The sequence below is a fragment of the Oncorhynchus nerka genome, linkage group LG5 (genome assembly GCF_034236695.1).
Source record: "Oncorhynchus nerka isolate Pitt River linkage group LG5, Oner_Uvic_2.0, whole genome shotgun sequence".
Taxonomy (NCBI): Eukaryota; Metazoa; Chordata; class Actinopteri; order Salmoniformes; family Salmonidae; genus Oncorhynchus; species Oncorhynchus nerka.
This window is the reverse complement of record NC_088400.1, coordinates 27,476,628-27,529,420: the sequence shown is the minus strand read 5'-3', so window position 1 is coordinate 27,529,420 and position 52,793 is coordinate 27,476,628. Positions and strand designations below refer to the sequence as shown.

General features: G+C 45.0%; 2 protein-coding genes across 2 annotated transcripts; one reads left to right on the top strand and one right to left on the bottom strand.

Annotated features, from left to right (window-relative positions):
* The first annotated feature begins 643 nt into the window (after positions 1 to 643).
* Positions 644 to 38,260, top strand: LOC115129299 (F-BAR and double SH3 domains protein 1). Its single transcript, XM_029659498.2, has 19 exons — positions 644 to 735; positions 4,229 to 4,326; positions 4,798 to 4,843; positions 6,319 to 6,392; positions 6,644 to 6,788; positions 8,483 to 8,619; positions 11,630 to 11,693; positions 12,035 to 12,163; positions 12,772 to 12,894; positions 14,313 to 14,408; positions 14,583 to 14,702; positions 14,782 to 14,886; positions 25,754 to 26,035; positions 26,140 to 26,223; positions 32,429 to 32,621; positions 32,920 to 33,125; positions 33,426 to 33,615; positions 34,654 to 34,709; positions 36,366 to 38,260. Exons 1-19 carry the CDS (start codon positions 715 to 717, stop codon positions 36,414 to 36,416), a joined length of 2,220 nt encoding a protein of 739 aa, XP_029515358.2. The 5' UTR covers positions 644 to 714; the 3' UTR covers positions 36,417 to 38,260.
* A 7,012-nt stretch (positions 38,261 to 45,272) lies between these two features.
* rell2 (RELT like 2) lies at positions 45,273 to 50,834 on the bottom strand. Its single transcript, XM_065018494.1, has 4 exons — positions 50,620 to 50,834; positions 47,181 to 47,246; positions 47,010 to 47,073; positions 45,273 to 45,536 (listed from the first exon to the last, which is right to left on the bottom strand). Exons 1-4 carry the CDS (start codon positions 50,816 to 50,818, stop codon positions 45,332 to 45,334), a joined length of 534 nt encoding a protein of 177 aa, XP_064874566.1. The 5' UTR covers positions 50,819 to 50,834; the 3' UTR covers positions 45,273 to 45,331.
* Between the last annotated feature and the right edge of the window lie 1,959 nt (positions 50,835 to 52,793).

The window sequence follows — 52,793 nt, the reverse complement described above, 5'->3', positions numbered from 1 at the left end:
GATCAAATATAACAACATTTGATTCTATATTATTTTCTTTATCATTTCTTTATGAACTATTTATCCATTTGAAATTGTATAGCTAATAATTGGATTAACACCTGGAAGACATATCTGCTACTGCGTTTGCTGTTCCTGTATTGACCTGATTGTGAAATGACCAGTAAATTAGATACTATAGCCTAGGTCGGAATGTAGGTCTATATATGGCAAAGTGCATCACAGATAAATCTGTCTGAAGAATATTAGAGCCATATCGTTGGTTGACCTTTACTTTCTGGTGTTGATCTTTCAATTCTAGTGGTTAGAAACAAAGACAATTTCTATCTCATCCTAAACCAACATTATACAAATAATGTAATAAACAATAAAGAAATCATTGGATGTTTTTGGACATTGGACTACTTGAGTTGTTTGATGTGGCTTCATACCTAGGTAGCTTCTCATGCCACCTTCCTGGGCTCTTCTAGGCTCTCCAACAAAAAAACTTAACAGTATATGTGGCTCCTGGCGATCAAAAGTGAAACTCTTGGAGGACAGCATTATACGTGCCCGCTAGGTGGCACTATTCCATTAGGGGGGTTTGGAGCATGTAAAACAGCTAGTCCAAAGTAATGCTCCGCCTACCTAGAGATGCTTTAGTTAGTGTGTCAAAAGCTTTCGGGAAGTAGGCTATTGCGCTTCAATGAAAAGGAGACGCTAAATAATCCGAAAATGCAACCTCCTCCCAGAAAGGTAAGAATTTTACAAGAATTTGCAATAACAATTGACATGTTTTTAACTTCACAATTATGTCAAACGGAATTAACTGTGGCAAGTGGCAATACCATAGAGAGGTTGAAATACGTTGAAAGTACCTCTGACATCTCTATTCTATTTTCATTTGGCACAGTACATTTGACATAATTGTAAAGTTTCTGAAAATGCAAGTTGTTATTGCGAATTATTTCACAAGAGGTGAACTGTTTAGTAGAACATGTTTAGAAAAGTCCTACTCCTGTGAAGTAGTCTTAATTTGAATTTGGTCGTTTTCACTTGTGGCATTTTCGTAGGTTCCAAGTAATGATGTCAGCATCCTTATGATGCTCAACGCACATTTTGCACCATTAATTCTGCAATTGCTTATATTCTGATGTCCACAATTCACAATAACACAGAGAGAAAGAGAGAGAGAGAGAGAGAGCGATAGATAGATAGATAGAGAGAGCGATAGAAAGTTAATGAATTAATGAACATAGCTCTGACACGGAGCCTGTACATGCACTAAGTGGCTACTAGTTCGCTGATGTTGCTGACTCTGACCTTCAGACTGAAGTCTTCAGCTGATGTACCCAGAGGCGGACTGGGACAAAAATCCAGCACTCACCCCCATAAATATCATACCCCCCAAAACATTTTTTATAACCTCCCCTGTTATTGGTAATGGTGAGAGGTTAGCATGTCTTGGGGGTATGGTCTTTGTGCATCTGTAACTTTCTCACTCATCATTCACATTTCAGTCATGATTATCCATTAACCATGGTAGCATCCACATTAATGTAGAAGTGTTTAGAAACATATTCTTATTTACAAATAAAAGTGACTACAAAAGAACACTATGCATTATGTACCATTAATTTCTATTGGGAACAAAATAATCTGAAACACAACCAAAACAAACTGCAAATGCATCCATCATTGGTAGAGTCACAAGCTTGTTGTAGTCATTTCATGCTATGAATATGGAACCAGATATACAACTTTTGACTACTTTAAAACACATATTCAGTTGAATTCGGAAGTTTACATACACCTTAGCCAAATACATTTAAACTCAGTTTTTCACAATTCCTGACATTTAATCCTAGTAAAAATTCCCTGTTTTAGGTCAGTTAGGATCACCACTTTATTTTAAGAATGTGAAATGTCAGAATAATAGTAGAGTGAATGATTTATTTCAGCTTTTATTTCTTTCATCACATTCCCAGTGGGTCAGAAGTTTACATACACTCAATTAGTATTTAGTAGCATTGCCTTTAAATTGTTTAACTTGGGTCAAATGTTTTGGGAAGCCTTCCACAAGCTTCCCACAATACGTTTTTAGAATTTTGTCCCATTCCTCCTGACAGAGCTGGTGTACCTGAGTCAGGTTTGTAGGCCTCCTTGCTCCCACACACTTTTTCAGTTCTGCCCACACATTTTCTATAGGGTTGAGGTCAGGGCTTTGTGATGGCCACTCCAATACCTTGATTTTGCTGTCCTTAAGCCATTTTGCCACAACTTTGGAAGTATGCTTGGGGTCATTGTCCATTTGGAAGACCCATTTGCGATCAAGCTTTAACTTCCTGACTGATGTTGCTTTAATATATCCACATAATTTCCCTTCCTCATGATGCCATCTATTTTGTGAAGTGCACCAGTCCCTCCTGCAGCAAAGCACCCCCACAACATGATGCTGCCACCCTCGTGCTTTATGATGGTTGGTATGGTGTTCTTCGGCTTGCAAGCCTCCCCCTTTCTCCTCCGAACATAACGATGGTCATTATGGCCAAACAGTTATATTTTTGTTTCATCCGACCAGAGGACATTTCTCCAAAAAGTACAATCTTTGTCTCCATGTGCAGTTGCAAACCATAGTCTGGCTTTTTTACGGCGGTTTTGGAGCAGTGGCTTCTTCCTTGCTGAGCAGCCTTTCAGGTTATGTCGATATAGGACTCGTTTTACTGTGGAAATAGATACTTTCGTACCTGTTTCCTCCAGTATCTTCACAAGGTCCTTTGCTATTGTTCCGGGATTGATTTGCACTTTTCGCACCAAAGTACGTTCATCTCTAGGAGACAGAACGCGTCTCTTTCCTGAGCGGTATGACGGCTACGTGGTCCCATGGTGTTTATACTTGCATACTATTGTTTGTTCAGATGAACATGGTACCTTCAGGCGTTTGGACATTTTTCCCAAAGATGAACCAGACTTGTGGAGGTCTACAATTTTTTTTCTGAGAACTTGGCATTTTCCCATGATGTCAAGCAAAGAGGCACTGAGTTTGAAGGTGGGCCTTGAAATACATTCACAGGTACACCTCCAATTGACTCAAATTATGTCAATTAGCCTATCAGAAGCTTCTAAAGCCATGACATAATTTTCTGGAATTTTCCAAGCTGTTTAAAGGCACAGTCAATTTAGTGTATGTAAACTCCTGACCCACTGGAATTATGATACAGTGAATTATAAGTGAAATAATCTGTTGGTAAACAATTGTTGGAAAAATGACTTGTGTCATGCACAAAATAGACTTGCCAAAACTATAGTTTGTTAACAAGAAATTTGTGGAGTGGTTGAAAGACAAGTTTTAATGACTAAGCGTATGTAAACTTCCAACTTCAACTGTACACTGCGTATACAAAAGTATACTAAGTGTATGTAAACCTCCGACTTCAACTGTACACTAAGTATACAAAAGTATACTAAGTGTATGTAAACTTCCGACTTCAACTGTACACTGAGTATACAAAACATTAAGAACACTTTCCATGACATAGATTGACCAGGATTATCACTTGTTAAATCCACTTCAATCAGTGTAGATGCAGGGGAGACCGGTTAAAGAAATATTTTAAAGCCTTGAGACAATTGGGACATGGATTGTGTGTGTGTGCCATTCAGAGGGTCAATGGGCAAGACAAAACAATGGAAGTGCCTTTGAACGGGGTATGGCAGTAGGTGCCAGGTGCACCGGTTTCTGTCAAGAACTGCAATGCCGCTAGGTTTTTAATGCTCAACAGTTTCCCGTGTGTATCAAAAATGGTCCACCACCCAAGGGACATTCAGCCAACTTGACACAACTGTGGGAAGCATTGGAATCAACATGGGCCAACATCCCTGCGGAACAATTTCGACACATTGAAGAGTCCTTGCCCCGTCTAATACTACATAGAAGAAGTGCTGTAATTTCTAAACGGTTCACCCGATATGGATAAGAATACCCTGAAATTAAAGTTGACAGTCTGCACTTTTACCTCAGTCATTGTATAATTTCAAATCCAAGTCCTGGAGTACAGAGACAAAACAACAAAAACATTTTATCTGTCCCAATACTTTTGGACCTCACTGTAAATTATACTTATTTTTATTGACTGGATAGACTGTACTGTTTACATCCACTGTGCACGTGACGAATAAACTTAGATTTGATTTAGTCCCGGTGCTGGCCGGTCCTGATACAGGTATGTGTCACTGTTTTGATTAACAGGTGAAGGAGACCCAGCAGGTGAAGATGGCCTTTGCGGAGCAAGTGGGGCGGCTGCAGAGCAAACAGCAGCAGGAGGTAGAACTGCTGGAGGACATCAGGTGTGACCATCCTGTCCCACCCTGCCCCATCCTTCCTACCTGTTTCTGCTATACCCTGACTTACCCTGCATCACCCTACCCCACCAAGGCCCACTGTCCCACCCCCTACTCCATCTACCCTACCCTGCTCCTGCTTGTCCCCCCCCCCATCCTACAGAAGCCTGTGTTTGTATAATACATACTGTACATATTTGATCATATTGTGTGTATGACTCCAGTGTAATCACAACAAGAACCAATAGACACTAACGATGCTGAGTGAAACAGAAGGATTTATGAGCACATCTTCAGATGTCTAGCATGTGGTCAGGCCTCCTGGGTGTTTACAGATGTATATGCTGACTAATGCTCTCTGACAATTATCTCTGGGAGATATATACATATATATAAAGATGGATAGATGATATAATTACTGCCTAAATGCAGTTCACTGACATATCCTAGATGTGATGTTTATTTTTCTCTGTCCAGGTCCTTCAGTAAACAGCGTGCTGCCATAGAACAAGAGTACAGTCAGGTGAGAGGCCTCCCATAATGTTGATGCTGATTGACAAGCCGTGGTCAGGTCCCACTGGGCACACACTGGTTGAATCAACATTGTTTCAGCGAAACGTGGAATTGACGTTGAATTGACATCTGTGCCCAGTTGGGTGTATGTCCGTGTCTTATGTTCACCTCTCCAGTGATGGGGGGCAGTAAACCATGTGATACGACCTTGGGACATCTTGTAGAGTGGCGTATCATTGAGCTGAAATGGGGTTGGAGTATTTGGACACTAACCTGTTTTTAGTGGCATCCTCGCAACAACTATTTTAAGCAACACTCTTACCACCCTCCTCCCCACATTAAAAGCATTACTCAAAGCACTCATATTGAATGTTTTGAAATGGAATGCATTCAGATATTGATTCAGATATTAGTGAGTATTTCAGGGACCTTGGTGTTGTCCATAAGCAAGGCAGGGGAATACAACACAAAGTATGCATCTGTCACAGGAACCAGAAACAACAGTGATAATTATGTCCCATATTGTACTGTAGTGCTGATGTCCCATTGGATGTTTCCCGATGGAGTTATCCATGGTGTACGTCATTCTGAGAAGATTTACATAATAGGGTGTTTGATAAGCTGATAACTTCATTAAATGGCTGTGGAAATGTCTGCTTTAGATACACTAAACGGACCCTTTTCCTTTTCTAACATGCCTACCTGGGTTATATCTACTGTAGTAACTTCCTGTAGTGTCTGACATAAGAGCATTCCTATTGAGTCTCCTATCCACTTGTTGCCGTGGACTTTGAACTTGCCTCTGGCCATTGTGGTTTCTAGTTAGTTTCCGTAGTGAAATGAGTGTCCTGTGGTGCTGTCCCTTGATTCTGTTTGTTGTTAACAATGCATTAACATTGGACCTATGGAGTAGGTCTAACAGTTGTAATAATGCTAACCTACACACTCAGACCAGTGTTTTCACCTCAGACCCTTGCACCATGGGGAATGTAGCAGGGTGGCGATGGTGAAATAAGGGCCTGTGAACCGATCCCTCTACATCTGAAAAGTTCAGAATAAAAGTGGTCTGTGGCTTTAGTACTACTGGTGGCGCGTAGCGGCTCTGCTATTTGATGTCTTGGTGTGAAGGAGCTAGTGTGTTCCTGAGCCAAGCTCCTGGATCACTTCTCTGAAGTCGGCAGTGAGTTAATCTGAAACAGGAAGTGAACACTGGATAGCGATGTTTTCACTGGGGTGTTGATGTTCCACCAGGAGCCTCGAGTGCAGAGCTTCTAGTATTGATAAAAAAACTCTGCTTTTCGCTCCAAATCTACATGTTATCCTGTACACAAAAACAAGACGTGTTCACTTTAAGCTGGGTCCTGCACTTGCACTCCAACCAAATTCATATTTATGGATTGCAACAAGGTTTATAAGGTGAATGTAATGAAATATCCCTGATTGTGTTTCCTATCATCTTTAATAAAACATATCCTTCTCTCTCAGGCCCTCCAGAGACTGGCCATACAGTTCCAGAGGAAAGACTGGCAAAGAGGCAAGGGAGACTCTTTGAACTCTGGGTAACCTATCATAAGCTTGATAGTTTGATCCCGCTACATGTTAATGACCTTTTTACTCTCAGCCATTCCAACCCCCATTTTTGTAAATGTTCAGAGTTTCATAGACATATATGAAGGAAATATATGTCAAATACTGTAATTATCATGATTGAAGATGCTCCCGTCCCTAATAACACAGTCTAACATCAGGGGGATGCCATAGTGCTGGTGTAATAACACCACTCTCTTTCTGTCTGTGTGTATACTGCCAGGAGTGTGTTTGCTGTGTGGAGGTCTCTGATTGAGGCCACGGCACAGAGTGGAGTGTGTCGTCTCACGGCGGCCGACGGATATCGCTCACTCACTGCCGACGCTCTGAAGAGCCTGAGGGCAGCCAAGGAGCTGAAGGCCAAGAGGGTGAGCTGAGCTGTGCAGTGGTTTATTGGAGGATGCACTGAAATAATGTATGATCCACATTGCAGTGCAGCCTAGTCTGAGTAACCAGATAGAAGAAAAAGCATGTTTTTAGACAAATAATCTATTCACAACTGTACATTTTCTTCATCAGTCTTCACTAAGCTGAGAACATTGTGTAGAAATGGTTTTGGAGTCTGTGAAAGCTTGTTTGATTTATCTACAGCTTGAACACACTCACATCAAGCCTACTAGAATGAATCTACTCAGATTTTTTTTTTTTGGGGGGGGGGTGCCTTTATTTAAAATAAATCTAAATCAAATGTATTTATATAGCCCTTCTTACATCAGCTGATATATCAAAGTGCTGTACAGAAACCCAGCCTAAAACCCCAAACAGCAAGCAATGCAGGTGTAGAAGCACGGTGGCTAGGAAAAACTCCCTAGAAAGGCCATAACCTAGGAAGAAATTTAGAGAGGAACCAGGCTGAGGGGTGGCCAGTCCTCTTCTGGCTGTGCCGGGTGGAGATTATAACAGAACATGGCCAAGATGTTCAAATGTTCATAAATGACCAGCATGGTCAAATAATAGTAATCCCAGTGAACAGGTCATAGCCGCAGGAAGAACAGTTGAAACTGGAGCAGCAGCACAGCCAGGTGGACTGGGAACAACAAGGAGTCATCATGCCAGGTAGTCCTGAGGCATGGTCCTAGGGCTCAGGTCCTCCGAGAGTGAGAAAGAAGGAAAGAGAGAATTAGAGAGGGCATACTTAAGTTCACACAGGACAGCGGGATAAGACAGGAGAAATACTCCAGATATAACAGACTGACCCTAGCCCCCCGACACACATATAGGTTAAAAGAGAGTGTAGCTTATGATAGCTTCCTCCTTATGAAAATGATTAAATTATGTAACCGGAGAATGTTGTTTTAAAGAAAGAAATCCACTCCAAAAACAATATTTTTGTTCTTCATTAGTCCTCTCTTGATACAGTACTAAAAAATGATTTGCATGTCAGCAGTCAAGTTTTCTAGATGATTGGTCTTTCAGGAAGCGTCACTTGCCACATCATCATGAAAAAATACATATTAGGTAGTTTTTGAGTGGAGTTTTCATGAAGCCCACAATGTCTCCATTCACAAAACCACACAACTCATCACCAGAGGTTTTCTCAGGTCATACTTTCACTTTTTTTAGGAGGGAAATACATTCTAAGACAATCTAACACAAACAGCCAAAGCCTTTAATTTTCTCTATACCTTATTAGGAAAGGCACCAGTACTTACTGACGACTTCCTCTCGACTTTTATGCTACTTTGTGGTAGTTGTTGTTAATGACAGAGAATCAAACAAAGCAGGAACGTGAGTCACTTATTAGCGTTGAAAATATTGTGATCTAAAGGTTACTATTCAAGCAGTGGAAAACCCTGGAAAAACCCTTACACTTGTACAGCCTTGACCTCCACATGCTACACGCACTGTTAAACTACGGACAGTATTTATAATTTAAAACCTGCCTGTTGCACAATGTAACCGGCATTGAATCTATTGGATTTGTTAAATCTGTCAATCTAGAGACAGTTTGACGTAGTTTAAATGCAGTGAGTTCCTCCTTCAGTCACCCCTATACGCTGTTCCGCCCATGCATATTGTTGTATTACATTGTAATAATATGATGCGTTGTGTTGCCCTACAGGGTCTAGAGCAGCTGCAGAGAGTACAGGGTGAGGTAGTGGATGCACTACGAGAGCTCCACAAGGTCAAGAAGAGATACTACCAGCTGAGTCACATGGCTAACGTGGCCAGGGAGAAAGCTGCTGACGCACAGGCCAAGTAAGTCTGTGAGTGTGAGCCTGGTCAAAAGTAGCGCACTATGTAGGAAATAGGTTGATTTGGAATGGAGTTTGTCTGTTTTTCCGATCAGTGTGCAATATCCATCCATATACTACTGTATGTTATACCAGGAATGGTCAACTGGAGGCATGCGGCACGTGGTCCCCCTTTTTGTAGATAATTAAAAAGATGAAGTAAGTCAAATGTATTTTTTTGGGGGGGGGCACAGTCGGGGTCTCAACTTACTGTTGAGAGTTAGAATAATATAATATTCAAGGTGCAATTTCGAAATGTGGTTGTGCATCAGCAGTCACTAAATTAGCCCATGTCAGCAACTTTCTTTTAGATTGGTAAATTAATCTAGCGGCCTGCTATCTAAACTTTTAGTAAGCATGGTCGAATTACCAACCATTGATCATCAGTTTTCATATTATAAACTGCAAAATTTCTCTCTGCCCCATGCATGAAATGAGTTATAAAACTGCTAAATCTTCTCTCCTCACCATGGCAAAATGTGTGGAATAGCAGGAAATTAACTATAAAACTAAAAACAATAATCTTCGCTGCCACGAGGTTGGCTGCTAAAATGTTTTGCTCACAAGGTGGGGCTATGGATGTGGGTATGCAGACCCACCAGCCACTGTGGCCCCTTCCATTTTTTTGTGGCTCCCACCCCAATCAAAGTTGCCCATCCCTGTGTTAGACAAAAGTCCAGTAATACTCTTACTCTAGCCCTGCTTTGTTCCCATGTGACAGCCTTAAAGGTCCAATGCAGATGTTTTTATCTCAATATCAAATTATTTCTGGGTAACAATGAAGATGTGATCATTTTTTATTAAAATGGTGAATAATTAACAAAAATAGCTTCTGTGATGTTGTATATACATTTTCAACCTTTCTAATCGTATAGTATCCACAGATTGTGAGCTAAAGATGAAAGCCATTCCCACGAGTATTATCATATTATTTATTGACTGACCAAATCGCCCAACACCACTATTTGTAAGGTTAATTTTAAGTGAGGGTTGTGCTTTTTTAACCATTCCTGAACCTGTGACTAGCAACAAGCTACATAGGGGCAATACCAGAATAAATGATCTAGTGATTCTGTCTCATCGCAGCAATATCTACAAAGCTGAGACTGTTGTATGCCCCATATTCTGTGCCCCCGAAAAGTATTCAGAACCCTTGACTTTTTCCACATTTTCTTAGGTTACAGCCTTATTCTAAAATTGATTAAATAGTTTTTCCCCCCTCATCAATATACACACAATACCACATAATGACCAAGCATTTACATTTAATCCATTTTAGAAGAAGGCTGTAACATAACAAAATGTGGAAAAAGTTAATACTTTCTGTTGACGGCAAGAATTTTGTATAATCATTTAAATTGAAAAACTCTTAAGTGTTGAATCAAGTGTTGTTTTTTTGTATCAGTTCATAAACCATGTGCCATGGAATCGGTAAATCGAAAATCTCTTCCCATTTATTTTGCAACCTGCATGGCGCAGCTGTCAACATGTTGGTCCTCAAATGAAACCGGTATATTTTTCTATTTTTCCATGGCTGCAGAATCTTATCTATTTTTGCAAATTTTCTGTTGAAATTGATTGTGGTAAGTTCATTTATATTTTTTGAGATGTGAATACCAAGTATGTCTACTTCACCATCCGCCCATTTTATTGGTAAACTACAAATCCCATGTTATTTTATTTGTTACAACAGGTGTAGAGGTAGCGTAAACACTGTGTCTTTTAACGATCCAATATGTAATATGGTACACGTGTCATAATTAGGTTTTAGTCCAGAGAGGCTAAAAAAGTGATCAAGATCTTCAATGTGCAGGGATTCCGATTGCAGACTTTAGAAAAAACTTGAGTCATCGGCATAAATTGACACTTTTTTGTTTTTATCCCCTGGATTTCTAACCCCTTGATGTTTTTGTTGGATCTAATTTTAATAGCTAGCATTCAATGGCCATTATAAAGAGATATGGAGACAACGGACAGCCTTGTTTTACTCCTCTTAAAAGCTCAATACTTTCTGAGAAGAAACAATTATTTACTATTTTGCATCTGGGGTTGCTGTACATAATTTTAACCTATTGTGTAAGAGAGTCACCGAAATTAAAGTAGCCGTACTTTATCAAACGTCTTTTCAAAATCTGCTATGTAGACCAGACCTGGTATCTTTGATGTTTCATAATATTCAGTTGTTTCAAGTAATTGTCGTATATGATCTCCAATATATTGTTCATGTAAAAAAATAGTATCGGAATGAACAATATCTGGTCAAACTTTTTTTTATTCTATGTGCTATGCATTTTGCCAGGATTTTCACATCACCACATTGAAGTGTAAGAGGCCTCCAGTTTTTTAAATGGACTGGATCTTTATACTTACTTACTTCCTGTTTTAGTAATACTGAAATCAGACCTTCTTGTTGAGTACCTGAAAGTCTACCATTTTTTTCCCCAATATCCCCATCCACGTGGAAATTCTGTACGAGTTCAATTTAAATCCATTTAAATTACAGGTTGTAATGCAACAAAATAGGAAAAACGCCAAGGGGGATGAATATTTTGCAAGGCACTGTATCACCTGGTGATGTCACGATGGGAGACCAAAACTCCATCCCACCAAAACAGGTTGAAATTTCAGGTGGTCTTTTCAAACAGCTCTTACTCTAAAAGGCCATTATCATAATTTTCACAATTTCATAGTATTGTTCCAACCTCATAGTATGTAAATATATAGAACACACAGGAATATCAAGTTTTTGACTGAAAGTGGGCCTTTAAGGCTACTTGTAACATAGTTAAATTATTCATCATCTGAGAGGGAGCAGGTAGTGGCATGTTAAATGTTCTGTAAACCTGTAGTCATTGCATTTTAGTTCAGATACGTCGTTGATGCATATTTTATGTCTATCGATTATTATTTATAATAATGTCATTAAGAATCTTGGTTTGATTATTTCTATCATGTGCCCATGTGACCTTTTTCAGATTCAAGAAGAGTGACCATGGAATTTTCCATTTTAGGACAGGCTTGCAGAAAATGAGTTCAAAGGTAGGCTACTGTAGGCTGACACACATGAAGGTCTGTATAGGCTGAAGTACCCCACCACCGCCACATAAGTGTCACCTGGCTAGTTAGTACACAGAGAGTATACATATTTCTGAAAGGGCAAATCGTGTTTTATCCGTTATATGCTTTACTATGAAGAAATGTCTTCAATAAAACATGTAGGAATAATGCATTTGCGCTGTTGAATATTCTACTCTTCTTATTCACCTTGCACTTTGCCTGTTGATTACCTATCAAATCAAACGCATTTTGATAGTAGAATTGATTGTAATAATGAAACATATTTTATCCTCAACTCACTCCTCCCTGTAACCGTTGTCCAGCTGAATACCAGGCTGAGGGAGTGTGACCAGAGACTGACAGAGGTGCGTAATGAGTACCTTCTAACACTGTCTGCCGTCAACTCTCATCACCAATACTACTACACTGCAGAGCTGCCTGCCATCATGAGGGTAAGACCACCTGGCATCTCCTAACGGCATACTGTCTCTCTGGATTCTCATCATGAGTCTGTCATAAGACTGAACACACTGCATCGTCCCCTCAGACGTACCTCCTGTCAGTGAAAAAAAACTTCCTTTGTGTTTGTGATGAGTCACTGCTAGTTGACATCATTTCCTGTCCCATTGTGGTTGTCTTAGCTGTAGAGTGGAGAGCACAAACTACACCGAAATTCATCCAAATAGGAAATCCTCAAATGTTCCTTTTTGGCTTTTTACCTTTGCAAAGTAATCAGGTGAGTCATAAGTTCAGCTCAGTAGAAACCATTCATTTCAGGGGTATTTCCCCCTCAGAACATTCATAACACAACAATCTTCTTGAAAGTGTCTATGTCTCAATCAAGGGAAATATCACTCAGTGACTCAACTCTTGTTATTGCAGTAACCAATGTAATTCATTATGAATCAGTTGATTCAAATCCCTCAGACTGAAACATTGGAATGACTGAAACATTGGAAAATAAGGAAAGGGCATTTCCTTCTCAAATCACCTCTGATTTTGTATTGCATCAGGGCTTTGGCTATAACCCCAGCTCTCACCTCTGTCGTTTACTCAACAGAGACTGGACAGTGACCTGTATGAGCAAATCCGAGAACACTTCACTCTCTTGTGCTGCACAGAGATCGACACCTGCCGGTCAACGCATAGTAACTTTAGCAAGATCTGCGAGAACTACACCAAGGTGAGGCCGTGCGTGGGATCCACTGAAGCCCTTTTCACAGTAAAAACCTTCCACAGACAGTAGCCCCACTGTAATACCCAGAGCTGTGACATTCCTCACCTGGGCATTGCTGATGGAGGCCAGACAGACCACTGACTGATGTTCTGTTCTATGGGAGACATGTGAACTAGTGTCTGTGTCCCAAATAACAATATATTGCATTACTTTTGACCTTTGGGCTTTGGCCCAAAGTAGTGAACTATGTAAGAAATAATGTGCCAATGTGGAGGTAATGAGTGTTTGTGTAATGACCGTTGGTGGAAGAAGGTGAGGACCAAGATGCAGCGTGGTAAGTGTTCATCATTATTTTAATAAACTGAACACTAAATACAACAAGGAATAAAAGAAACAACCCGAAACAGCTCTGTCAGGTGCAAAACACACTAAACAAAAAATAACTACCCACAACCCATAGTGAGAAAACAGGCTTCCTAAGTATGGTTCTCAATCAGAGACAACGATTGACAGCTGCCTCTGATTGGGAACCATACCAGGCCAAAACCAGAAATACAAAACATAGAATGCCCACCCCAACTCACGCCCCGACCAAACTAAAATAGAGACATAGGACAACAGCACAATTAGACCCAACCAAATCATGAGAAAACAAAAAGATAATTACTTAACACATTGGAAAGAATTAACAAAAAAACAGAGCAAACTAGAATGCTATTTGGCCCTACACAGAGAGTACACAGCGGCAGAATACCTGACCACTGTGACTGACCCAAAATTAAGGAAAGCTTTGACTATGTACAGACTCAGTGAGCATAGCCTTGCTATTGAGAAAGGCCGCCGTAGGCAGACATGGCTCTCAAGAGAAGACAGGCTATGTGCTCACTGCCCACAAAATGAGGTGGAAACTGAGTTGCACTTCCTAACCTCCTGCCCAATGTATGACCATATTAGAGAGACATATTTCCCTCAGATTACACAGATCCACAAAGAATTCGAAAACAAATTCAATTTTGAAAAACTCCCATATCTTTTGGGTGAAATTCAACAGTGTGCCATCACAGCAGCAATATTTGTGACCTGTTGCCACGAGAAAAGGGCAACCAGTGAAGAACAAACACCATTGTAAATACAACCCATGTTTATGCTTATTCATTTTATCTTGTGTCCTTTAACTATTTGTACATTGTATAAATATAATAATATTTGTAATGTCTTTACTGTTTTGAAACTTCTGTATGTGTAATGTTTACTGTTAATTTTTGTTTTTCACTTTATATATTCACTTTGTATGTTGTCTACCTCACTTGCTTTGGCAATGTTAACACATGTTTCCCATGCCAATAAAGCCCTTGAATTGAATTGAATTGACATAAAAAAGGAACTAAGGTCAGGACGTGACAGTTTGTTTGGTTCTCTGATAGGTGTCTAGAGAACGGAACATCCAGATCTTCCTCCAGGAGTTCCCGGTCTTCACCAGAACAGCCGGCTTTCACTTCCAGGTTGCCCCTAAAGACCAGGTGTGGCTCACTGTAGTACCACTGTTCTTGATTACCATGTAAACACCATTATATCACAATTAATATCCACAAAGCTGTTTGAATAAAACCCTGATTGAGGTGAAAATGTTGAAATTTCCATATAGTCTTTTGTGTGTGAGATAATCCCAGCTTCACCTCCTGTTCTTTCAAAAGGTGTGCATTCTGAAGCAACATATCTCCAGTGCTGAGGGGGAGAGCTGTTTGGACAAGGAGGCCCGCAAGTGGTCTGCTAAGGCTGCCAAAGACTACAAGATCATCTCACACGGAGATAGGGTGAGTAGTGGGCGAAAGCTCTGTTTACCTCTGGTTCGGGAGCTTGACCTTGTGTAACCTCTGTCTACCTTCCTCATAGGCACTGCAGATGCTGGACAGGCGTTTCAAACTGCTGTCAGGAGACACAGGAGTCAGCGTGGAACAGAAGATGGTGGGGGTGAAGGAGAGTGTGAGGAAAGCACAGGTAGGACTACTACTAGCCCAACGTAATGTTACTGTTAGCTACTACAAGCCCAACGTAATGTTAATGACCTCACATTACCCTTCTACTATTCCACCCTACCAGGAAATGGATAATGATAAGGCAAGCAGTCATTAACCAGGCTTTATCAGAGTTCCTCTTTGATACGCTGGTGTTAGCCTTCTTTACACTCTTAGAAAAAAGGGTTCCAAAAGGGTTCTTTGGCTGTCCGCATAAGATAATCCTTTTTGGTTCCCCTCTGTGGAAAGGGTTCTACATGAAACCCAAAAGGGTTCTACCTGGAACTAAAAAGGGATCTTCAAAGGTTTCTCCTATGGTGCAGTGTAGAGGTGGATGTAGTTATTTAATGCTAAGTGACTGGTGGGTGATGAGACCAAGGCTGCGTGTGTTCTAGGCCTATAGCCATGCCTCTGCAGATGCAGGATGCTTTCTACTACTAGAGCCTTTGTAGAGCTAACGGCAGGGCTCTCTCCTCCACTCTGCCTGGCTCATTGATGAGCCAGGTGGATGCCCTCTATCTGGATCTGAATGGAATGTGTGTCACTGCCTACTTCCTACTTCCCACAAGGACAAATGCAAATGCTGCTGGCATCATGCGTCAGTTGGAGCTGTTCATTCAACCCACCACCTCCTCCTGCTTTATTCAGTTGTCTTGGGCTCAGAGTAAGTGTTATGTGATGTAATCAAGCTTTTGTATTGGCCTGAAAAACCATGTTTCTTTACTTACAAGAAAGAAGTTGGGTTTAGGAAACATAATGCAGCCAATATGCTGTTAATGTACTGCTAATATGAACCTAGTATGATGCTACAGCCAAATCCAGATGTCCTTGATGACTACAACGCTTATTTTGTGTCTGAGATGTTGCAGTGTCTGAGGTGTTGCAGTGTCTGAGGTGTTGCAGTGTCTGAGGTGTTGCAGTGTCTGAGGTGTTGCAGTGTCTGAGGTGTTGCAGTGTCTGAGGTGTTGCAGTGTCTGAGGTGTTGCAGTGTCTGAGGTGTTGCAGTGTCTGAGGTGTTGCAGTGTCTGAGGTGTTGCAGTGTCTGAGGTGTTACAGTGTCTGAGGTGTTACAGTGCGTGAGGTGTTACAGTGCGTGAGGTGTTACAGTGCCTGAGGTGTTACAGTGCCTGAGGTGTTACAGTGCGTGAGGTGTTACAGTGCGTGAGGTGTTACAGTGCGTGAGGTGTTACAGTGCCTGAGGTGTTACAGTGCCTGAGGTGTTACAGTGCCTGAGGTGTTACAGTGCCTGAGGTGTTACAGTGCCTGAGGTGTTACAGTGCCTGAGGTGTTACAGTGCCTGAGGTGTTACAGTGCCTGAGGTGTTACAGTGTCTGAGGTGTTACAGTGTCTGAGGTGTTACAGTGTCTGAGGTGTTACAGTGCCTGAGGTGTTACAGTGCCTGAGGTGTTACAGTGCCTGAGGTGTTACAGTGCCTGAGGTGTTACAGTGTCTGAGGTGTTACAGTGTCTGAGGTGTTACAGTGTCTGAGGTGTTACAGTGTCTGAGGTGTTACAGTGTCTGAGGTGTTACAGTGTCTGAGGTGTTACAGTGTTTGAGGTGTTACAGTGTGTGAGGTGTTACAGTGTGTGAGGTGTTACAGTGTGTGAGGTGTTACAGTGTGTGAGGTGTTACAGTGTGTGAGGTGTTACAGTGTGTGAGGTGTTACAGTGTGTGAGGTGTTACAGTGTGTGAGGTGTTAGTGTGTGAGGTGTTAGTGTGTGAGGTGTTAGTGTGTGAGGTGTTAGTGTGTGAGGTGTTAGTGTGTGAGGTGTTAGTGTGTGAGGTGTTACAGTGTCTGAGGTGTTACAGTGTGTGAGGTGTTACAGTGTGTGAGGTGTTACAGTGTGTGAGGTGTTACAGTGTGTGAGGTGTTACAGAGTGTGAGGTGTTACGGTGTCTGAGGTGTTACGGTGTCTGAGGTGTTAGTGTCTGAGGTGTTAGTGTGTGAGGTGTTACAGTGTCTGAGGTGTTACAGTGTGTGAGGTGTTACAGTGTGTGAGGTGTTACAGTGTGTGAGGTGTTACAGTGTGTGAGGTGTTACAGTGTGTGAGGTGTTACAGAGTGTGAGGTGTTACGGTGTCTGAGGTGTTACGGTGTCTGAGGTGTTAGTGTGTGAGGTGTTAGTGTGTGAGGTGTTAGTGTGTGAGGTGTTACAGTGTCTGAGGTGTTACAGTGTGTGAGGTGTTACAGTGTGTGAGGTGTTAGTGTGTGAGGTGTTAGTGTGTGAGGTGTTAGTGTGTGAGGTGTTAGTGTGTGAGGTGTTAGTGTGTGAGGTGTTAGTGTGTGAGGTGTTACAGTGTGTGAGGTGTTACAGTGCGTGAGGTGTTACAGTGCGTGAGGTGTTACAGTGCGTGAGGTGTTACAGTGCGTGAGGTGTTACAGTGCGTGAGGTGTTACAGTGCGTGAGGTGTTACAGTGCGTGAGGTGTTACAGTGCGTGAGGTGTTACAGTGCGTGAGGTGTTACAGTGTCTGAGGTGTTACAGTGTCTGAGGTGTTACAGTGTCTGAGGTGTTACAGTGTGTGAGGTGTTACAGTGTCTGAGGTGTTAGTGTGTGAGGTGTTAGTGTGTGAGGTGTTAGTGTGTGAGGTGTTACAGTGTCTGAGGTGTTACAGTGTCTGAGGTGTTACAGTGTGTGAGGTGTTACAGTGTGTGAGGTGTTACAGTGTGTGAGGTGTTACAGTGTGTGAGGTGTTACAGTGTGTGAGGTGTTACAGTGTGTGAGGTGTTAGTGTGTGAGGTGTTACAGTGTCTGAGGTGTTACAGTGTCTGAGGTGTTACAGTGTCTGAGTTGTTACAGTGTCTGAGGTGTTACAGTGTCTGAGGTGTTACAGTGTCTGAGGTGTTACAGTGTCTGAGGTGTTACAGTGTGTGAGGTGTTAGTGTGTGAGGTGTTAGTGTGTGAGGTGTTAGTGTGTGAGGTGTTAGTGTGTGAGGTGTTAGTGTGTGAGGTGTTACAGTGTGTGAGGTGTTACAGTGTGTGAGGTGTTACAGTATCTGAGGTGTTACGGTGCCTGAGGTGTTACGGTGCCTGAGGTGTTACGGTGCCTGAGGTGTTACGGTGCCTGAGTGTTACGGTGCCTGAGGTGTTACGTGTGCCTGAGGTGTTACGGTGCCTGAGGTGTTACGTGCCTGAGGTGTTACGGTGCCTGAGGTGTTACGGTGCCTGTGGTGCCTGAGGTGTTACGGTGCCTGAGGTGTTAGGTGCCTGAGGTGTTACGGTGCCTGAGGTGTTACGGTGCCTGAGGTGTTACGGTGCCTGAGGTGTTACGGTGCCTGAGGTGTTACGGTGCCTGAGGTGTTACGGTGCCTGAGGTGTTACGGTGCCTGAGGTGTTACGGTGCCTGAGGTGTTACGGTGCCTGAGGTGTTACGGTGCCTGAGGTGTTACGGTGCCTGAGGTGTTACGGTGCCTGAGGTGTTACGGTGCCTGAGGTGTTACGGTGCCTGAGGTGTTACGGTGCCTGAGGTGCCTGAGGTGTTACGGTGCCTGAGGTGTTACGGTGCCTGAGGTGTTACGGTGCCTGAGGTGTTACGGTGCCTGAGGTGTTACGGTGCCTGAGGTGTTACGGTGCCTGAGGTGTTACGGTGCCTGAGGTGTTACGGTGCCTGAGGTGTTACGGTGCCTGAGGTGTTACGGTGCCTGAGGTGTTACGGTGCCTGAGGTGTTACGGTGCCTGAGGTGTTACGGTGCCTGAGGTGTTACGGTGTCTGAGGTGTTACGGTGTCTGAGGTGTTACGGTGTCTGAGGTGTTACGGTGTCTGAGGTGTTACGGTGTCTGAGGTGCCTGAGGTGTTACGGTGTCTGAGGTGTTACGGTGTCTGAGGTGTTACGGTGCCTGAGGTGTTACGGTGCCTGAGGTGTTACGGTGCCTGAGGTGTTACGGTGCCTGAGGTGTTACGGTGCGTGAGGTGTTACGGTGCGTGAGGTGTTACGGTGCGTGAGGTGTTACGGTGCGTGAGGTGTTACGGTGCGTGAGGTGTTACGGTGCGTGAGGTGTTACGGTGCGTGAGGTGTTACGTGCGTGAGGTGTTACGGTGCGTGAGGTGTTACGGTGCGTGAGGTGTGGTGCCTGAGGTGTTACGGTGCGTGAGGTGTTACGGTGCCTGAGGTGTTACGGTGCCTGAGGTGTTACGGTGCCTGAGGTGTTACGGTGTCTGAGGTGTTACGGTGTCTGAGGTGTTACGGTGTCTGAGTGTGTTGTTAGTGTGTGAGGTGTTACAGTGTGAGGTGTTACAGTGTTAGTGTGTGAGGTGTTAGTGTGTGAGGTGTTAGTGTGTGAGGTGTTAGTGTGTGAGGTGTTAGTGTGTGAGGTGTTAGTGTGTGAGGTGTTAGTGTGTGAGGTGTTAGTGTGAGGTGTTAGTGTGTGAGGTGTTAGTGTGTGAGGTGTTAGTGTGTGAGGTGTTAGTGTGTGAGGTGTTAGTGTGTGAGGTGTTAGTGTGTGAGGTGTTAGTGTGTGAGGTGTTAGTGTGTGAGGTGTTAGTGTGTGAGGTGTTACAGTGTCTGAGGTGTTACAGTGTCTGAGGTGTTACAGTGTGTGAGGTGTTACAGAGTGTGAGGTGTTACAGAGTGTGAGGTGTTACAGAGTGTGAGGTGTTAGTGTCTGAGGTGTTAGTGTGTGAGGTGTTACAGTGCCTGAGGTGTTACAGTGCCTGAGGTGTTACAGTGCCTGAGGTGTTACAGTGGTGAGGTGTTACAGTGTGAGGTGTTACAGTGCGTGAGGTGTTACAGTGCGTGAGGTGTTACAGTGCGTGAGGTGTTACAGTGCGTGAGGTGTTACAGTGCCTGAGGTGTTACAGTGCCTGAGGTGTTACAGTGTCTGAGGTGTTACAGTGTCTGAGGTGTTACAGTGTCTGAGGTGTTACAGTGTCTGAGGTGTTACAGTGTCTGAGGTGTTACAGTGTCTGAGGTGTTACAGTGTCTGAGGTGTTAGTGTGTGAGGTGTTAGTGTGTGAGGTGTTAGTGTGTGAGGTGTTTAGTGTGTGAGGTGTTAGTGTGTGAGGTGTTAGTGTGTGAGGTGTTAGTGTGAGGTGTTAGTGTGTGTTAGTGTGTGAGGAGTTACAGTGTGTGAGGAGTTACAGTGTCTGAGGTGTTAGTGTGTGAGGTGTTACAGGTGTTAGTGTGTGAGGTGTTAGTGTGTGAGGTGTTAGTGTGTGAGGTGTTACAGGAGTTACAGTGTGTGAGGAGTTACAGTGTCTGAGGTGTTAGTGTGTGAGGTGTTAGTGTGTGAGGTGTTAGTGTCTGAGGTGTTAGTGTGTGAGGAGTTACAGTGCCTGAGGTGTTACAGTGCCTGAGGTGTTACAGTGCGTGAGGTGTTACGGTGCGTGAGGTGTTACAGTGCGAGAGGTGTTACGGTGCGAGAGGTGTTACGTGAGGGTGTTACAGTGCGTGAGGTGTTACGGTGCGTGAGGTGTTACGGTGCCTGAGGTGTTACGGTGCCTGAGGTGTTACGGTGCCTGAGGTGTTACGCCTGAGGTGTTACAGTGCCTGAGGTGTTACAGTGTCTGAGGTGTTACAGTGTCTGAGGTGTTACAGTGTCTGAGGTGTTACAGTGTCTGAGGTGTTACAGTGTCTGAGGTGTTACAGTGTCTGAGGTGTTAGTGTGTGAGGTGTTAGTGTGAGGTGTTAGTGTGTGAGGTGTTAGTGTGTGAGGTGTTAGTGTGTGGTGTTAGTGTGTGAGGTGTTAGTGTGAGGTGTTAGTGTGTGAGGTGTTAGTGTGTGAGGTGTTAGTGTGTGAGGTGTTAGTGTGTGAGGTGTTAGTGTGTGAGGTGTTAGTGTGTGAGGTGTTACAGTGTGAGGTGTTAGTGTGTGAGGTGTTAGTGTGTGAGGTGTTAGTGTGTGAGGTGTTAGTGTGTGAGGTGTTAGTGTGTGAGGTGTTAGTGTGTGAGGTGTTAGTGTGTGAGGTGTTAGTGTGTGAGGTGTTAGTGTGTGAGGTGTTAGTGTGTGAGGTGTTAGTGTGTGAGGTGTTACAGTGTCTGAGGTGTTACAGTGTCTGAGGTGTTACAGTGTGTGAGGTGTTACAGAGTGTGAGGTGTTACAGAGTGTGAGGTGTTAGTGTCTGAGGTGTTAGTGTGTGAGGTGTTACAGTGCCTGAGGTGTTACAGTGCCTGAGGTGTTACAGTGCCTGAGGTGTTACAGTGCGTGAGGTGTTACAGTGCGTGAGGTGTTACAGTGCGTGAGGTGTTACAGTGCGTGAGGTGTTACAGTGCGTGAGGTGTTACAGTGCGTGAGGTGTTACAGTGCGTGAGGTGTTACAGTGCGTGAGGTGTTACAGTGCCTGAGGTGTTACAGTGCCTGAGGTGTTACAGTGTCTGAGGTGTTACAGTGTCTGAGGTGTTACAGTGTCTGAGGTGTTACAGTGTCTGAGGTGTTACAGTGTCTGAGGTGTTACAGTGTCTGAGGTGTTAGTGTGTGAGGTGTTAGTGTGTGAGGTGTTAGTGTGTGAGGTGTTAGTGTGTGAGGTGTTAGTGTGTGAGGTGTTAGTGTGTGAGGTGTTAGTGTGTGAGGTGTTAGTGTGAGGTGTTAGTGTGAGGTGTTAGTGTGAGGTGTTAGGTGTGAGTTACAGTGTGTGAGGAGTTACAGTGTCTGAGGTGTTAGTGTGTGAGGTGTTAGTGTGTGAGGTGTTAGTGTGTGAGGTGTTAGTGTGAGGTGTTAGTGTGTGAGGAGTTACAGTGTCTGAGGTGTTAGTGTGTGAGGTGTTAGTGTGTGAGGTGTTAGTGTGTGAGGTGTTAGTGTGTGAGGAGTTACGGTGCCTGAGAGGTTACGGTGCCTGAGGTGTTACGGTGCGTGAGGTGTTACGGTAAGTGAGGTGTTACGGTGCGAGAGGTGTTACGGTGCGAGAGGTGTTACGGTGCGTGAGGTGTTACGGTGCGTGAGGTGTTACGGTGCCTGAGGTGTTACGGTGCCTGAGGTGTTACGGTGCCTGAGGTGTTACAGTGCCTGAGGTGTTACAGTGCCTGAGGTGTTACAGTGCCTGAGGTGTTACAGTGCCTGAGGTGTTACAGTGTCTGAGGTGTTACAGTGTCTGAGGTGTTACAGTGTCTGAGGTGTTACAGTGTCTGAGGTGTTACAGTGTCTGAGGTGTTACAGTGTCTGAGGTGTTACAGTGTCTGAGGTGTTACAGTGTCTGAGGTGTTACAGTGTCTGAGGTGTTACAGTGTCTGAGGTGTTAGTGTCTGAGGTGTTAGTGTCTGAGGTGTTACAGTGTCTGAGGTGTTACAGTGTGTGAGGTGTTAGTGTGTGAGGTGTTACAGTGTGAGGTGTTACAGTGTGAGGTGTTACAGTGTGAGGTGTTACAGTGTGAGGTGTTACAGTGTGAGGTGTTACAGTGTGAGGTGTTACAGTGTGAGGTGTTACAGTGTGAGGTGTTACAGTGTGAGGTGTTACAGTGTGAGGTGTTACAGTGTGAGGTGTTACAGTGTGAGGTGTTACAGTGTGAGGTGTTACAGTGTGAGGTGTTACAGTGTGTGAGGTGTTACAGTGTGTGAGGTGTTACAGTGTGAGGTGTTAGTGTGTGAGGTGTTAGTGTGTGAGGTGTTAGTGTGTGAGGTGTTAGTGTGTGAGGTGTTACAGTGTCTGAGGTGTTACAGTGTCTGAGGTGTTACAGTGTGTCAGGTGTTACAGTGTCTGAGATGTTAGTGTCTGAGATGTTACAGTGTCTGAGATGTTACAGTGTCTGAGTTGTTACAGTGTCTGAGATGTTACAGTGTCTGAGTTGTTACAGTGTGTGAGGTGTTAAAGTGTGTGAGGTGTTACAGTGTGTGAGGTGTTACAGTGTGTGAGGTGTTACAGTGTGTGAGGTGTTACAGTGTGTGAGGTGTTACAGTGTGTGAGGTGTTACAGTGTGTGAGGTGTTACAGTGTGTGAGGTGTTACAGTGTCTGAGATGTTACAGTGTCTGAGTTGTTACAGTGTGTGAGGTGTTAAAGTGTGTGAGGTGTTACAGTGTGTGAGGTGTTAGTGTGTGAGGTGTTAGTGTGTGAGGTGTTAGTGTGAGGTGTTAGTGTGAGGTGTTAGTGTGTGAGGAGTTACAGTGTGTGAGGAGTTACAGTGTCTGAGGTGTTAGTGTGTGAGGTGTTAGTGTGTGAGGTGTTAGTGTGTGAGGTGTTAGTGTGTGAGGTGTTAGTGTGAGGTGTTAGTGTGTGAGGAGTTACAGTGTGTGAGGAGTTACAGTGTCTGAGGTGTTAGTGTGTGAGGTGTTAGTGTGTGAGGTGTTAGTGTGTGAGGTGTTAGTGTGTGAGGAGTTACGGTGCCTGAGGTGTTACGGTGCCTGAGGTGTTACGGTGCCTGAGGTGTTACGGTGCCTGAGGTGTTACGGTGCGTGAGGTGTTACGGTGCGTGAGGTGTTACGGTGCGTGAGGTGTTACGGTGCGTGAGGTGTTACGGTGCGAGAGGTGTTACGGTGCGAGAGGTGTTACGGTGCGTGAGGTGTTACGGTGCGTGAGGTGTTACGGTGCCTGAGGTGTTACGGTGCCTGAGGTGTTACGGTGCCTGAGGTGTTACGGTGCCTGAGGTGTTACAGTGCCTGAGGTGTTACAGTGTCTGAGGTGTTACAGTGTCTGAGGTGTTACAGTGTCTGAGGTGTTACAGTGTCTGAGGTGTTACAGTGTCTGAGGTGTTACAGTGTCTGAGGTGTTACAGTGTCTGAGGTGTTACAGTGTCTGAGGTGTTAGTGTCTGAGGTGTTAGTGTCTGAGGTGTTACAGTGTCTGAGGTGTTACAGTGTCTGAGGTGTTACAGTGTCTGAGGTGTTACAGTGTCTGAGGTGTTAGTGTGTGAGGTGTTAGTGTGTGAGGTGTTACAGTGTGAGGTGTTACAGTGTGAGGTGTTACAGTGTGAGGTGTTACAGTGTGAGGTGTTACAGTGTGAGGTGTTACAGTGTGAGGTGTTACAGTGTGAGGTGTTACAGTGTGAGGTGTTACAGTGTGAGGTGTTACAGTGTGAGGTGTTACAGTGTGAGGTGTTACAGTGTGAGGTGTTACAGTGTGAGGTGTTACAGTGTGTGAGGTGTTACAGTGTGTGAGGTGTTACAGTGTGTGAGGTGTTACAGTGTGTGAGGTGTTACAGTGTGTGAGGTGTTACAGTGTGTGAGGTGTTACAGTGTGAGGTGTTAGTGTGTGAGGTGTTAGTGTGTGAGGTGTTAGTGTGTGAGGTGTTAGTGTGTGAGGTGTTAGTGTGTGAGGTGTTACAGTGTCTGAGGTGTTACAGTGTCTGAGTTGTTACAGTGTGTCAGGTGTTACAGTGTCTGAGATGTTAGTGTCTGAGATGTTAGTGTCTGAGATGTTACAGTGTCTGAGTTGTTACAGTGTCTGAGATGTTACAGTGTCTGAGTTGTTACAGTGTGTGAGGTGTTAAAGTGTGTGAGGTGTTACAGTGTGTGAGGTGTTACAGTGTGTGAGGTGTTACAGTGTGTGAGGTGTTACAGTGTGTGAGGTGTTACAGTGTGTGAGGTGTTACAGTGTGTGAGGTGTTACAGTGTGTGAGGTGTTACAGTGTCTGAGATGTTACAGTGTCTGAGTTGTTACAGTGTGTGAGGTGTTAAAGTGTGTGAGGTGTTACAGTGTGTGAGGTGTTACAGTGTGTGAGGTGTTACAGTGTGTGAGGTGTTACAGTGTCTGAGTTGTTACAGTGTGTGAGGTGTTAAAGTGTGTGAGGTGTTACAGTGTGTGAGGTGTTACAGTGTGTGAGGTGTTACAGTGTGTGAGGTGTCACAGTGCGTGAGGTGTCACAGTGCGTGAGGTGTCACAGTGCCTGAGGTGTCACAGTGCCTGAGGTGTCACAGTGCCTGAGGTGTTACAGTGCCTGAGGTGTTACAGTGTCTGAGGTGTTACAGTGTCTGAGGTGTTACAGTGTCTGAGGTGTTACAGTGTCTGAGGTGTTAGTGTGTGAGGTGTTAGTGTGTGAGGTGTTACAGTGTGAGGTGTTACAGTGTGAGGTGTTAGTGTGTGAGGTGTTAGTGTGTGAGGTGTTACAGTGTGTGAGGTGTTACAGTGTGTGAGGTGTTACAGTGTGTGAGGTGTTACAGTGTGTGAGGTGTTACAGTGTGAGGTGTTACAGTGTGAGGTGTTAGTGTGTGAGGTGTTACAGTGTCTGAGGTGTTACAGTGTCTGAGGTGTTACAGTGTCTGAGATGTTACAGTGTCTGAGTTGTTACAGTGTCTGAGTTGTTACAGTGTCTGAGGTGTTACAGTGTCTGAGTTGTTACAGTGTGTGAGGTGTTACAGTGTGTGAGGTGTTACAGTGTGTGAGGTGTTACAGTGTGTGAGGTGTTACAGTGTGTGAGGTGTTACAGTGTGTGAGGTGTTACAGTGTGTGAGGTGTCACAGTGTGTGAGGTGTCACAGTGTGTGAGGTGTCACAGTGTGTGAGGTGTCACAGTGTGTGAGGTGTCACAGTGTCTGAGGTGTCACAGTGTCTGAGGTGTCACAGTGTCTGAGGTGTTACAGTGTGTGAGGTGTTACAGTGTGTGAGGTGTTACAGTGTGTGAGGTGTTACAGTGTGTGAGGTGTTACAGTGTGTGAGGTGTTACAGTGTCTGAGGTGTTACAGTGTGTGAGGTGTTACAGTGTGTGAGGTGTTACAGTGTGTGAGGTGTTACAGTGTGTGAGGTGTTACAGTGTGTGAGGTGTTACACTGTGTGAGGTGTCACAGTGTGTGAGGTGTCACAGTGTGTGAGGTGTTACAGTGTGTGAGGTGTTACAGTGTGTGAGGTGTTGCCGTGTCTGAGGTGTTACATTGAGTTGTGGCTGTAAAAGGGATGACATTGAGGAAAAGTAATCTGGTACAAGGTACCTGTGAGAGACGTGTGGGAGGGGTTACAGGTAGTAAGTGGTGTGTGTGTGTTTGTGTGTGTCCAGGTGAGCCGGGTGAAGGCGGAGTCCAGGCTGGCGCTGCTGGCGTCGGCGGGGGTGGACGTGGAGCCATGGGTGAGCAGTGCTATGACCCAGGCAGACGAGGAGCTGGAGAGGGACAGGAGGCTGAGCGAGGCACGCATGTCCAACGGAGATATCTCCGAGGACGAGTTTGAGTTCACAGACTTCGACGACTACGATGAAGATGGTGACACTTTCATCGATTCAACTTCCTGCTCGGTGCCGTGTGGATACCCCTTGGCTTGCATGGTTCTCTACAGCTATCAGGTGACAATATCAGGACTTAACATTTTAGAAATGTCAACATTACAGGAATGGGATTTTCCTCTCAGGTGTTATTGTGTGTAATTTTCTGGCCCATCTTCCTGCAGGCCTGCCAAGGAGATGAGCTGTCAATCACAGAGGGAGAAGAGCTTCAGGTGATAGAGGATGGAGACATGGAGGACTGGCTGAAGGTAAATGAGGACAGATTTCTCTCTGCCTGCATCCCAAATGGCACCCTATTCCATATTTAGGCTCCATAGGGCTCTGGTCAAAAGCAGTGAACTATGTAGGGAATAAGGTGCCATTTGGGATGCAACTTTTGTCTCATGGAACAGTGCTATTTACTGTAGCAGGCAGTTGTTCCCACACATTTGCCCACTCTACCAAATGCCTGCGGTCTCCTCACTTCCTGTTTCTACTAAGCACAGTGTAAACAAACTGCCGGTCTTCCTGTTTGAGAAAGAGAGGCTTTATGTCGCTTCAACTTCATATTTACTGATCCGTAACAGTTGTGAAAAATAACGGGTCAGTTACAACCAACATTAAGCACTGTCAACATTAGGCGAGCTCTCTGTAAACCATTAATGAGATCCCACACAGTTGATCTCAACTGCAACAACTATTGGCCACCATGTTACCGCTCCCTAAAAGTGTTAACCTTAAGTCATGGTTACTGCCAACATTTTTCAAGACTATTTAGCCCTCTGGTGGGTATTATCTTCAGAATAAATTAAACCTTCTATTTGAGCAGACTAAGCACAGATTTGACTATTTGACAATCATTCCTCATTTACTGTGACAATTTAACATTCACATTTTATCGGAAGATAAAGTATCCTGAACTATCCACATTCTAAAATTGGTAACTAAATCAAGCCAATCATGATTGAGTTAATAGAATATATGTTTTCATAAAATTATAGTCTAATCAAATTATATTATAATGTAGCCCAAACATAGATGTCTATAATGTACTGTATTGTACTTTACTGTACTGTACTCGACAGTACCCCTGTGCACAAAGTGAGGTTTGTACAGAAATGGTTTGACGAGATCGGTGTGGAAGAACTTGACTGGCCTTGGGGGAAGGCCGCTCTGTGCACACGGTTATTGTTATGCTGAAACAGGAAAGGGCCTTCCCCCAAGCTGTTGCCACAAAGTTAGAAGCACAGAATCGTCTAGAATGTCATTGTATGCTGTAGCGTTAAGATTTCCCTTCACTGGAACTGAGGGGTCTAGTCCGAACTATGAAAAACAGCCCACGACCATTATTCCTCCTCCACCAAACTTTACAGTCAGCACCATGCATTCGGGCAGGAAGTGTTCTCCTGGCATCCGCCAAACCCAGATTCGTTCGTCGGACTGCCAGATGGTGAAGCGTGATTTATCACTCCAGAGAATGCATTTCCACTGCTCCAGAGTCCAATGGCAGCTAGCTTTATGTACTGTATGTATGTTATCGTGTGTGTGTGTGTGTGTGTGCATGAGTCTGTGTCTATGTTTGTGTTGCTTCACAGTCCCCACTGTTCCATAAGGTGTTTTATTATATGTTTTTTAAATATAATTTTACTGCTTGCATCAGTTACTTGATGTGGAATAGAGTTCCATGTAGTCATGGCTCTATGTAGTACTGTGTGTCTCCTATAGTCTGTTCTGGACTTGGGGACTGTGAAGAGACCTCTTGTGACATGTCTTGTGGGATATACATGGGTGTCCGAGCTGTGTGCCAGTAGTTCAAACAGAAAGATTGGTGCGTTCAACATGTCAATACCTCTCACAAATACAAGTAGTGATGAAGTCAATCTCTCCTCCACTTTGAGCCAGGAGAGATTGACATGCATATTATTGATATTAGCTCTCTGAGTACATCCAAAGGCCAGCCGTGCTGACCTGTTCTGAATCAATTGCAATTTCTTTGTGGCACCTGAGCACACGACTGAACAGTAGTCAAGGTGCAACAAAACTAGGGCCTGTAGGACCTGCCTTGTTGATAGTGTTGTTAGCATAGCCTAGTGGTTAGAGCGTTGGACTAGTAACCGGAAGGTTGCAAGTTCAAACCCCCGAGCTGACAAGGTACAAATCTGTTGTTTTGCCCCTGAACAGGCAGTTAACCCACTGTTCCTAGGCCGTCATTGAAAATAAGAATTTGTTCTTAACTGATTTGCCTAGTTAAATAAAGGTTAAAAAAAAGAAGGAAAATCCTCGCTTTATTACGGACTTCTTCCCATCTTAGCTACCTGAATATTGAAAACCTGTATTTTCTATGGTAGAGTAGGTCAGGGCGTGACTAGGGTTTTTTGTTCTAGTTTATATCTTCTATGTGGGGTTCTAGGTTTGATTTCCTATGTTGGTGATTTGTATGATTCCCAATTAGAGGCCTCTGGTTATCGTTGTCTCTAATTGGGGATCATACTTAAGCATTTTTTCCACCTGTGGGTTATGGGATATTGTTTATGTATAGTGTGTTTGAGCACTACGTAGTCAGCTCCCCGTACTCATCCTGAGAAGTGTGTTAAATTTCTGGAACAATTGATGCAGGCTATATGCACCGTGTCTCCAGTGCGCTTCCACAGCCCGGTACAACCTGTGCCTGCTCCTTGCACTTGCTGTGCGAAGTGTGTTATCGAACCGGTACCTTTGATGCCGGCTATACGCACAAGATCTCCAGTGCGCCTCCACAGCCCAGTATGTCCTCTGCCAACTCCTCGTACTCACCATGTGAAGAGTGTCATCGGTCCGGTACAATGTGTTCCGGTTCTACGCACCGTGTCTCCAGTGCGCCTCCACAGCCCAGTATGTCCTCTGCCAACTCCTCGTACTCACCGTGTGAAGAGTGTCATCATTCCGGTACAATGTGTTCCGGTTCTACGCACCGTGTCTCCAGTGCGCCTCCACAGCCCGGTATATCCTGTGCCTGCTCCTCGCACTTTCCCTGAAATGCGTGTCCCCAGTCCAGTACGTCCTGTGCCTCCTCCTCGCACTCGCCCTGAAGTGCGCTTTCCCAGTCAGGTGCGTCCTGTTCCTGCTCCTCGCACTATCCCTCAAGTGCGTCTTCCCAGTCAAGTACGTCCTGTGCCTGCTCCTCGTGCTCGCCCTGAGGTGCGTGTCACCAGCCCGGTACCACCAGTGCCGGCCCCAAGCACCAAGCTTCCTGCGATGATCCCCAGTCCAGAGCTTCCGGCGACAGTTCCCAGTCCAGAGCTTCCGGCGACAGTTCCCAGTCCAGAGCTTCCGGCAACAGTTCCCAGTCCAGAGCTTCCGGCGACAGTTCCCAATCCAGAGCTTCCGGCGACAGTTCCCAGTCCGGGACCTCCTGAGACGGTCCACGGTCCGGGACCTCCTGAGACGGTCCACGGTCCGGGACCTCCTGAGACGGTCCACGGTCCGGGACCTCCTGAGACGGTCCACGGTCCGGGACCTCCTGAGACGGTCCACGGTCCGGGACCTCCTGAGACGGTCCACGGTCCGGGACCTCCTGAGACGGTCCACGGTCCGGGACCTCCTGAGACGGTCCACGGTCCGGGACCTCCTGAGACGGTCCACGGTCTGGGACCTCCTGAGACGGTCCACGGTCCGGGACCTCCTGAGACGGTCCACGGTCCGGGACCTCCTGAGACGGTCCACGGTCCGGGACCTCCTGAGACGGTCCACTGTCCGGGACCTCCTGAGACGGTCAACGGTCCGGGACCTCCTGAGACGGTCCACGGTCCGGGACCTCTTGAGACGGTCCACGGTCCGGGACCTCCTGAGACGGTCCACGGTCCGGGACCTCCTGAGACGGTCAACGGTCCGGGACCTCCTGAGACGGTCCACGGTCCGGAACCTCAAGGTGCAACAAAAATAGGGCCTGTAGGACCTGCCTTGTTGATAGAGTTGTTAAGAAGGCAGAACATCACTTTATTATAGACAGACTTCTCCCCATCTTAGCTATTACTGCATCAATATGTTTTGACCATGACAGTTTACAATCCAGGGTTACTCCAAGCAGTTTAGTCATTACATTTACATTTACATTTAAGTCATTTAGCAGACGCTCTTATCCAGAGCGACTTACAAATTGGTGCGTTCACCTTAAGACATCCAGTGGAACAGCCACTTTACAATAGTGCATCTAAATCTTTTAAGGGGGGTGAGAAGGATTACTTTATCCTATCCTAGGTATTCCTGAAAGAGGTGGGGTTTCAGGTGTCTCCGGAAGGTGGTGATTGACTCCGCTGTCCTGGCGTCGTGAGGGAGTTTGTTCCACCATTGGGGGGCCAGAGCAGCGAACAGTTTTGACTGGGCTGCGCGGGAACTGTACTTCCTCAGTGGTAGGGAGGCGAGCAGGCCAGAGGTGGATGAACGCAGTGCCCTTGTATGGGTGTAGGGCCTGATCAGAGCCTGGAGGTACTGAGGTGCCGTTCCCCTCACAGCTCCGTAGGCAAGCACCATGGTCTTGTAGCGGATGCGAGCTTCAACTGGAAGCCAGTGGAGAGAGCGGAGGAGCGGGGTGACGTGAGAGAACTTGGGAAGGTTGAACACCAGACGGGCTGCGGCGTTCTGGATGAGTTGTAGGGGTTTAATGGCACAGGCAGGGAGCCCAGCCAACAGCGAGTTGCAGTAATCCAGACGGGAGATGACAAGTGCCTGGATTAGGACCTGCGCTGCTTCCTGTGTGAGGCAGGGTCGTACTCTGCGTACTCTGTCATCTCAACTTGATACATTTCCACATGATTTATTACAATATTTAGTTGACATTTAGGGTTTAGTGAATGATTTGTCCCAAATACAATGCTTTTAGTTTTAGAAATATTTAGGGCTAATGTATTCCTTGCCACCCACTCTGAAGCTTACTGCAGCTCTTTGTTAAGTGTTGCATTCATTTCAGTTGCTGTAGTAGCTGACGTGTATAGTGTTAAGTCATCCGCATACGTAGACACTCTGGCTTTACTCAAAGTCAGTGGCATGTCGTTAGTAAAAATTGAAAAGAGCAAGGGGCCTAAACAGCTACTAGGGAATTCCTGATTCTACCTGGATTATGTTTGAAAGGCTTCTATTAAAGAACACCTGTTAGACAAGTAACTTATCCACATGTTTTTCCAGCAGTAGACAATGATCAATAATGTCAAAAGCTGCACTGAAGTCGAACAAGACAGCCCCCACAATCATTTTATCATCAATTTCTCTCAGCCAATTTCTCATCAGTCATTTGTGTAAGTGCTGTGCTTGTTGAGTGTCCTTCCCTATAAGTGTGCTGAAAGTTGTCCATTTATTTACTGTGAAATAGCATTGTATCTGGTCAACAAAAAATAATCTGAAGTTTACTAAGGGTTGGTAACAGGCTGATTGGTCAGCTATTTGAGCCAGTAAAGGGGTCTTTACTATTCTTGGGTAGCGGAAAGACTATAGCTTCCCTCCAGTCCTGAGGGCACACACTTTCCAGTAGGCTTCAATTGAAGATGTGGCAAATAGGAGTGGCAGTATCATCTGCTATTATCCTCAGTAATTTTCCATCCAGATTGTCAGACCCCGGTGGCTTGTCATTGTTGATAGACAACAATAATGTGTGTTGTCTAGTGCATATTCTTACAATAAATATTGATTAATTACCAGCCTTGCTATTTTCAATGTTCCTGATAGTCAATATTTAATTGGGGCCTGGAGTAGTGAAGCTAGACCCAGCTGTGCGGTATCTAACTAATTTGACACAGTACAACGGGAGATGAACTGATCTGGTTTATTCTTGTGGCTTTTTGGTTGCAAGCAGTTTGTTTTAAAACGCTGGTACACGTAATCTCCCGTTAGTAGCGTTTTAAGAAATCCAGCACTAACCTGCAGCTGCGCGTTAAGCCTGTTGGTTGCAATTGACCCAACGAGACTCCATAATTGACCCAACGAGACTCCATAATTGACCCAACGAGACTCCATAATTGACCCAACGAGACTCCATAATTGACCCAACGAGACTCCATAATTGACCCAACGAGACTCCATAATTGACCCAACGAGACTCCATAATTGACCCAACGAGACTCCATAATTGACCCAACGAGACTCCATAATTGACCCAACGAGACTCCATAATTGACCCAACGAGACTCCATAATTGACCCAACGAGACTCCATAATTGACCCAACGAGACTCCATAATTGACCCAACGAGACTCCATAATTGACCCAACGAGACTCCATAATTGACCCAACGAGACTCCATAATTGACCCAACTAGACTCTATAATTGACCCAACGAGACTCCATAATTGACCCAACGAGACGCAATAATTGACCCAACGAGACGCAATAATTGAATGGCTATAATACTATCTTCTTAACACATCTATGAAGTCCAACTGTCCCTGAATATACTATCCCTAAAGCCATGTTATTGACACTCACTGACTGTGTGCTCCTCTCCAGGCCCGTAATGCAGCAGGCCAGGTTGGCTACGTCCCTGAGAGGTACCTGCAGTTCCTGTGGTCACCAGGAGAGGGCTCCTCTGTCTGCCTGGCGCAGGGCTTCCCTTGTCCCCAGCTGGACTGGTCCTTCAACAGTTCCAGCTCCTCATCAGAACATTCCAAGAGGCAGCAGGGCCGCTCCCCTCACTCTGGGGGTTAGTAGGGGCTCTTCTGCCTTAAGAATCATCACTAACCAGAAAGCTTCTTTCCCACCTCTGAATGTTTGTGACATGATTCATACCATTTGGACAAGTGGCCAAATTCCAGGTTCAAGCCGTCATTGATATAACTGTATCACCATCTTGTTAATCATTAGTAATGTAGACAATGTTTACCCATGTATTACTGACTTGTCTGAGTCTGTTCTGTGACGAATGTCTGGCACGGGCTCTGTTTGAGTACCAGTCTGATGTCTGTGTGTTTGGTTCTGGTCTGGTCTGTTCTGTGGTGTAGGTCTGGCACGGGCTCTGTTTGAGTACCAGGGCCAGGGTCCAGAGGAGCTGTCCTTCCCAGAAGGGGCGGTCATTAGGCTGCTGCGCTGCCGCCAGGGGGAGGTTGACGACGGCTTCTGGGAGGGAGAGCTGGACGGACGCTTGGGGGTCTTTCCTTCTCTGGTGGTGGAGCTGCTGGGGGACGGGGAGAAAGAGGAGGAAGAGGAGGTGAGAGATCTGGTTTACCCTCTGAATGACACTTTGTTGTCAAATGTACCTGGACTCAAAACATACATGGAGTGATGAGAAAGAAAGCTTTGAACATACAGTATGGATGAGGTCTATTTGTGAAGTGTGCCACCTTGTGGTATAATACTGTACAACACATTCCATAAGACTAGTCAAGTGATAGAAGATTCAACTCTGCAGATAGAATTTGGAGTCTGTTAAAAAAACTCTGCATTCTCAAGGGGATTACTATTATTTTCATGATCTGAATTCCCATTGTTTCTACATTTAATTCTGCAGAGCCTTCCCACCCCCACTCTTCCTCCATTCTCTCCACCCATCCCTATTTCTGGAACCCCCTGCAGTCTCCTCTGCTTCTCATCTGGCCCTGGGTCCTGGTCTGTAAACAGTACGCCCCCTAAGGACCCGGAGGACAGGTTGCAGGCTTCTTTCTCACTGAAATCACAGAGCCTGTCAGACAGCAGGGCAGGTGGGGATTAACTCTCAGTCATCACAGAAAACCAATGTACAGTACACGCACTGTTAGAAACCCAGTAGTCTTCATTAACAATGTACAGTACACGCACTGTTAGAAACCCAGTAGTCTTCATTAACAATGTACAGTACACGCACTGTTAGAAACACAGTAGTCTTCATTAACAATGTACAGTACACACACTGTTAGAAACCCAGTAGTCTTCATTAACAATGTACAGTACACACACTGTTAGAAACCCAGTAGTCTTCATTAACAATGTACAGTACACGCACTGTTAGAAACCCAGTAGTCTTCATTAACAATGTACAGTATACGCACTGTTAGAAACCCAGTAGTCTTCATTAACAATGTACAGTACACGCACTGTTAGAAAACCAGTAGTCTTCATTAACAATGTACAGTAAGCGCACTGTTAAAAACCCAGTAGTCTTCATTAACAATGTACAGTAAGCGCACTGTTAAAAACCCAGTAGTCTTCATTAACAATGTACAGTACACGCACTGTTAGAAACACAGTAGTCTTCATTAACAATGTACAGTACACGCACTGTTAGAAACCCAGTAGTCTTCATTAACAATGTACAGTAAGCGCACTGTTAGAAACCCAGTAGTCTTCATTAACAATGTACAGTACACGCACTGTTAGAAACCCAGTAGTCTTCATTAACAATGTACAGTAAGCGCACTGTTAAAAACCCAGTAGTCTTCATTAACAATGTACAGTAAGCGCACTGTTAAAAACCCAGTAGTCTTCATTAACAATGTACAGTACACGCACTGTTAGAAACACAGTAGTCTTCATTAACAATGTACAGTAAGCGCACTGTTAGAAACCCAGTAGTCTTCATTAACAATGTACAGTACACGCACTCTTAGAAACCCAGTAGTCTTCATTAACAATGTACAGTACACGCACTGTTCGAAACACAGTAGTCTTCATTAACAATGTACAGTACACGCACTGTTTTGTTCCTTTTCTTTTCTCTGAACACTGTGTATCTGGCCTTGTTTTCTCTCACATCCTCTCAGAGAGTGCAGGCAGCACACACAGCTCACCTGACCTCTCAGCTGGAAGAATACGACCGGTATGTAGACTAGACTAGGGCTGGGTAGGGCAGGGCTGGGTAGGGTGGCTAGGGAGGGGCTGGGCAGGGTAGGGATGGACTGGGTAGGGCAGGGCTGGGTAGGGAGGGGCAGGGTAGGACTGGGTAGGGGGGTAGGGAGGGGCTGGGTAGGGTGGGTAGGGAGGGGCTGGGTAGGACTGGGTAGGGCAGGGCTGGGTAGTGTTGAGTAGGGCTGGGTAGGACTGGGTAGTGTTGATTAGGGCAGGGCAGGACTGGGTAGTGTTGAGTAGGGCAGGGCAGGACTGGGTAGTGTTGAGTAGGGCTGGGTAGGACTGGGTAGTGTTGAGTAGGGCTGGGTAGGACTGGGTAGTGTTGGGTAGGTGTGGGTTTGGCTGGGTAGTGTTAATTAAGACTGGATAGTTTTGAGTAGGGCTGGGTAGGACTGGGTAGTGTTGAGTAGGGCTGGGTAGTGTTGAGTAGGGCTGGGTAGGGTTGGACTGGGTAGGACTGGGTAGTGTTGAGTATGGCTGCGTAGGACTGGGTAGTGTTGAGTAGGGCTGGGTAGGGTTGGGCTGGGTAGGACTTGGTAGTGTTGAGTATGGCTGGGTAGGACTGGGTAGTGTTGACTAGGGCTGGGTAGGGTTGGGCTGGGTAGTGTTGAGTAGGGCTGGGTAGGGTTGGGCTGGGCTGGGTAGTGTTGAGTAGGGTTGAGTAGGGTTGGGCTGGGTAGTGTTGAGTATGGCTGGGTAGGCCTGGGTAGTGTTGAGTAGGGCTGGGTTCGGCTGGGTAGTGTTGATTAGGACTGGGTAGTGTTGAGTAGGACTGGGTAGGGATGGATAGGACTGGGTACTGTTGAGTATGGCTGGGTAGGACTGGGTAGTGTTGAGTAGGACTGGGTAGTGTTGGGTAGGACTGGGTAGTTTTGGGTAGGACTGGGTAGTTTTGGGTAGTTTTGGGTAGGACTGGGTAGTTTTGGGTAGGACTGGGTAGTTTTGAGTAGGACTGGGTAGTTTTGAGTAGGACTGGGTAGTGTTGGGTAGGACTGGGTAGGACGGGGTAGGGCTGGGCAGGGCTGTGTAGGCCTGGGCAGGGCTTGGTAGAGATGGGTAGGGCTGGGTAGATATAGGTAGGTCTGGGTAGAGCAGGTCTGGGCAGGGCTGGGTAGGGCAGGGCGGGGTGTGGCAGGGCAGTGCTGGGTGGGGTAGGGATGGGGTGGCTGGGTAGGACAGTGCTGGATAGGGCTGGGTAGAGCAGGTCTGGGCAGGGCTGGGTAGGGCAGGGCGGGGTGTGGCAGGGCAGGGCTGGGTGGGGTAGGGATGGGTAGGGGTGGGGTGGCTGGGTAGGACAGTGCTGGATAGAGATGGGCTGGGTACGGCTGGGTAGAGCTGGGCAGGGTTTGTGCCACTTCCTCATTTTCTTATATCCTTTTTTGTGGTGTCCTATCATCTTCATTGAATTTTGGTGCATAAAGCGAGGCGGCTCAGTTTTTCAGTCATTATATTATGCTCCGTAAGCGTGAACATGCTCTTAAATATTTTCAGTTGATCTGCTGAATGTCCTCTCTAAAGCTCAAAATGCACTATTACTGTAAATAGAATGTTTTGTATAACTACATTCAGTCTCTTTTGAAGCGTTTCATCTGTTTGTCTGTCTTTATTCATTGTTTTGTTGTCCCAGACAAGGGCTCCCCCTCTTCCCCCGACTCAGAGACACTCCCCCATGCCCTGAGGAAGCATGTGTGGGGGAGTGTTCAGAAGAGACAGAGTGGACACCACAGGAGAGTCTTGTGGTGCACACCCTCACCGGGACTTGTACAGTATGTAGCTACCAGGTGAGCTTTGTCTCTTCCTGACAGGCTACACTATTTTTGAAAGTTAGTATTCTTGTATTGTTTACGTGATAATATGTCAAAAAACATGGATTCATCTGTCTCTGAGCTTCAGGGACATCGTTCACCAGTTTTCAGAAGTATTAAACTATCTTGTAGGAAGTGATGTTTATCATTTGCGTATGATAAAGATACAGGGTTATTTGAGATCCTGTAGAATTAAATGTTCAGTATTGCAGTTCAAATAAGCTTGTGCCTGATGCTTTTTTTTGCTTGCATGATAATATACTGTATTAATTATACAGTAGTAAACCACATATAATATACTGTATTAATTATACAGTAGTAAACCACATAATATACTGTATTAATTATACAGTAGTAAACCACATATAATGCACCGTATTAATTATACAGTAGTAAACCACATATAATATACTGTATTAATTATACAGTAGTAAACCACATATAATATACTGTATTAATTATACAGTAGTAAACCACATATAATATACTGTATTAATTATACAGTAGTAAACCACATATAATATACTGTATTAATTATACAGTAGTAAACCACATATAATGCACTGTATTAATTATACAGTAGTAAACCACATAATGCACTGTATTAATTATACAGTAGTAAACCACATATAATGCACTGTATTCATTATACAGTAATAAACCACATATAATGCACTGTATTAATTATACAGTAGTAAACCACATATAATGCACTGTATTAATTATACAGTAGTAAACCACATATAATGCACTGTATTAATTATACAGTAGTAAACCATATTCTACATGTCATGTTCTATTTCCATGAGAACCAGAATCAAACATGGACACTGAGATGTATTAAACAATCTTCCTGGTGTGTTTGTGCTTGTTAATATCTTACCTCGGAATTACAGGATGGTTGAGGTATCAGAACGAAATGCTCTAACAGTACCACATTGGGTTAAGTCCACCTCAACAATTAGTCATACGAACAACAAAGGTCAAATGCATAGCTTTAATATATACTTAGTTTGATTCCTTAAGAATTGTTCATTGTACAGCTGCATTTTCACATTTGAGATGACTCAAATCATCAGGTTGTTGATTAATAGTATGCATATAATATATATGTTTTCCTCATGAGTTATTTCCAGCTTCGGTCAATGAAGACACATGCAATATATGATTCTAAGGCCATTACAAACACATTTAAATATATTTTACACTCAATGGACACAGTGTAAGACTAAGGAGTTAGATCATTACTGTGAACTGATAATGCATGTAGCAGCCATGACCAGCAGAGGAGACCACATCCTGGTAACACATACAGGAAACGATTCCTGTATGTGACGATTCCTTCGATTCCTGTATGTGACGATTCCTTCGATTCCTGTATGTGACGATTCCTTCGATTCCTGTATGTGACGATTCCTTCGATTCCTGTATGTAACGATTCCTTCGAATCCACAAAAATAATACTTTGGTGTGCTTTTGTTTGCCAGTTAATTTGAAAACATGAAATCTTCATTGAAATCAGTCATATTCTGTGCTTAGCAGAGCTATAACCAGATATAGTACCATTCACATATGGCGTTACAGTACTGTTCGCTGGTGAAACATTTATGACTGTGACATACAGTCAGATATATACAGTAGTAAGCTTTTGATTTCTTGACCATTTCACATCTATGATGTATATTAAAGTAAACATGTCTAATGCATATAAACGCCATTTTGTTAGCTGTTCTTTATTGCGTTTTACAATACTTTCAATGTTGATACTATCTCTACAAGGTTGGGGCTCCCGAGTGGCGCAGTGGTCTAAGACACTGCATCACAGTACAAGAGATGTCACTGCAGTACCTGGTTTGAATCCAGACTACATCACATCCAGCCGTGATTGGGAGTCCCATAGGGCGGTGCACAATTGGCCCAGTGTTGTCAGGGTTTGGCCGGAGTAGGCCGTCATTGTAAATAATAAGTTGTTCTTAACTGCCTAGTTAAATCAAAATAAAAAAGCATTTTCAAAGTGCTATGCATCTGTAGTAAATGAAAACAGATCAGTTTCAAGCAAAACTAGATTAAATAATCTGGTATCAAGAGTTTCACATAATTTCCATAATTCAAATTCAACTCAGGAATATTGTCATCGTATGGCTAAAACCGAATTCTCTGGCTAATAAGGAAATATCTGTTGTGCAAAAAAATTAACACAGCCTTAATGACCTGTTGACATTGAACATCATATCACACTGAAATCCCATTGGTTCTTTGTTAAAATGATGAAGTGCAGTAATAAGGAATTGGAGTCAACGAGTGAGAAGAGGTGAGGCGTATGTTGTATGTCTTTGAGAGAAACACTGTTCACTACTATGGATCAGGGTCCTATTCATTATGATACACCATAGCAAATGTTTTGCAACAGAAAACAAAAACAAGCATTTCTTATTGGACAAATCAGGTAGGTCCCTCCCTGTTTCAACCAAATTGCTTCTGTTTGGTTCCTAGTAAATACAACCCTGGAAGTATATGTTTCTATCCAGGACTACACATTATTATGTAGTCCAGTGGGAATATTGAAGCCACCCTGACACAAAACAAATGACCACTACAGATAAAATACCACCCTAATGATGTATATTTATCAACTGCAGTGCTGGCCTATGGTTTCTATATGAATAAGACTTAAGCGTGTACGCTGCTACTGTATGCTTCCAAATAAACAACATAACATATTCCAGTACCTTAAACATACATTCTAAAGTCAGTAGCTAAAAGCACTATTCAGACTGAAACATTTTGGAGTATTTCTTACGGTTGGTTAAGGACTAGCTTTAGTTTTTTTAGTTTTCTCTGAGAATATGAAAAGTGACATAACTATCCTCTGTATCACGTCACTGTACCATACCCAGCACAACATTTCTCAGGGCAGGGAGTCTTCTGTCCCACTGTACCATACCCAGCACAACATTTCTCAGGGCAGGGAAACTTCTGTCCCACTGTACCATACCCAGCACAACATTTCTCAGGGCAGGGAAACTTCTGTCCCACTGTACCATACCCAGCACAACATTTCTCAGGGCAGGGAAACTTCTGTACCATACCCAGCACAACATTTCTCAGGGCAGGGAAACTTCTGTCCCACTGTACCATACCCAGCACAACATTTCTCAGGGCAGGGAGACTTCTGTACCATACCCAGCACAACATTTCTCAGGGCAGGGAAACTTCTGTCCCACTGTACCATACCCAGCACAACATTTCTCAGGGCAGGGAAACTTCTGTCCCACTGTACCATACCCAGCACAACATTTCTCAGGGCAGGGAAACTTCTGTCCCACTGTACCATACCCAGCACAACATTTCTCAGGGCAGGGAGACTTCTGTACCATACCCAGCACAACATTTCTCAGGGCAGGGAGACTTCTGTCCCACTGTACCATACCCAGCACAACATTTCTCAGGGCAGGGAAACTTCTGTCCCACTGTACCATACCCAGCACAACATTTCTCAGGGCAGGGAAACTTCTGTCCCACTGTACCATACCCAGCACAACATTTCTCAGGGCAGGGAAACTTCTGTACCATACCCAGCACAACATTTCTCAGGGCAGGGAAACTTCTGTCCCACTGTACCATACCCAGCACAACATTTCTCAGGGCAGGGAGACTTCTGTACCATACCCAGCACAACATTTATCAGGGCAGGGAAACTTCTGTACCATACCCAGCACAACATTTCTCAGGGCAGGGAAACTTCTGTCCCACTGTACCATACCCAGCACAACATTTCTCAGGGCAGGGAAACTTCTGTCCCACTGTACCATACCCAGCACAACATTTCTCAGGGCAGGGAGACTTCTGTCCCACTGTACCATACCCAGCACAACATTTCTCAGGGCAGGGAAACTTCTGTCCCACTGTACCATACCCAGCACAACATTTCTCAGGGCAGGGAGACTTCTGTCCCACTGTACCATACCCAGCACAACATTTCTCAGGGCAGGGAGACTTCTGTACCATACCCAGCACAACATTTCTCAGGGCAGGGAGACTTCTGTCCCACTGTACCATACCCAGCACAACATTTCTCAGGGCAGGGAAACTTCTGTCCCACTGTACACATAAGAACTTAATAAGATTGGACACAGCTGAGTCAATGGAAGAATAGATGTTTCAAAGTGATCTAAGACAGACTTTTGGTCTCTCAGTCTATTAGTCTACACAGACAGTGAATCCACATGCTAGAATCTAGAAGCTCAGATAGCTGAATTATTTTGGGCTGTATCAATACCCTTGATGATAATATGTCCTAAATGACACTTGGGACTAGGTTCAATTGAATCCGTATTGCTGAAGTTCAGTGCTATAACGCAAATTAAATGTAAAGGCTGCATTTGTCGACTCAATCGGAAATTACCTGAACTTCGCCGAAATAGATTGAATCGAGCCCCTGGTAACATTTTAGCGGACCAAAATGGGTCCACTGATTTGCAAGATGACATGGGAAGCATGTGGTTGTATAGGTAGAGAAACAGCCAGTGGTGACTACATCAAAACCTGGAGTTAACCTGCTCAGAGGCAGTTTCTGCCTCTAATTCCATAGTATGTAGTAGAGTTACAGAACAGACTGACAAGTAGCTAGGCTACACCGATATTACCCATTGTTTTCTCTTGGTCGACTTACACGGTGGTATAGTTGATGGTTGTTGGGGGTATAGTTGATGGTTGTTGGGGCTATAGTTGATGGTTGTTGGAGGTATAGCTGATTGTTGTTGGGGGTGTAGTTGATTGTTGTTGGGGGTATAGTTGATTGTTGCTGGGGGTATAGTTGATTGTTGTTGGGGGTATAGTTGATTGTTGTTGGGGGTATAGTTGATGGTTGTTGGGGTATAGCTGATTGTTGTTGGGGGTGTAGTTGATTGTTGTTGGGGGTATAGTTGATTGTTGCTGGGGGTATAGTTGATTGTTGTTGGGGTATAGTTGATTGTTGTTGGGGTATAGCTGATGGTTGTTGGGGGTGTAGTTGATTGTTGTTGGGGGTATAGTTGATGGTTGTTGGGGATATAGTTGATTGTTGTTGGGGGTATAGTTGATTGTTGTTGGGGATATAGTTGATTGTTGTTGGGGATATAGTTGATTGTTGTTGGGGATATAGTTGATTGTTGTTGGGGATATAGTTGATTGTTGTTGGGGATATAGTTGATTGTTGTTGGGGTGTAGTTGATTGTTGTTGGGGTATAGATGATGGTTGTTGGGGTGTAGTTGATTGTTGTTGGGGGTGTAGTTGATTGTTGTTGGGGGTATAGTTGATTGTTGTTGGGGTATAGTTGATTGTTGTTGGGGATATAGTTGATTGTTGTTGGGTATAGTTGATGGTTGTTGGGGTGTAGTTGATTGTTGTTGGGGGTGTAGTTGATTGTTGTTGGGGGTATAGTTGATTGTTGTTGGATATAGTTGATTGTTGTTGGGGGTATAGTTGATTGTTGTTGGGGATATAGTTGATTGTTGTTGGGGATATAGTTGATTGTTGTTGGGTATAGTTGATGGTTGTTGGGGATATAGTTGATTGTTGTTGGGGATATAGTTGATTGTTGTTGGGGGTGTAGTTGATTGTTGTTGGGGGTATAGATGATGGTTGTTGGGGGTGTAGTTGATTGTTGTTGGGGGTGTAGTTGATTGTTGTTGGGGGTATAGTTGATTGTTGTTGGGGTATAGTTGATTGTTGTTGGGGATATAGTTGATTGTTGTTGGGTATAGTTGATGGTTGTTGGGGTGTAGTTGATTGTTGTTGGGGTATAGTTGATTGTTGCTGGGGTATAGTTGATTGTTGTTGGGGATATAGTTGATTGTTGTTGGGGGTATAGTTGATTGTTGTTGGGGATATAGTTGATTGTTGTTGGGGATATAGTTGATTGTTGTTGGGTATAGTTGATGGTTGTTGGGGGTGTAGTTGATTGTTGTTGGGGGTATAGTTGATTGTTGCTGGGGGTATAGTTGATTGTTGTTGGGGATATAGTTGATTGTTGTTGGGGGTATAGTTGATTGTTGTTGGTGTAGTCTGTGAGGCCTGGGCTTGCACTGTCTGGTTATAAAAGGAGTAGTATTATAGCTGTGCTGTTAGTCACATTATGCAAGTGTTTAAGATCAATCCATCTGGATGAATCACAGCCTTGTCGTTTTGAAGCCATGTCACTTCATAGTTGGTGCCAGACAGTCTCAGCCAGCCTGGCATGGTGTACTCAGTTGAGTTTTGACATGGCCTGGTTGGTTTACCTCCGTAGTATTGCTATATATCCATTTGTCCTTGTCACAGTGGGGCGTGGACAGTCTCTCTCTCTCTCTCTCTCTCTCTCTCTCTCTCTCTCTCTCTCTCTCTCTCTCTCGCTCTCACCACTTGTGCTGACTGTGTACTGATCTCCTCTTCTCCTTCAGAGACACGCCCTCCTCCTCCTGGCTGACCCGACAGTTCTTTATGTCCTCCATCTCCACCTCGTCCTCCTTCTCCACTTCTGGGGGGCTCTGGGCCACAGCAGGGTCCTCCTTCTCCCCTTCACCACATCAGCCATACACACCACAGAGACTTCCCTCTGACTGTCAGGACTGGCGTTGACTATGGCAACACTACCCACCTCCAGCTTGTTCTCTAGAGGGCTTCCACTGGAGGGGCAGACTTTTGTTGGAGTCATGGTGGCGGAGACTTTCATGTGGTCCACGGTGGGGGAGATTTTCACAGTGGCCACAGTGGGAGAATCTTTGTCGGCCTTAAACCTAGCAAGGCTGTCTGCCTTGTGTTCTGGCCCTTTCACGGTGGCTGTGGCTGAGGTCGTGAACGGAGAGGATGAGGGTGAGGTTTGTTCCACCTTGACTAAAGTAGTAGTATTACTTAGAATGCTATGAGGAGCTATAGGGGACACCATTAAGGGGGTAGGGGAGACTTTTCTGGAGGACAGGGCAGGGGAGACATTTCTGGAGGACAGGGCAGGGGATACTTGCATGGGGGTAGGGGTGGGGGAGAGATTTAAAGGAGTAGTATTGGAGGACACTTTTCTGGAGGACAGGGCAGGGGAGACTTGCATGGGGGTAGGGGTGGGGGAGAGATTTAAAGGAGTAGTATTGGAGGACACTTTTCTGGAGGACAGGGCAGGGAGACTTGCGTGGGGGTAGGGGTGGGGGAGAGATTTAAAGGAGTAGTATTGGAGGACACTTTTCTGGAGGACAGGGCAGGGGAGACTTGCGTGGGGGTAGGGGTGGGGGAGAGATTTAAAGGAGTAGTATTGGAGGACACTTTTCTGGAGGACAGGGCAGGGGAGACTCGCGTGGGGGTAGGGGTGGGGGAGAGATTTAAAGGAGTAGTATTGGAGGACACTTTTCTGGAGGACAGGGCAGGGAGACTTGCGTGGGGGTGGGGGTAGGGGTGGGGGAGAGATTTAAAGGAGTAGTATTGGAGGACACTTTTCTGGAGGACAGGGAAGGGGAGAGATTTAAGGAGTTAGGGAGGGGGACACCATTCTGGAGGACAGGGCAGGGGAGACTTGCGTAGGGGTGGGGGAGAGATTTAAAGGAGTAGTATTGGAGGACACTTTTCTGGAGGACAGGGCAGGGGAGACTTGCGTGGGGGTAGGGGTGGGGGAGAGATTTAAAGGAGTAGTATTGGAGGACACTTTTCTGGAGGACAGGGAAGGGGAGAGATTTAAGGGGGCAGTGGTAGGGGAGGCTTGTACAGGGGTAGGGGAGGCTTGTACAGGGGTAGGGGAGGCTTGTACAGGGGTAGGGGTATGGGAGGCTTGTACAGGGGTATGGGAGGCTTGTACAGGGGTAGGGGAGGCTTGTACAGGGGTAGGGGAGGCTTGTACAGGGGTAGGGGAGGCTTGTACAGGTGTAGGGGAGGCTTGTACAGGGGTAGGGTGGGCTTGTACAGGGGAAGTGGCAGGGGAGACATTTAAGGGGCTAGGGGCAAGGTTAGTAGGGGAGCCTGGGGTAAGGGGGAATATTTCAGGGGTCATGGGGGTGACTTGTACTGGGGTGGTGATGGGGGATTCTTGTACCGGGGGCGTTAGGGGGGAAACTCCTGCTGGACTCGTGTTGGGAGAGACCGGTTCGGGAGCCTCTGTGGGGGACACTATAAAAGTGACCCTAGTGGGGGACATCTTAACAGGGGCCATCTCAGTGTCGTCAGGTGCAGCAGAGCCCATGCTGGGCTGGGACGACAGGGCCTTCACAGGGCTGGAGGTCTGCACTGGAGCAGTCTTCAACGGATCATTGAAGAGGGGTTCCTCTTCCACCACAGGCTGGCTCAGTGACACTTTGACCCCCACTGGATCACTGCCTCTGCGCAGCGAGAACAGAACTAGACTCTTCTTCCGCTTGGCCGCGGTGGCCACCACACCATTTGTGGTCTCTGTTTTGACATCTTTGAACATGCTCTGCAGGTTGTACCCCTCCTTCCTCTGGGGGTCCTCCTCATCCCCCTTCTCACTATCCAGGGCCTCCGATTGGTCCAACTGGTCGCCAGACCCCTGATCCTTCTTGTCCATGTGGGTGACTCGGAACCTGTAGGTATACGGACATCAGATAGTACTGTACATCACCACGATGAGAACCCTAGATAGCATAACCGTACACATGTAAAGTACTTAAACACAAAGGCCTCTGAATTCTCTGAATCCTAAATCACATTAGAAAACACAAAGTAGTGTAACTAGAGAGACTACAAATGTGTTCTTAATGGGTTAACAGGCAAAAACTAATTAAATAAATAAAGATGAATGTATTGTGTTGTCAAACACCCGTTCAGTGTGACTCACCTTCCCACAGCGAACACAGTGGACTCTCTCCTCTCTCCTGGCGTTCTGGGCTTATTGGTCCGAGGCACACGGCTCAGGCGGCGGGCCTTCTTGGACCGCCCTTGCACACAGAGTGTGCAGGACTTATGGTCGAGCTGGGCGCCAGAGTGCACTGTGTGGTGATGAGGTGGAATACCCCCCAGGCTCTCTTTGCGCAGTAATCTTTTGGAAAGACAATGAAATACCCATTCAGTCAGGCATGTTTATTTTCCATTCCTTTTCCAAAATCGGTCCTGGAGACCGCAAGGGGTCCTAGGTTTTTGTCCTAGCGCTACACAGCTAATTCAATTAATCAAAGCTCAATGTTTAGTTGATTATTTGAATCAACTGTGTAGTGCTAGGGCAAAAACAAAAATATGCACCCCTTGGGGTCCCGAGGAGCGTGTCTGGGAAACACTCTAGACCATGACTAAGCAAAAACATCCAAAAACATCTTTCTAAGCATCTAAACGTCATTTCTAAGCATCTGGTTTATAGTAGCATATTTGTTGTAGTCTGCCTGTGAAATAAGAGTCTCTAGTGTGATCCATCAGTCCCTCTGTTCCCCTCTCTGGCCGCCTCTGTCTGTGACCTCCCTCCCATCAGGACTGCAGCATCTCTGGGGAGTACTGTAGCTGTACTGCTGCTGTAGCTGGCTGAGAGAGGAGAGTGTGGGAAGAATACCAACGAATGCCACGGCCCTGTAGGCTGCTGTCAGTCTGAGAGCACTATCTTGGTAAACAGACAGGAACACTAAAACCCTCACCCTAGAGGTGCCAAGTAAGAACATGGATCTAATTAACAAGCATAAATCTCTCCAATATACTAGTAGCACATCACAGTTATATTATCACAGCACACCACTGGGTGTGTTTCTCTAGAATACCCTCGATCATCTCTACCTAGAATGCTTGATATGGATGTAAGGAGAAGCACGTTGGTTGAGTGCAGTAACAGCATACTATGTAGGGAGACTATTTGTCTCTTTGCCTCACAACAAGGCAGTAAAGATCAGGTTCTGTATCCACAAAGAGTCTCAGAGTAAGAGTTTAAGTTAAAAATAAATCAGATTGTATGGACAGATCCTAGATCAGCACTCCTACTCTGAGACACTTTGTGGTTACGGGCCTGGATCCCATAACAGAGCTGCTGAGACCAAGACAACATTAAGCCAGGTGACCCCATGGGACAGATAGCCCAAGGACACACTGCATCACGCAGGAACAGAGGGGCTGGGCACCCCACTCCATAGCTACCCGCTAGTCCCAGCATAAATACAAGCCACACAATACACTGACTTCATGACTCTGACTGCCACAGGCACATAGAAATGTAGGCTACACCCATTGTTGTGGCCTCTCTGAAAACACAACAGCCTAAAGCAGGTGGAAACCCTGTGGTACAGTACAGGAGACCTGCATTTAAACCATATGCATTATGTACCACAGAAATACTGGTTTGTTCCAGAGAGAAATAAAGTAGGAGTATAATTACTTGAGAGGAGTTGGTGCTGTTACGAAGTAACCTTAGCTCTGCACTAAAATACTTTCACCAAAGGTGATAACACGCTGGAGTAAGACAAGGTGAATGTAAATCTACTTACACAAAAATACATTATAACTAAGTAAAATAAAAATTGATCTTAGCAATACGTACCTAGGGTCATGATGTTGACATATATCCTGTTTTCCTAGCATATCCTTGAAGGCTTCCATGTTAGCTAGAAGGTAGAACACAAACATTACACACTTTTGCTAAGCACAATTTAAATTGCAGTATTTAAGTGCCAAAGGTATTGACAAAATGTAGTATCTATTAAGTTATTGCCTTCATTTTCAATGATGCACTTCAGGATTTGTTCAACGGTGTCTTGATTTTCCTCTTCTTCATCATCTGTAATATATGAAAACTTATCTGACGAAGCAGCTTGCCCCCAAGCGTGCTTCATCATCATTCAAGATTATTAAAGGAAATTCTCAAAGTTATTGACCTGGACCGTTTTTCCTTACTTCAATGAAAGGAGCATATTTCTGTTTGTTTGTATGCTTCCACGAGATTCTACTTCCTTTAAAGTTGTTTACTTCCACTGAGGCCCATGGTTTTCAAGTACCCATTAAATAAACACTAATTCAATATGGGAAATATGACTTCTTCGTGAGTGTTCAGTGGTTACATTGGACTGAATTTAATTCAAGCTGAAATAACATCCTCTAACATAAAGAGTACAGTTTCCTGCTTGGTAAATGACCAAGGGCCTTTGGATAAAGACAGACATGTCCGAAAAACGTCACGCATACCCCTTGTATCTGCCTTAAAAAATCTATCATGGACACTTGACTTCTCCAAGCCATATCCCTGACCCTGATGTTGTTCCCACTGTGACTATTAAAACCTACCCAAACCAGAAACCGTGGATAGACAGCAGCATTCACGCAAAACTGACAATGCAAACTACCACATTTAATCATGGCAAGGTGACTGGGAATATGGTCAAATACAAACAATGTAGTTATTCCCTCCGTGAGGCAATCAAACAGGGAAAACGTCAGTACAGCGATAAAGTGGAGTCGCAAATCAACGACTCAGACACGAGACGTATGTGGTGAGTGTCAATAGATAATCACAGGTTACAAAGAGAAAACCAGCCATGTCGCGGACCCTGACGTCTTGCCCCCGGACAAGCTAAACACCTTATTTTCCCGTTTTGAGGATAACACAGTACCACTGGTCCCAAGGACTGTGGGCTCTCGGTCTGTTCATTGACTATAGCTTAGCCTTAAACACCATAGTACCCTCCAAGCTCATCATTAAGCTTGGGGCCCTGGGTCTGAACCCCGCCCTGTGCAACTGGGTCCTGGAATTCCTGACGACCTGCCCCCAGGTTGTGAAGGAAGGAAACAACACCTCCACTTCGCAGATCCTCAACACAGGGGCCCCACAAGGGTGCATGCTAAGCCTCCTCCTGTACTCCCTGTTCACCTATGACTGCATGGCCACACACGCCTCCAACTCAATCATCAAATTTGCAGACGACAGGCCTGATTACCAACAATGACAAAACAGCCTACAGGGAGGAGGTCCTGGTGGAGTGGTGCCAGGAAAATATCTTCTCCCTCAATGTAAACAAAACGAAGGAGCTGATCGTGGACTTCAGGAAACAGCAGAGGGAGCACTCCCCTATCCACATCGACGGGACCGCAGTGGAGAAGGTGGAAAGCTTCAAGTTCCTCGGCATACACATCCCTGACAAACTGAAATGGTCCACCCACACAGACAGTGTGGTGAATGTGGCGCAGCGGCTCTTCAAACTCAGGAGGCTGAAGAAATTTGTCTTGGCCCCTAAGAACCTCACAAACTTTTACAGATGCACAATTGAGAGCATCCTGTCAGGCTGTATCACCACCTGGTACGCAAACTGCACCGCCCAACTGTAAGGCTTTCCAGAGGGTAGTGAGGTCTGCACAACGCATCACTGTGTGCACACTGCCTGCCCTCTAGGACACCTACAGCAGCTGATGTCACAGGAAGGCCAAAAAGATAATCAAGGACAACAACCACCTGAGCCAAGGCCTGTTCACCCCACTACCATCTAGAAGGCGAGGTCAGTACAGGTGCATCAAAGCTGGGACATAGAGACTGAAAGACAGCTTCTATCTCAAGACCATCAGTCTGTTAAATAGCCTTCACGGCTACCACCTGGCTACTCAACCCTGCACCTTAGAGGCTGCTGCCCCATGTACATAGACATGGAATCACTGGTCACTTTAATATTAGAATACTAGTCACTTTAATAATGTTAACATACTGCTTTACTCATTTCATATGTATATACCAGAGGTGTGGACTCGAGTCACATGACTTGGACTCGAGTCAGACTCAAGTCACAAATATCATGACTTGCAACTTGACTTTGACTTTAACACCAATGACTCGTGACTTAACTTGGACTTGAGCCTTTTGATTAGAACTGACTTGATACCCTCCCCAAGCCCAAATATTAAAAATGCTATTAAAAAAAAAGTGCAGCGCATTAACTCTTCATTTAACGGATTACAGTTTGAATCGGACAGCAGCCAATCAAATTGTGTCAGCTGAGAAAAAGTTGCGCGCAGAGGAACGTTGGCGGGTGAATTCAGATGGAGCGCTTGGAAAGATGACACCCAAAATTATTATTTTTTTGATATAAAGACTACGCTGTATCAACAAAAACATATTGCAACTTGCAGAACATGCGGGAAGAAAATGACAGACGGAGGCGCAACAACTTCCAACTTTGTTCGACATTTGAAGCTGCACAAAGAACGCTAAGTCGTAGCTAATATAGCCGACAGCTATATCATTCATAACTTTGCTAGTGTAGCATGTTGGCTAACGTAACGTTAATTCAATGAGCCTCCACACAGTCAGTCAGTGTGGGAATGTGATCATTGCACCCAAGATTGAGCTACAACTGGCTAGGCAGTTAGTAGCCTAAATCCTGCCTGATGTTACTACTGTTCCTAAAGCCATTGACATATGTTAGCCTACTGTAACCACAGTGTGTGTCTGTGTGTGTCTGTGTGTGTGTGAAGGTTGGGAGATCGTGTACAAGCCTACATCGCCCGATAGCGATCCTCGATAGTCAATCGCTATTGGGGAGGGGGGTCTTTCTTATGGCTACCCATGTATTTCCATGGAAATAAAGTTTATTTGGAAAGTAATAAATATATTTTAAAAAGCATTCATGATTTACATAAATGTAATATACTAACTATTACTCTTGTTAAAAATATTAAATGGTATTACATTTGGTGAAGAGTAAATTATGACTTGTTTAGGACTCGAAACTCAAAGTTTAGGACTTGAGACTTGTTGGTCTTGACTTGAGACTTGACTCGGAATTGCCTGTCTTGACTTGAGACTTACTTGTGACTTGAGTGCTAAGACTAGAGACTTTACTTGTGACTTGTCGGCAATGATCCCACCTCTGGATACTGTATTCTATTCTACTGTATTTTAATCATTGCAACTCCAACATTTTTTTGTATATATATATATTTCTTAGTTCCATTCTTATACTTTTAGATGTTTGTATTGTTGTGAATTGTTAGATACTACAGCACTGTCGGAGTTAAGAACACAAGCATTTCGCTACGCCTGCCATAACATCTGCTAAATATGTGTATGTGACCAATAAGATTTTATTTGATTTGACATCAATGAATAGATCAAAAGCCAATATACAGTATATGTAAACACACTCTGACAGATCCTGGTAGATACCTACCATTCTTGTCTGGTCCCAGTTTCTGCTCACACTCCTCATCGTCCTCCTCCTCCCCAGTCCTGCAACGGTAGCCCTTCTTCTTCAGCAGGTGGCAGACCAGGAAGCCCAGGAGGCCAGTGATGAAGAAGAAGAAAACCAGGAGGAAGATCATATACGGGGGAGGGGGTTCCCCCACTGTCGATGCCTCCAGGTCGGTCATCCCTCAAAAGGGTCTTCACTCGTCCTCTATCTGTAGTGTAGTCCTGTATAGCCAATGGGTACACACATATGTCCTGTGGTCAGTAACGTAACCATGAAGGAGGTCCCCCACACTTATCAGAAGATGTCAACTCTTGATCCACTCAGCGGCATTGATGGGCCTGTGTGCCTGGTCTTGTAAGGCCACCTGAGTCTCCTGTCATCATGTTGTGACTAGATAATCCCTGTTCTCATCTTCCTGTGCGTACCACTGGCTAGAGACAACTTTATCTATCTCAGCAGGCAGAGAGAGCTGGGCCTGGTGGTACACGCCATTGGATGTTTTTTTACTGAGCATCTTGGCCCACACTCACTCACTCCCTCACACACAGTGCTAAATTCTACAGGCCAAGAAGTGAGGATTTCATCAACCACTCATCAACTAATATTTTGTTGTATAGTACTTGATAGTTTGTTAAACCTGGTCGGCAAAATATCGCAATTTTTGTACAACAATGTTAACAGACATGTTTTCAAATGTATTCCAAATTAAATACAGAAATATCTAATTTGCATAAGTATTCACACCCCTGAGTCAATACATGTCAGACTCACCTTTGGAAGGGATTACAGCTGTGAGTCTTTCTGGGTAAGTCTCTAAGAGCTTTTCACACCTGAATTGTACACTATTTGCACATTATTTATTTTTTAATTCTTCAAGCTTTATCAAGTTGTTTGTTGATCATTGCTAGATAGCCATTTTCAAGTCTTGTCATAGATTTTCAAGCCGATTTAAGTCAAAATTGTAACCAGACCACTTGGGAACATTCAATGTCGTCTTGGTAAGCAACTCCAGTGTATATTTGGCCTTGTGTTTTAAGTTATTGTCCTGCTGAAAGGTGAATGTATCTCCCAGTGTCTGTTGAAAAGCTGACTGAACCAGGTTTTCCGGTTGGATTTTGCCTGTGCTTAGTTGTATTCCGTTTCTTTTTGTCCTAAAAACTCCCTTGTCCTTACCGATGAGAAGCATACTCATACCATGATACCACCACCATGCTTGAAAATATGAAGAGTGGTACTCAGTGATGTGTTGGATTTGCCCCAAACATTTGTATTCAGGACATAAAGTAAATATATGAGCCATTTTGTTTGCAGTTTTACTCTCTGCCTTTTGCAAAAAGTATGCATATTTTGGAATATTTTCACTCTGTCATTTAGGTTAGTATTGCGGAGTAACTACATTGTTGTTGATCCATCCTCAGTTTTCTCCCATTAAACTCTGTAACTGTTTTAAAGTCACCATTGGCCTCATGGTAAAATCCCTGAGTGGTTTCCTTCCTCTCCGGCAACTGAGTTACCTTTGTGTATTGATAGGATGAATAACTCAATTTTTTTATTACCCATCTAACAATTGTCTCATCGCAACAGTCTTGTCTCATCTCTGCAACCCCTGTACGGACTCGGGAGCGGCAAAGGTCCTCGGGAGAGGCAGAGAGTCCTCCGAAACACAACACAACACAACCAACTGCACTGCCTCTTTTTTTTATTTTACCCCTTTTTCTCCCCAATTTCGTGGTATGCAATTGTTTTAGTAGCTACTATCTTGTCTCATCGCTACAACTCCCGTACGGGCTCGGGAAAGACGAAGGTTGAAAGTCATGCGTCCTCCGATACACAACCCAACCAAGCCGCACTGCTTCTTAATACAGCGCGCGTCCTCCTGCACCAATGTGTCGGAGGAAACACCGTGCACCTGGCAACCTTGGTTAGCGCGCACTGCGCCTGGCCCGCCACAGGAGTTGCTGGTGCGCGATGAGACAAGGATATCCCTACCGGCCAAGCCCTTGCTAACCCAGACAACGCTAGGCCAATTGTGCGTCGCCCCACGGACCTCCCGGTCGCAGCCGGCTACGACAGAGCCTGGGCGCGAACCCAGGGTCTCTGGTGGCACAGCTGGCGCTGCAGTACAGCGCCCTTAACCACTGTGCCACCCGGGA

What these genes read in the sequence shown, in the direction of transcription:
- LOC115129299 (XM_029659498.2), top strand. Translation starts at nt 715, where the DNA reads ATGCAACCTCCTCCCAGAAAG. An exon ending in TCTGCGAGAACTACACCAAG is followed by an intron (nt 12,895 to 14,312) that starts GTGAGGCCGTGC and finishes GTTCTCTGATAG; the next exon opens with GTGTCTAGAGAACGGAACAT. An exon ending in AGAGTGTGAGGAAAGCACAG is followed by an intron (nt 14,887 to 25,753) that starts GTAGGACTACTA and finishes GTGTGTGTCCAG; the next exon opens with GTGAGCCGGGTGAAGGCGGA.
- rell2 (XM_065018494.1), bottom strand. Translation starts at nt 50,818, where the DNA reads ATGACCGACCTGGAGGCATCGACAGTGGGGGAACCCCCTCCCCCGTAT. An exon ending in ACTGGGACCAGACAAGAATG is followed by an intron (nt 47,247 to 50,619) that starts GTAGGTATCTAC and finishes CATATATTACAG; the next exon opens with ATGATGAAGAAGAGGAAAAT. An exon ending in GTGCATCATTGAAAATGAAG is followed by an intron (nt 47,074 to 47,180) that starts GCAATAACTTAA and finishes TCTACCTTCTAG; the next exon opens with CTAACATGGAAGCCTTCAAG.